We start from the raw sequence: 72,089 nt of genomic DNA on the forward strand, positions 1-72,089 counted from the left end.
AGTTGGTGGGCTCACCACCTTATCCTTCTTGGGACAAAGAAAGAAAGCAAGAGATTTCCTAGGTATTTTGTTGTTTACCACTGCTCTGTGCAAGCAACTTTTGTATCTTCCATTTGATAGTGCCTGCCATAAGGGAAATCCATTTGTTACAGCATTGAACTTTTTCTATTTTCACTTTACCCAAAATTCAACTAACTAGGTGGTAGTGGTATATACACAAGAGTAACAAAAGGCATCATGTCGGCGTAGCCGCATACACTAAAGAGGGTCAATTGTACATTCTTCATTGAAAAATTATTATATATATAGAAAACTATATTTCATATATAAGTTAAAATTATTTTTTATACATGTGTATTAAATTTTGATCAACACTATTAGCGACCTTCCTAGCTTTGCTACACTAAGTCCCAACTTCAAAGTACTAATATATAATGCAGTAGTACATGTTATTGTTAGAAGTGTGATCATCTCAGCTAAAAATTTAAATTATAATAGAGTAAAGTTTAAGATAAGATGATCACACGCTTTAATGTGATAGTCGGATAGACATAAGTTCTGTGTTTGATTCACACCGCCACTCATTAGTAGCAAAAATTTTGATGTATTATAACACATGTAAATATGTTAGTCCTGCACGTGACAAGGATAGTTTAAGGATATAATTAAGTCAAAAAAATCATAATCTTCTCTAATCATTTAAACTTTTAGATGAAACGATCAACAATGAAACATAATCGAGCAAACAACCATATCTCTATTTGTCACGTAAACACTCATATTTGTCTTTCAAAAAAGCACTCAAATTGCTATGTAATGTACGTTAACAGTAGTGAATGACATCTTACCATAAATGTGTCGCCAATGTTAACCACAAAAGCATTGAAATTTGGAGTGATGGAGCGCCACTCGTTGTCCACAAAAACTTGAAGTCCTCCAACACTATCTTGATGTAGAATAGTTAATGATGTGGGATCACAATGAGGTCCTGTTCCTAAAGTGAGCTCTGGTTTTTGACATGGTGGATAATAGTTTAGTCTCATTATTGATTCATTTTCTTGAAAGAATTCTTTGAAGTGGTTCCTGCTCACACCAAGGCTCAAACCCAATAGTTCCATTATCCCTAGAGAAAGTGTGCTCATGGCAATGCTATAATCTTGGTAAACCTTCCTATAAAAGAACAAATAAAAAAACAATTAATATAATTGACTAGAGGGGAAAACAATTCAAACGGAAGTTACTCTCCCCCTATTATTTTTATATTTATATGGTGGTGTTCAACTAGACACATAATTAAAGAAAAAAAGACAGACTTTGGGCATATATCAAATGTAGTAGAAATGAAACCAGGTAACCACTCTAGCCATTGCGCTTTGAATTTTAGTTTTTCAGTAATAAAAATGTTCTGAATTATCTTGAAGTTAAGATTTTGTGTAAAAATTTCAAGACAAAATAAGTATTGGCTAATCTCTAAATAGTATCCCTGAGAAAGACTATCTGTGATTAAAATTTGTAATCTTTGCCATGACGTTTTTACGAGTATAAAAGCGTGTCATTAAAGGTAAAATAGGAAGTTTAAAGTTAAAAAAGCTTCCAATTATAAAAAGATATCAATATTCTATTTGGAACAGACTAAAAAGGAAAGAGTTTTATTTAAATTGACGAATATAAGGAAAGGTTAAAGAGTCGCATTCTCTTACCCAAGATGGCAAAAATTTTCACCCATTGTCCTTTGAAAATAATCTTCAACTATGTGGGACGATCCTTCCTCAGCAGAATATTGAAAAGAAAGTGTTTCTTTCCAAGGTAACTTAGAAGAAAATCTTCCAGTAAAGCTACTAGCATAACCACAGTGCTCACCAATTTTCCTTTGAGCTTTTTGCTTCTCATTAAGTGGCAATTCAAAGAACAAATCCATGTAACGATGTGCATTAGAAATGAGATTAGTGTCAATTCCATGGTTAATAACTAGAAAAAAACCATGTTTTTGACATGCTTCATTAACAAGGGTAGCTGCTTGTTTTGTTGCAAAAGGATCACCTGAAAGTACTCCTCCTAAGTCAATATGTGGTACATGAAGTTCTCGAGCATTAGCACAAGGTTTCTCGTTGTCTGGCCATATGAATTGGCTTGGTATATTCGACTCATTTTTCATTACTGAGGCATCAAAAATCAATGGCTCTTTTGATGTTCGTTGCATAGTAAACTTATTTCTTGTGATCATACAATCAACGGTCATTGCATGCAGTTTAAAATCTTGATATTTGATAGTGAAAAGATGATAAAAGTAGTAAGAGATAGGGAATAGAGTTGATTAAAAGAGAGTTGTGACAAAGGAAAAGCCAAAGGGCCGTTCGATGGGGAAAATAGGTGAACAAAAATTGGAATCTTATAGGCCTTGTGGTATGTCTCTAACACAGAAAGCAGGAACTCCAAAATTGACCACTTTGCTTAGAAGGGCTTATCAATGTTTTAAATTACATGTTGGTCCATAAGTTATTTGTCTTTTCTGTATGTTGACAGGACAGCGATTCCCGATAGTGTTTTGGCGTTTCCTTTGTAGGGTAACTATAAGAATTTGCCTAAGATATATTTTATTCGCCTATATTGTTAGTGTAAATGTAAACAAAAGAAAAAAAAAATAATGTAGCTAGTTTAATCAATTTATGACAGCTTTAGTTGCTCTATTTTTAAAGTTATTAAATCAGATTTACTATAAAAGACTATTGTAGTGGTATGTCAATTTAACCTGATAATATACAAAATTAATACACTGCTACAATATTGAAGTGTAAATAGGCTGAAATTACAAGCGCTAGTTTTTTCTTTAAAAAACTTAACTACGTTTCTCTTTTAGGTGTTGAGTGATGCCTTAATTAAATGATTGAAGTCAAGGACCTAAAGTAAAAGAGTTTTAGTTTTATATCTTATTGATTGTTTAAGAAAAGGGAGACACAAGAATCCAACTAATGCAAACGTGTTAAGTAATAGACAGTTTTTAGTTTTTAAAGAAGAAGAGGAAATGCCTATTATGTCTCTTTTATTATCAGCATTTCAAAAACGTGTTAAACCAGAAGAGATAAACAAATTTAAAAGGAAAACGATACTAATAATGAACCAAACAAGAATAAACGTACTTATAAGGAGATAACTATTTATATAAGGAAAAAGGTGGAAATGCTTGAGCAATTGTGTTAGAAATGGCATACCAAAAAGATTGCACGTCCAAACAAGAAGAAACAGATCAGATAGTTATGGTGTTGGAGACAACTTGTTTGCTGAAACATATCTTGGTGAAGAAAATGACAAGCAAAACAAGAAATTATGAACTCTAAGGTTTGTTTGGGTAACGCCAACATGATGCTTATGGCTAGGTCCAGCCTCCAGGTGAGAGGATGACTCAGGTCGGAGCGCTTGATTGAAGAGTTTGATTAATATATAAAGTTGTCTCGGTGGCGGACCTATATGTTAGGACAAAAAAAATCAGGTTTCACACGGAAACTAACAAAGTAACTTTGAATGACGATAAGTCAAATAACAGAAGAAAAATATACCAAAAGAGACACAAACATTTAACGTGGTTCAATCAATTGACCTACGTTCACGGCGGAGATGAACAATCCACTATATAAAAGAGAATACAAAATATCGAGAGAACAACCTCGCAAAGAGGCAAACAGAAGTGACACACTAACACTTGTCCCGTAAAGTTCTCCTCTTAAACACGACTCTCAAATCCCATATGGCTACATTATGGATGCTGCTGAATGAGAATGACGGATCCTCAATTTATAGAAGTCAAAACATTTTTCTACAAGAAAAAAAGAACTAGCCAAATATGAGAGATTTATAATTTTCTTCTATAAGAAGGAAAACCCAATTATAATAAATATATTGTCATTTCCTTCAAGAGATAGAAAAATCAAATATGGTAAGCAGATGAGGATAACACCTAACACTATATTTTAGTTAATTGGAGCTCTTGATGCTCTAAGCACCCATGACACTTTATTCAATTTTAAAAATCCTAGATCCATCATTAATTTTGCTCTTTCTAGTAGTTTTAACTTTTGATATGATGATAAATACTTGATCATACCAAGGTTTAGGAAGATTGTTCAAAGTTTCTTGAGTTCTACCAAAGAGTAAAATCTAACAAAAAGTAAAAGAATTGCAAGGTGGACTCTATTTCTCGAAGGGGCTACCACTTGTATATTGCAGTGACAGAGAGTTAAGAGCTATATATGTATAAAGCACTTAACATGTATTAAACAGCTATTATTGTGTTTTTGGTTGTTTTTTTGTAACGACCCGACTGATCGTTTTAAGAATTAATGCCCCGATTCCTTATTAACTGCTTTTTCCATGTTTATTTCTGCTATTTTGATTTGTCGGGATGTTCGGTTTTGAGTGTCAAAGAGTTTTGGGACACTTAATCCCTAAATGAGAACTTATGTTTTGGAAATTTGACCGTCGTCGGAGCAACGTGAAGTCGGTCTCGGAATGGAATTCTGAGGTTCCGTTAGCTCCGTTGGGTGATTTCGGGCTTAGGGGCGTGTTCGGATTGTGTTTTGGAGGTCCATAGCTAATTTAGGCTTGAAATGCCGAAAGTCGAATTTTGTAGTTTCCAGTTCGATAGTGAGATTTTGATTCGAGGGTCGGAATGGAATTCCGAAAGTTGGAGTAGCTCTATAGCATTGACTGTGACGTGTGTGCAAAATTTCAGGTCATTCAGATGAGGTTTGATAGACTTTTTGATCGAAAGCGTAAATTTAGAGTTTGGAAGTTCTTAGGCTTGAATCCGTGGTTGATTCGTCGTTTCGATGTTGTTTTAGGTGTTTTAAGGATTTGTATAAGTTTGGACAATGGTATTAGACTTGTTTGTGTTTTTGGTTGAGGTCCTGGGGGCCTCGAGATGGTTTCGGAAGGTTGTCGGAAGAATTGGGAGTTGTGAGAGCAGCTTCAGTTGCTGATCTTCTGTCATAACCGCACCTGCGGTTGGGTCCCGCGGGTGCATAGCCGCAGAAGTGGCGGCATCATCGCAGAAGCGGAAAATAGGGGAAACAGCAGAAGCCGCAGAAGTGGGAGATTTACCGCAGAAGCGGTACCGCATCTGCGTATGGGGAGTCGCAGGGGCGGAAAGCTGAGTTTAGTGATTTGCCGCAGATGCGACCTTTGTTCCTCAAAAGCGGGACCGCACCCATGACCACAGAAGTGGATTAGTTGGGCAGAACATATAAATAGTTGTCTTCGCGAATTTGAGTTATTTTCACCTCTTTTCAAACGGGAATAAGCCTTGGGGAGCATTTTCAAGGGAGATTTTCAGAGAAATTCATTGGGGTAAGGTCTTTGGTCCCTAAACTCGTTATTGAGGTGATTTTTATTATTATAAGCATGAAAATTTAAAGAAAATCAGTGGTAATTTGGGGGTTAGGGCTTGATTACTTAGAGACTTTTGAGTGATGATTTGAGGAACCATTTGAGGTCCGATTTTGGTACTTTTGGTATGACTGAACTCGTGAGAGTGTGAGAATTCTGGAAATGTAAATTTTACCCGATTCTGAGACGTGGGCCCGACGGGCATTTTGGTCATTTTACCTAATTTCGCGTATTAGCTTAGAATTTCTTTGCGGAATCAGTTATTTGAAGTGTTATTTACATTATACAATTGAATTGAATAGATTAGGGCCATTTGGAGTCGAGTACTCGTGGCAAGAACGTGGTTTCAGGTTGACTTTGAGCCGGTTCGAGGTAAGTGGCTTGCCTAACCTTGTGTGGGGGACCTTCCCTTAGGATTTGGTATTATTGATAATTGAAATGCCTTGTACGTTAGGTGGCGAGTGCGTACTTGTGCTAATTATTAAAAATCCGGATTTCATTGAGTAATTACTAGTATGTTTCCTTTCCTATTTATATTACTTGCAATTTAAGCCTGTTGTTAGATTAGGAAAGCATGTCTAATTGACTTAATTGCCTTACTTGTTCAAACTGCCTTATTCGAATTACGTGCAGCATGCTAGGTTAGAAATACCAGTTTTACCTTGGTATGGAACCTGAATTGAACTGTGTACTCTTCTTGTTGTTGATGTGTGTTTACTTTGGGACTACAGAATGGTATCCCGGGAGATCCTCCTGTATGTTTACATTTGGGACTATGGAACAGTATTCCGGGAGACCCCCCTACAAATTTACATTGGAACTACGGTGCTGCACCCGGTAGATTCCCTCTGTAGTGAGTATTTACATTTGGGACTACGGATCGGTATTCCGGGAGATCCCCTCGCATTATGAGTTAGACTACGGGACGGTATTGCGAGAGATCCACTGGATATTTACATTTGGGACTACAAGACAGTATCCTGGAAGATCCCCGGTTGTTATCTTTATGTTGAGCTATATTTCTTTCTGTGTTTACTTTGCCTTTGTAGTAGTTGTTGCTATCCTTTATATCCTATGTTACTTTACTATGGTATTCATTCATGATGTCTTTGTTCTATACTGTTAAATATTATATTTTATTTAACCTCAGTAGGGCCCTGACCTTCCTCATCACTACCCGACCGAGGTTAGGCTTGGCACTTACTGAGTGCCGCTGTGGTGTAATCATGCCCTTTCTGCGCATGTTTTTCATGTGCAGATCCAGGTACTTCTACTCAGACTTATCACGTTTGAGACGAGGCGCTTGAAGAGACTCCGAGGTATATATGCCGCGTCCGCAGACCGAAGAGTCCCTTTCTACTCTTTTTTTTTGTATTAGCCCTTCTGTTCTTTCGTTTCTTTGTTAGATATTCTGGAGTTAGATGTTTGTAAACATTCAAAGGCTTGTGATCATGAGATTCTGGGTTTTGAAAAATGTATTAATTTTTTAGAGTTGATATTGTGTATGTTGAGCGACACTTTTAAACGTTGTTTTATTTCACTATTTCGGTCTTTAATTGTTTTCTTCTGCAAATTGGTTTATTTTCCGCATTGTTAGGCTTACCTAGTCATAGAGACTAGGTGCCGTCATGATGGTTCATGGAGGGCGAACCGGGGTTGTGACAAGTTGGTATCAGAGCTCTAGGTTCATAGGAGTCATGAATCACAAGCCGGTATCGGTACGAAAACGTCTATACTTATCTACGAAAGGCTGTGTAACTGTTAGGAAAATTCCAATTCATTTGATTTCCTTGTCATGCGAGATTTTGACATCACAATTCTAAACTTCTGTCTCCTATTTCCTCACAAATGGTAAGTACACGCGCTACCCGAGATAATCAGACACTTGCGCCCCCTACTGCAACCATCAGAGGCCGGGGCCGGGGTAGAGGTCGAGAATGCGCACGTGGTACAACTAGAGCACCCGCGCGAGCTGCCGCCGAGGTATCAACAACAGTTCCAGCCGGAGTCCAGGCACCTGATACGCCTACTGCTACTACTTCTCCAGCTCTCCAAGACTCTTGCACAGTTCATGAGCATGTACACCATTTTAGCTCAGGCAGAGTTGCTCCCCCTTGCTGCAGCCACATCTCAGGCCGGGGGAGGAGCACAGACACCCTCCGCCCGCACTCTTAAGTAGCGAGTGCATGTTGATCAGGTCCCAGAGATTATTCTTATACAGCCTGTAGCCCTAGGTCAGCCCGAGGACAGGGCAGCAGCTTCAGAGGTAGAACAGCGGAGACTTGAGAGGTTCAAGAAGTATGATTCTCCTGTATTCAGTGGGTTAGCCTCGATTATGCCTTGGGATTTCTGGAGGAGTGTTACCGTATCCTCCGCACTATGGGTATATCAGGATCGAGTACAGTTTCTTTCACTGCCTTCCAGCTTCGAGGAGCCTCCTATGAGTGGTGGCGCACCTATGAGTTAGATAGTCTAGATGAGGCAGCTTCACTAACTTGGACTCAATTTTCAGATATGTTCCTGAAAGAGTTTGTTCCTCAGAGCCTCAGGGACGCATGTCGCGTTTGAGCAATTGCACCAAGGTGCTATGACTATCTCAGAGTATGTTGTCTGTTACACTAGCTTGGCTAGACATGCCCCAGCCTTGGTTTCTACTATTCACGAGAGGGTTCGCTGGTTTATTGAGGGGTTTATTCCCAGCATCAGATCTAGCATGGCTCGTGAGTTGGAGATGGATATTTCTTATCAGCAGGCGGTGAGCATTGCTAGGAGGATTGAGGGTATGCATGCTAGGGAGAGAGAGGAGATAGAGGCCAAGAGGTCTCGAGAGTCGGGCCATTATTCTGGTGCCCGTGCCCCAGCAACAGGTCGTCATGGTAGGGGTTATATGAGTCGCCCCATTCATTCAGCTCTTCCAGCAGCCAGTGGTGTTCCAGCTCCTCCTAGGCCCTAGGAACCTTATTATACACATCTAGTATCTAGTGCGCCTCCTGCGCGGGGTGCTTTCAGTGGTCAGTCCAGCAGACCTGTCCCGAACTAGTCATAGCCACCACTCCTCCCAGAGCTTGTTTTGAGTGTGGTGATACACGCCATATAGTGAGGGATTGCCCCAGACTTAGGAGGGGTGCACCTCCACAGACTTCCCAGCCATAACGTGCCCTGCAGAGTTCTCAGGCTATGGTTACAGCTCCAGTTGCTACCCCACCTGCTCAGCCAGCTAGAGGTGGAGGTCGAGGAGGTAGAGGTCTCCCTATAGGGGAGTCCAGGCCAGATACTATTCCCTTCCTGACCGTACCGAGTTTGTTGCCTCTGATTCTGTCATCACAGGTATTATACTGGTTTGTCACAGAGATGCATCGGTTATATTCGATCCAGGCTCCACTTACTCTTATGTGTCTTCTTATTTTGCTCTGCACTTGGGTATATCTCGTGATTCTTTGAGCTCCCCCGTTTATGTTTCTACTCCTATAGGAGATTCTCTTGTTATAGACCGCGTTTATCGGTCGTGTTTGGTTGCTCTTAGTGGTTTTGATACTAGGGATGATTTATTGTTACTCAGTATGGTAGATTTTGATATTATCCTGGGCATGGACTGGTTGTCGCCCCATTATGCTATTCTTGATTGTCATGCCAAAACCGTGACGCTGGCTATGCCAGGTGTACCGCATGTTGAGTGCAGTGGTGCTTTAGATCACACTCCCAGTAGAGTTATTTCTTTCCTTAAGGCTCAGTGTATGGTTGAGAAAGGGTGTGACGTGTATCTAGCTTATGTGAGAGATGTCAGTATTGATACCCCTTCAATTGATTCAGTCCCAGTAGTACGGGATTTTCCTGATGTGTTTCCAGCTGATCTTCCGGGCATACCGCTTGATAGAGATATTGATTTTGGCATTGATCTGTTGTCGGGCACTTAGACCATTTCTATTCCTCCGTATCATATGGCTCTTCCTGAGTTGAAGGAATTGAAGGATCAGTTTCAGGAATTGCTTGATAAGGGTTTTATTCGGCCCAGTGTATCACCTTAGGGTGCTCCGGTTTTGTTTGTGAAGAAAAAGGATGGTTCTATGCGTATGTGTATTGATTATCACCAGTTGAACAAAGTTACAATGAAGAACCGTTATCCTTTGCCTCGTATTAATGATCTATTTGACTAGCTCCAGGGCGCACAAGTGTTTTCTAAGATTGACTTGCGCTCAGATTACCATCAGTTGAAGATTCGGGAGCCAGATATCCCAAAGACTGCTTTCAGGACTCGGTATGGTCATTACGAGTTCCTTGTTATGTCGTTTGGGCTAACCAATGCCCCAGCGGCCTTTATGCATTTGATGCACAGTGTGTTCCGGTTGTATCTTAACCTGTTCGTCATTGTCTTTATTGATGATATTCTGGTGTATTCCCAGAGCCGGGAAGATCATAAGCAGCACCTGAGGACAGTGCTCCAAATTCTGAGGGAAAAGAAGTTATATGCTAAGTTATTGAAGTGTGAGTTTTGGTTGGATTTCGTGGCATTCTTAGGCCACATGGTATCAAGTGAGGGTATTTAGGTGGATCCGAAGAAAGTAGATGCAATGCAGAGTTGGCCCAGACCATCCTCAGCTACAGATATCCGTAGTTTTCTTGGTTTGGCAGGTTACTACCATCATTTTGTGGAGGGGTTTTCATCGATTGCAGCCCCTATGACCAGGCTGACCCAGAAGGGTGCTCTGTTCCAGTGGATGGAAGAGTGTGAGGCGAGCTTTTAGAAGATCAAGACAGCTTTGACTACAACCCTTGTTTTGATATTGCCTATAGGTTCGGGGTCTTATACGGTCTATTGTGATGCCTCGAGGATTGGACTTGGAGCGGTGTTGATGTAGGGCGGTGGGGTGATTGCCTACGTGTCCAGATAGTTGAAGGTAAATGCCCTGTCCATGATCTAGAGTTAGCTGCCATTGTTCACACCCTGAAGATTTGGCGCCATTATTTGTACGGTGTTCCTTGTGAGATTTATACTGATCATCGGAGCTTGCAGCATCTGTTCAAGCAAAAGGATCTTAATTTGCGCCAGAGGAGGTGGTTAAAGTTGCTGAAGGACTATGATATCACTATTTTGTATCACCAGGGAAAGGCCAATGTGGTGGCCGATGCCTTGAGTTGCCAGGCAGAGAGTTTGGGAAGTTTGGCTTATTTACCAACATCGGAGAGACCTATGGCGATGGATGTTCAGGCCTTAGCCAACCAGTTTGTGAGATTGGATCTTTCGGAGCCCCGTCAGGTTCTAGCTTGCGTGGCTTCTCGATCTTCCTTATTTGCCCGTATCAGGGAGCATCAGTATGATGACCCTCACTTGTTTGTCCTCAAGGACAAGGTTCAACATGGGGATGCCAGAGATGTGACTATTGGTGATGATGGGGTATTGAGGTTGTAGGTTCAGATTTGTGTACCCAATATTGATGGGCTTCGGGAGTTGATTCTAGAGGAGGCCTATAGTTCGTGGTATTCCATTCATCCGGGTGCCGCGAAGATGTATCAGGATTTGAGACAGCACTATTGGTGGAGGCGAATGAAGAAAGATATAGTTGGGTTTGTAGCTCGGTGCCTCAACTATCAGCAGGTGAAGTATGAGCACCAGAGACCGGGTGGGTGGCTTCAGCAGATAGAGATTCCGGAGTGGAAGTAAGAGGGGATCACCAAGGACTTTGTAGTTGGGCTCCCACGGACTTTGAGAAAGTTCGATGATATTTGGGTGATGGTGGATCGGCTGACCAAGTCCGCGCACTTCATTCCTATGTGTACTACCTATTCTTCGGAGCGGTTGGCAGAGATTTATATCTGGGAGATTGTCCGTCTGTATGGTATCCTAGTTTCCATCATTTCAGATCGGGGTACTCAGTTCACGTCACGGTTCTGGAGGGTCGTTCAGCATGAGTTAGGTATTTGAGTGGAGTTGAGTACAATATTTCACCCTCAAACAGACGGACAGTCCGAGCGCACTATTTAGATTTTTGAGGATATGCTCCGTGCATGTGTGATTAAGTTTGGAGGGTTTTGGGATTAGTTCTTTCCATTGGCGGTGTTTGCCTACAACAATAGCTATCAGTCCAGCATCCAGATGGCACCATATGAGGCTTTATATGGTAGGCGGTGTAGATCCCCGATGGGTTGGTTTGAGCCGGGTGAGGCTAGATTATTGGGCACAGACTTGGTTCAGGATGCTTTGGAGAAGATTAAGGTGATTCAGGATAGACTCCGTACAGCCCAGTCCAGACTGAAGAGTTACGCAGACCGAAAGGTTCGTAATGTTTCCTATATGGTTGGAGAGCGGGTTCTACTTCGGTTTTCGCCTATGAAGGGCGTTATGAGATTTGGGAAGAAGGGAAAGTTGAGTCCGATGTTTATTGGCCCTTTTGAGATAATGCAGTGTGTTGGGGATGTTGCTTATGAGCTTGCCTTACCTCCCATCTTGGCAGGGGTTCATCCGGTATTTCATGTTTCGATGCTCCGGAGGTATCACGGTGATCCATCGCACATGTTGGATTTCAGTTCAGTCCAGTTGGACAAGGATCTGTATTATGTTGAAGAGCCAGTGGCAATATTGGACAGGCAGGTTAGAAAGCTGAGGTCAAAGAATATTGCATCAGTAAAGGTTCAGTGGCAGGGTCAGCCGGTCGAGGAGGCGACCTGGGAGACCGAGCATGATATGCGCATCTGTTACCCTCATCTTTTTACTACTTCAGGTATGTCTCTATGCTCGTTCGAGGACGAACGAATGTTTAAGTGTGAGAGGATGTAACGACCCGTCCGATCATTTTAAAAATTAATGCCTCGATCCCCTATTAACTACTTTCCTCGTGTTTATTTCTACTATTTTGATTTGCCGGGATGTTCGGTTTTGAATTTCGGAGAGTTTTGGGACACTTAGTCCCTAAATGAGAGCTTAAGTTTTGGAAATTTGACCGTAGTCGGAACAATGTGAAGATGGCCTCGGAATGGAATTCTGATGGTTCCGTTAGCTCCGTTTGGTGATTTCGGGCTTAGGGGCGTGTTCGGATTGTGTTTTGGAGGTCCGTAGCTAATTTAGGCTTGAAATGCCGAAAGTCGAATTTTGAAGTTTTCGGTTTGATAGTGGGATTTTGGTCCGAGGGTCGGAATGGAATTCTGAAAGTTCGAGTAGCTCCGTAGCATTGAATGTGACATGTGTGCAAAATTTCAGGTCATTCGGATGAGGCTTGATAGACTTTTTAATCAAAAGCATAAATTTAGAGTTTGGGAGTTCTTAGGCTTGAATCCGTGGTTGATTCATCGTTTCGATGTTGTTTTAGGTGTTTTTAAGGATGGGTATAAGTTTGGATAGTGGTACTAGACTTGTTTGTGTTTTTGGTTGAGGTCCCGGGGGCCTCGGGATGGTTTCGAAAGGTTGTCGGAAGAATTAAGAGTTGTGAGAGCAGCTTCAGCTGCTGATCTTCTGTCATAACCACACCTGCGGTTGGGTCCCGCAGGTGCGTAGCCACAGAAGTGGCGGTATCATCACAAAAGCGGAAAAGGAGGGGGGGGGGGAAACAGCAGGAGCCGCACAAGTGGGAGATTTACTGTAGAAGCGTTACCGCATCTGTATATGGGGAGTCACAGGTGCGGAAAGCTGAGTTTAGTGATTTTTCGCAGATGCAACCTTTGTTCCGCAAAAGCGGGACCGCAGGTGCGGTCCCATGATCGCAGAAGCAGATTAGCTGGGCAGAACATATAAATAGTTGCCTTCGCGAATTTGAGTTATTTTCACCTCTTTTCAAATGGGAAGAAGCCTTGGGGAGCATTTTCAAGGGAAATTTTCAGAAGAATTCATTGGGGTAAGGTCTTTTGTCCCTAAACTCGTTATTGAGGAATTTTTTATCAATATAAGTATGAAAATTTAAGGAAAATCAGTGGTAATTTGGGGGTTGGGGCTTGATTACTTAGAGAACTTTGAGTGATGATTTGAGGGACCATTTGAGGTCCGATTTTGGTACTTTTGGTATGACTGAATTTGTGAGAGTGTGAGGATTCTGGAAACGTAAATTTTACCCGATTTTGAGACGTGTGCCCGAGGGGCGTTTTTGGTTATTTTACCTAATTTCGTGTATTATCTTAGAATTTCTTTGTAGAATCAGTTACTTGAAGTGCTATTTACGTTATGCAATTGAATTGAATAGATTTGGGCCATTTGGAGTGGAGTACTCGTGGTAAGAATGTGGTTTCAGGTTGACTTTGAGCCGGTACAAGGTAAGTGGCTTGCCTAACCTTGTGTGGGGGACCTTCCCCTTAGGATTTGGTATTATTGATAATTGAAATGCTTTGTACGTGAGGTGATGAGTGCGTACTTGTACTAATTATTGAAAATCCGGTTTTCATTAAGTAATTACTAGTATGTTTTCTTTCCTGTTTATATTACTTGCAATTTAAGCCTGTTGTTAGCTGATAGTAAGAAACCTCCACTTCCAACCAAGAAGTGTGAGTTCGAGTCTCCCCAAGAGCAAGGTGGGAAGTTCTTGGAGGGAAGGATGCCGGGAGTCTATTTGGAAACAGCCTCTCTACTCCAGGGTAGAGGTAAGGTTTGCGTACACACTACCCTCCCCAGACCCCACTAAGTGGGATTATACTGGTTGTTGTTGTTGTTGTTGTTGTTGTTGTTGTTAGCTTAGAAAAGCATGTCTAATTGACTTAATTGCCTTACTTGTTCAAACAACCTTATTTGAATTACGTGCAGCATGCTAGGTTAGAAATATCTGTTTACCTTGGTATGGAACCTAAATTGAACTGTGTATTCTTTTTGTTGTTGCTGTGTGTTTACTTTGGGACTACGGGACGGTATCCCGGGAGATCCCCCCTGTATGTTTACATTTGGTATTACGGAATGGTATTCCGAAAAATTCCCATGCACATTTACATTGGAACTACGGGACTGCACCCGGTAGATTCCCCCTATACTGAGTATTTACATTTGGGACTACGAATCGATATTCCGGAAGATCCTCTCGCATTATGAGTTGGACTATGGGACGGTATCCCGGGAGTTCCACTGGATATTTACATTTGGGACTATAGGACGGTATCTTGGGAGATCCCTGGTTGTTATCTTTGTGTTGAGTTGTATTTCTTTCTGTGTTTACTTTGCCTCTGTAGTAGTTGTTGTTGTCCATTATATCCTGTGTTACTTTACTGTGGTATTCATTCGTGCTGTCTTTATTTTATACTATTAAACCTTATATTTTATTTAACCTCAGTAGGGCCCTGACCTTCCTCGTCACTACTCGACCGAGGTTAGGCTTGGCACTTACTGAGTACCGTTGTGATGTACTCATGAGCTTTCTGCACATATTTTTCATGTGCAGATCCAAGTACTTCTGCTCAGACTTATCACGCTTGAGACGAGGCGCTTGAAGAGATTGCGGGGTATATCTGTCGCGTCCGCAGACCAATGAGTCCCTTTCTACTCTCCCTTTTTGTATTAGCCCTTATGTATTTTCGTTTCTTTGTTAGATATTCTGGAGTTAGATGTTTGTAGACATTCAAAGGCTTGTGATCATGAGATTCCGGGTTTTGGGAAATGTATTAGTTTTTGAGAGTTGATATTGTGTATGCCGAGCGGTACTTTTAAACATTATTTTATTTCACTATTTCGGTCTTTAATTATTTTCTTCCGCAAATTAGTTTATTTTCCGCATTGTTAGGCTTACCTTGTCGTAAAGACTATGTGACGTAACGGTAGTTCACGGAGTGCGAACCGGGGGAGTGACACTTTTTTGGAAGATAATTGCTAAGATCCCTTTTCTTTTTCTGGGCGTTTGTGCAACTCAAAGAATGCATATAAATCCAAAAGCCTTGTTTACGGGAATATAATCTTAATGCCAAATACAAATATTATAAGACGCACTATCAGATTGCTTATGCCCGAATAAACACTTCTCACACCTTAGGCGGATCCACCTTTAGGGTGGGATGGTACAGACCCGTTAGGTTGATAAAACTTTTTATGTTAAATTTTTCTTAAGCTAAGTTAAATATTTAATGAGATTTTTACATTCCTATACACTATATGAAATTATATTATCCTTCCTGCTCAAGTTTTACTATAATTATATTTTATATACCCAATTATTATTTATGTACATTTTAAGGGAATTAATGATAATAATTAGTGTCCTAAAATTACTCTAACATATCTTCCACTCCCCCACATTTCTCTCTCCACATCTCATCTCCCTCCCCCACATATCTTGCACTCACCCACGATTCCACCATTAACAACCATTAAAAAACTTTGAAATTTTAAATTTGAATTTGGATTTTCAAAAAATTAATATTTGTTTGAATTGGATGTTGTTGCAAATAATTGGGAATTCTCAATACCTCTCTCTCTATCTCTCAATCCCTAATTTTAGTAATGTAAAGCAAAAGAAAAGAGAGCAGCAATTCCATCATTGACAGTTATTAAAAAGCTTTGAAGCTTTGAATTCGAATTTGGGTTTTCAAAAATCATTATTTGTTTGGATTGAGTGTTGTTGCAAATAATTGGGAATATGGTTTGTAGTTTATATCTCAATTTTGAGGGGTTTTGGTGAAGATTAGACTTGGTTTTAGCTGAATTTCAGAATGAAAGAAGAAGAAGAAGAAGAAGACATGATATATATTATATTTACGAAATTGTAGTAAAATTGTACAAAATTTATATTATGTTGTTTATATATTTTTCTTTTATTTATTTAACTATTGTATGAAAGTTGAACAACATTGTATTAAAATTATATTTAAGTTGTATGATATTGTAGTTGTATATAACTGAGTAGAAATAATGTATAAAAATTATAGATAAGTTGTAGATAAGTTGTATAATACATAATTAGTTGTATGAAATTTGTTTTTACTATGTATAAATCAGATACAAAATATACAAAAGACATATTATATAAATTTTGTATAAAATTTATATTTAAGTTGTATGTTATTATAGTTGTATTTAACTGGGTAGAAATAATGTGTGAAAGTTATAGATAAGTTGTAGATAAATTGTATAATATATAATTAGTTGTATAAAATTTATTTAACTATGTATAAATCAGATACAAAATATACAAAAGACATATTGTATGAAAGTTGAACAACATAGTGAATTTCCCCAAATTCACTGTGATTTCCCAATTTATATTATCTCTGATTTGTTGCTTTGTTTTTCTGTTTTCTTCCAATTCACTTATTTTCTCCTCCTCAATTTTAGTAACCGTTCTATGTGAGATTGCTAATTCGTAAGCAATATTCTGTTGCTTTTTCATGACTTTCCCATATGGATATGGTGGTTGAAGTACTAAGCAAAACTTTGATAAAAGCAAGAAACTGAAAAATACAGTCATATACTCCTTTTGAGATTGAGATTCTATATGAACATATTTCCCATTCTTGTTTTCTTATCAATGATAGTGCCATTTCTTATAGGTTACAATAAAATATTATTGAACTGCAAACATCAATTATTGTCTTTATGATTTGCCTAAACCTTAAAGATTAAATGATTTGTCTTTTTAAATTTAGTGTTTGTTAAACAGTGACGCCCGAATTGGAGAGAAAGTATTGTATAAATTTTTTAAAAGGATGTTTATTATACACAAATACTCTAATTTAGTTTTTTTTTTGTTTAGATTATTTTAATTAATACAACCAATCAATGGAACGTTAGTGTTGCCTTTGTCGGTCTATAGTTCATAAAATTTACCCAACTATTCAACACTAAAATCACCTCGTGGGAAGGTGGGTACAGTCGTACAAATTTGAACACATTTAGTATTAAGAAATTGTATGTTTAAATTCATTTCTATGCAAGATCTATAGCTTCTATCGAAGATATGGGGAGAAAGAGAGAATCTGGAGAGAAATGGGAGAGAGGAGAGGAAAAAAAGGAAAAGGGTGTAACTAAATCTCTTAATTGAAGGCACAAATAATGGATTGAGAGCCTTTTAAGGTGGATTGTATATATTTCATAAACAAAACTTGTTTATGCCGAGTATTAACTAAACATAAACATTAAAAGTAATAAAGTTTCAAATAGTGTATAGAAATAAAAAAATTCCATATTTATTTCTATCTAACGGTTTGTGGAAAACTAGATAAAAATATCATGGATGATAGACCTTTTGAAAAGCCTTTCTTATATTTTGAACCTTGTTCGACTCTTTCTTTTCTTTTTTCTTTTTTTAATTTCCTTAGTCCCAACCATTTCCATTTTCAGTTATCTTCCAATTAACTATTTATCTTTTTATTATTTTTTATGTTTTTCATTCCTCTATTCTGTTATATTTGTGATTTCCAGTGAGAACACTAAAAAAAGAGACTCCAAAATTTTAAAATCCCGTAAATTAAGCATTTCTCTTAATCTCACATATGTGAGTATTCTTCTTTCAAGATCGAAAAATTTGATCTCGATGAAAATTTTGGATTGAAATCAAATTTAATTTATTATTAAATTTTTTTGTTTATTATATCTTAAAAATGTATGCTATTCTATGATTGTTAAATTCAATCTAAATCTCATTACTGTTGATTGGGATAAAATATTTGTAAGCATTACTTAGAAAAAAATATGAAATTTTGATTTTGATTTTTGGGAACTTGTAGCTTATCTAATTCTAATATTAACTTATGGGGTGTAATTTGCCTATTTAAGATTTTTTTTTGTTCTTATTTTAATTGGTGTAATTCCCTTGTGGAAGATGTTATTTTCTTAATTTTTAAGGGAAACACATTATTATCAAACGAGGAATCATGTTTTACTTCAATCACTTTGTTTATCCTAAAAATTAGATAACAATTAAACTTATAATGTGGCTTTAATGATATGTGATTTCACCTAATACCAATTGATAAACGTAAAGATGAGTGATGCAAATTGATAATAATACAAAGCAAACCTGTATTTTGTCAATGCCCTCGAGCTAATGAACCCTCGAGCTTGGTAGAGTAAGACAGTTAAAGAGCAGTAAGTTGATGAACAGAAGAAAGAAATACTATATTGCTTTGATATTCGTGAATGTAAGGTGTTTACAAATGATGGGGGATCCCCCCCCCAATATACTAGTGGAATCCTAATTATAGTACAATTCTAATTACGAAAATAAATCTCATGATTGGTACAAATAACCTCCCTTGATTTGATCTGTTCCGAGATTTTCGCCGTGATCTTCGACCAGTTACGGATATCTCGCCTTTTTGTTATTGCACTTCACTCGAAGTCGGCCATATTTAATCTCGATTGCTGTTGGCCTCGGTTTCAACGAACACTTCGATCTTTAGACTCGATGCCTTGTTTTCGAACTCGGGTCTGATTCATTACGAGGCTACCTCCGATGCAAATTCCTTGTCTCGATCAAATAGTAAAATCAGGTAGGCCCCATTTTGACCGTATATAGATAGTCCTCTCGTTTCTTGGAGTGTAACAAGAACAAACGAACTGAGCTTCGATTTTGTACCTCGACCAATTATGATGCCACCCTCGTGACGTAAGCGACGGAGGCTACTGAAGCGTCGCGTTTGCACAGTTCTCAAGATCATTAAATAGTGCCAGTTGATGGTCGGCCACTAGTGTTTTCAAACCGTCATAGCAGATATTATAAATAGATCTTCTTCATAATTTTCTCAAACTTTACTTTCAAAATTTCTCCTAATCCTCAAAAACTTTTCTATTCCTTTCAAGCTTATTAATTTTGAAGGTTCTTCAAATCATGTTTGCCAATCGTTTCTTAAAATAACAAGTTTCGTCTTCTTCTTCTTTCTTTGAACTCATATAACAATGGCGAAAACATAAAAAACCATTCCTCAAAAGGAAAAAAGCCTCTTCATCGTGGTCGACCGGTGATAAAATACTGGTGGAGCCATGTATCGAAGAGTGTGTCCCCGGGTCATATGACCTTACTTCCGATTTTAAAGTTGAAAAACCCTCGTCAGTCCCTAGCCGTTGTGAACCAATGTCGAGACACATATGCTCGATAACCAAAGGGGATCTTGAGCGGGTGAAAAAAGATTGCCATTGGAAAAACAAGGAGGTGGTGATTCCTACCCCCGATGAGGATATTACCACTCATGTGAAAGGGTTTTTAAGTATTTACAATTACCCGTTCACGCTGGGTCCCGTCGATCTCGTTATTATCGACTTCTGCCGCCAATACCATATAACCCTAGGCCAAATCCACCCCTCTTTTTGGTGCATCATTATTTTGCTCTGATTCTTCGTGAGCAAGGTCGAAGGGATGTCTTTCACCCTCGATTGTCTCATTAGACTGTACAGCCCCCATCTCTATCGAGACGTACCGGTAAGGCTTCAACGTCGGGCCATAAAGGTGTTGTTCTCGAGCATAGACGAGGACAAAGATCGAGGATGGATGGGTCGGTTTGTACGAGTTAGGACTTCTGACATAATCTCGGCCGAGAAAATGCCATTCCTCGAAGAGTGGAACATGAAGCATAAGTACAAACCCACTAATAGCTTTTGTTGATTGTCTTGCTTCCTTTACCTTTTCTCATCAACATTCTTTCTTATGATGCAGCGGTCTCTTGGGTGCCCGGTGTGATCTCGAACCTTGAAGGTTGGGTTCGAAAACTGGACTCAACCTCTTCGTACACTGAGCACTCATGGTGCGATTTGGCCGAGGGTCGATGGGAGGCCAAAAATCACAGTAAGCTTCTCTATTCGTGTTTGATGCCTTCCTATGAAATTTTTCTTTTATTTTTTTATTTTTACTTGATTTCCTCCTATACAGGTCTCAAAGACAAAGCTGTCATGAGGTCGCCCCCACCTGGGGAAGAGGAAGCCCGAAACCGGCTAAGGATAAGAAGAGGAAAATGGTCTCGCCTTCTGACACTCCAAAGCCTAAGAAGAGTAAGACTCGTAAGTCGAAGAATGACATTGTCGCTCTGCTTGCTGACGTAGCCCAGAAACTACGAGATGAAGAAGAGGATAAAGAAAATGATGACTATGAGCTTGTGGCTCGAATGAGGGGAAGCGTTGAAGCTTCAAAAGCAGCTGAGCCGGTGACGGCCGAGGAGGCTCATCTTTGGACCAAGGAGATCTTGAAAGATGGTCCGAGCAAAGTCCCCTAGTCATCGGAGGCCAAAAATGTCTTTTGCCGTGATGAACAATCGACGAGTGTGCCTGAAGAGTCCGGTTTCGAGGCCTTCTGAGAAGGAGAGAGCGCCCCAAGTGTCTTGCTTGGGGCAATCAACATTGATGATTCGCCATCCCTCCCCACATTTTTTGCGGAGTGAATTCGAGAGGCCCAGTCTATGGAGATCCCCGATGTGGGAACTGCCCAAGGGGATGACTTATTCCGTGGCTGCTTCACGGGGATCGATGATGTTTCCGACCTAGATGTATCGATCATTTTCTATGAGGCTCAACGACTCCTGAACCAGGTAGATTTCAGCTCCCGTTATTAGGTTTACGTTTGCTTTTATTTCCTTTTGTATGATTTTCTTCCTTTATCCAGAGGCTGTGATGCTTTATCGGAAGCATTTTCCAAATCCCGAGCTGAGCTGAATCAGTATGAGGCTGATCTTAAAAGGCTCACGGAGGAAAGAGACACCCTTAAATTCCTCTATGTGTAAAAAGAGGAGGAGGTCAGGGACCTCTGAGCTGAATTGGCAATAGCTCATAAAGAGCAGACTAACCCGATTGAATAGGTAATGAAGATTTTTCTTAGAAGTTTAGTGTGTTAATTCGGGGATGGCGACTGATACTTTGACCCTGCATGTTCAGTAGAAGGCCGAAAAGATCGAGCAGCTTCGTGAGGAGGCTGAAATGAATAAGGCAGAGACTTTAGGCTGGAAGCATAACATGGACCGCCTTGCCTCTGAGAAAGATACTGCTCGAGCCCAGTTATCTTCGATCGAGCGTCAACTCTAAAGCGTGAAAGAGGAGAGCTTGGCCCGAGCCAACAAAATTGATGAGCTTAAGGATCGGTTGACCGCTGAGCTTGCAAAGGCCACATCTGAGGCAGAAAGAATAAAGGCCAATGCGGAGGCGGTCGTGGCCATCTATCGAGCTGATGTTAAAGCCGCTCACGCTAGGGCTGTTCATTCGGATCAGATATCCGAAATCCGAACTGATCCATTCAATTTTGAATTTCGGATTTCGGATTGGATCGGATTTCGGATTATGTTTATTAAAATTTTGGATTTCGGATCGGATTTCGGATTAGTATATTTTAATCCAATCCAATCCGAAATCCGAAATTATTAGGACATGTATAAATACTACACTTTAATTTACATCAACCTCCAAGTTATTACCTTTACAATTGCTAGATTTAGCTATATTGGCACCATAGTACTCTCATAATTGCATAAATATGAATTTTTCTTAATGTATTGCCTCTTTTACAAAGAAAATATACATATTAGTTTAACTTTGAGGCATAATAATACGATCTGATATCCGATCCGATCCAAACTTTAAAATTCGATCCTATCCGATATAATTCGGATCGGATTCGGATTACATTTTCTAGAATTCGAAATCCAAAATATGCTAAATCCGATTCGATTCGATCCGTGCACAGCCCTAGCTCACGCTCGAGAAAAGGAAATTTCCGATGCTACTCAGGTTCGATCATTCTGTGTTTCTGAGCATGCCAAGTCCCAGTCTCAGAGAGAGACTCTCGAAGAAATTCATGCTCGTGGTTTTGACCTCACTACCGATATTGAGAACACGAAAGTGCTCGAGGCCGAAGCCAAAGCTATGCTCTCCGAAGATGATGACTCCGGGAGTGCAAGTGGATCCGAGAGAGGATAAGATGAAGATGGAGCTCCCGAGGAAGATTAGGCACTTAGAATTTTTTTTATTCTTCTTTTTTTTAGATTGTTTGTGTAAGACCCTGTGTGGTCTTTGTAAATACTTTCGTATAGATGAAAGGTCTTTTTTCTTTCCTATTTGTCTCTAATTTCTGTTTTGTGAAAATTCTGTATTGCTTTCGCCTTATGACAATTCTGATATACTTTAGGTTTTGTGAGAAATTCGACTCACTTCGCTGCTTTGTGAAAATTTTGTTGAAATCTGATTGTTATAGTCTCTATAATCGAGTGAGTACTTGTTCGAACTTAGAGTAGAAAAACTCTTAGGCTTTTTGGTTAAGCGAGGGCGGGTCCTCAAGCTCAACAATGTAATGGCCCTTAGGCTCTTAAAAAGAGTGGATTTTTTTCTTTTTTCGACTTAAAAGTTTTAGTCATATAAAAATTTATTATGCCTTAGCATGAGATAGATCTGTACCTATTAGGGTTCACTATTATTGAAAAAAACATTGTTATGCCTTAGCATTAGTTTGTTGAGTTTGGTACTTCTTAAGGTTTTCGAGGGTTGATGTTATCACAACCTTATGTAAATTTGCCGAGGGTAGCCCTTTTTAAACCGATTTTATGAAAATATTTGAAAGCCTGTTTGATTACAGAATTCGGACGTCTCTGAACCGTGTTAGTTTGGACGTAACCTTTAACTTGATATTTGCCCATTGGGCTTGTTTCTCGATTATACTTAAAACTTGTTCGAAGTATTAGTCCCCGAGTGGCGTGGTTGTGGCCTATAAAATTGAGGATCGCCTTTTTAAGGTCCTAAGATTTCGAAGTTTGATATTCGAGTATGTCGATTTTCGGACGACAGTCCCTGAGTACGGGGTTAATTGCTCGAGCTTTAGTTGTGATTGGCTCTTGAGCCGGTTTCCGTAATATACCGTAAGTATAAAATTGTAAAGTAGAAATCTCGCTAAGGCATGGAACATCTGATAAGGAAAAAGTACTTACTTCAATAGATCATTCATGCGTACATGTTTTGTCATTAGGGCTCAGGCAATCTACACGGGCACAGTTCGTTTGACTGTTTTCCCTTTATAAATTTTCCTATCGAGACCCTGTTGACACAAAGTATTTTCCTTGGAAACATAACATCCAAGGGGGATAACCCCCAGTAATCGAGGTTGATTGTAAAGAAGCCTCAGATACTGTTGAATTTCTCTAAGTTAGCACGAACAATGGATTCCTCATTAAAAACCTTGCCAAAAAATCCCATTTGGGATAAAAATCGGTCGAAGGGAAAAAGAGTGCAACACGTGCTTTCCGACCGAAGGATTTTGATTTTGGATAGAACTTTGACGTCTTCAACCAAACATCTCCAATAAGTTAGTATAAAATACAAATAAAAAAGGGAGAAAAATATACCTTAGCAACAATATCTCTTGAGGAGTGATATGTTCCAATTATTTGGCAATTGTTTGCCGTTTATCGTGCCATGTTTATAAAAAAATTCCAACAATGCCGAGGACCTGATACGGTCCTTCCGAATTTGGACTGAGCTTTCCCTCGTTTGGGTCTCGAGTGTTGATGGTGACTTTTCTCAAAACTGAGTCCCCAATTTTGAAGTGTCGAAGATTGGCTCTTCGATTGTAATATTTTTTGATTCGTTGTTTCTGGGCAGCCATTCAAAGAAGGGCGGCTTCCCCTTTTTCATCTAGCAATATGAGGCTCGTATTCATAGCTTCATGATTTGATTCTTCCATTGTGTACTGAAACCTGACACCTGGTTCCCTGACTTCAACCGGGATCAGAACTTCAGCGCCATATACTGAGGAAAATGACATTGCCCCCGTACTAGATTTTGTCGTTGTCCGATATGCCCAAAGGACTTCAGGCAAAATTTCTCTACATTTCCCCTTAGCGTCGTTCAACCTTTTCTTTAGGTTCTAAATGATGGTCTTGTTTGTCGATTCGTCCTGTCCGTTCCCACTTGGATGATATGGCGTCGATAATATCCTTTTTTATTTTGTGATCTTCGAGGAACTTCGTTATTTTGCTACCGATGAATTGTTTTCCTGTCACACACTATCTCGGCGGGTATCCCGAATCATCATATGATGTGTCCCAAATGAAGTTGATGACTTCTTTTTCTCTGAATTTCTTGAAGGCATATGCTTCAACCCACTTAGAGAAATAGTCAGTCATAAATAAAATGAACTTAGCTTTACCTAGGGCCGATGGTAGAGGGCCGGCGATATCCATTTCCCATTTCATGAACGGCCATGGGGATATGACTGAATGAAGCTACTCCCCGAGCTGGTAGATCATTAGTGCATGTCTTTGGCATTTGTCGCATTTTCAAATGAACTCCTTAGTATCTTTTTCCATATTGTCCCAATAGTATCCTGCTCTGATGACTTTGTGAACCAGTGATTCGGCACTGTAATGGTTCCCGCAAGTACCTTCGTGAATTCTTCGTAGGACATAGTTTGTATCTCCCGGACCCAAGCATATTGCCAACGGCCCATCGAACATCCTTCTATACAACGTTCCATCTTCGAAAAATATGAATCGTGTAGCTTTCGTTCGTAAAGTCGTCGATTCCTTAGGGTCCGACAGAAGTTTTCCATTCTTCAGATAATCGATATATTTGTTTCTCCAATACCAAGTTAGGCTTGTGGAGTTTATTTCGGCATGGCCTTCTTTGACTACCAACTTTGAAAGTTGTACGACAGTCCCTGAACTAATTTCATCATCTTCGACTGATGACCCCAAATTTGAAAGGGCATCAGCCTCACCGTTCTGTTCTCGAGGTACATGGTGTAGGGTCCATTCTTTGAACTGGTGTAAGGTTACCTACAATTTTTCCAAGTACCTCTGCATTCGATCTTCTCGAACCTCGAAGGTTTTGTTGACCTGGTTAACCACGAGTTAGGAATCACACTTGTCCTCGATGACCTCTGCTCCTAAACTTTTAGCCAGCTCGAGACCTGCAATCATGGACTCATACTCGGCCTCATTGTTAGTCAACTTAAGGTTTTTGATAGATTTCCAATCGTATTGCCTGTGGGTGGCTTCAAAACAATGCCTAGCCCGAACCCCTTTGCATTCGAAGCTCCATCTGTGAAAAGGGTCCACTCCCCTGAAGATGTACCCGATTTTAGCAATAGTTTATTTTCAACCTCCGCCACGAGGGCTGATGTAAACTTGGCCACGGAGTCTGCTAATATTTGAGATTTGATGGCTGTTTGGGGTTGATACTCGATATCGTACCCACTAATTTCGATGGCCCATTCAGCCAATCAGCCCGAGAGTTCGGGCATGTGCAAAATATTACGAAGGGGGTAAGTGGTTACGACACAAATTGGGTGACACTGAAAATACAGTTTTAATTTCCTAGAGGTTCTTATTAGAGAAAGCACTAATTTTTCTAAGTGTGGGTACCAGGTCTCTGCTTCACCTAAAGTTTAGCTAACGTAGTAAATGGGAAATTGCGTACCTTGCTCTTCTCGAACTAGGACACCACTTACTGCGACCTCCGAAACTGCCAAATACAAGTAGAGTTGCTCGTCCACTTTTGGAGTGTGAAGCAATGGTGGGCTCGAAAGATATCGCTTAAACTCTTCTAATTCCTGTTGGCATTCTGGGTTCCAAGTGAAATTGTTCTTCTTCTTGAGCAGTGAGAAGAACCTGTGACTTCGATCCGAAGATCTCGAGATGAAACGGCCTAAAGCGGCTATCCGTCTTGTTAAAAACTTTGTACGACCTTAACGTTGTCCACGACTGTAATGCCTTTGATTGCCTTGATTTTATCGGGTTTGATCTTGATCCCTCAGTTTGACACCATAAAGCCAAGGAACTTGCCTGAACCAACCCCGAATGCACATTTCGCGAGGTTGAGCTTCATGTTGAATTTTCTTAATATGTCGAAGGTTTCCTGCAAATGTGTCAAATAGTCCTCTGCGTGCAGGGACTTAACTAACATGTCATCAATATAAAACTCAATTGATTTACCTATTTGTTCTTTGAACATTCGGTTTACTAGGCGTTGATAGGTAGCACCAACATTTTTAGTCCAAACGACATTACATTATAGCAATAAGTACCGTACTTAGTGATAATGAAGTATTTTCCTGATCCTCCAAGTTTATTTATATTTGGTTTTACTCGAAGTAGGCATCAAGAAAGCTAGGGATCTCATGGCTGGTCGTGTGATCATGCGCTCAATATTCGGCATGGGAAAAGAGTCCTTAAGTCATGCTTTGTTTAAGTCTTTATAGTCTATACACATTCTAAGTTTATTCCCCTTCTTGGGGACTACAACTACGTTTGCTAACCACTCGGGATACTTCCCTGATGGATCCTATTTTGAGATGTTTGGTTACCTCGTCCTTAATGAATGCATGCTTTACCTCGGACTGCGGCCTTCTCTTTTGCTTTACCAGTCTGAACTTCGGGTCCAAATGCAATCGATGAGTGGTGATCTCCGGTGGGATACCTATCATGTCAAGGTGGGACCAAGAAGAATAATCCATATTTTTCCCTGAGCTCGGGAGTTAACCTCGTGCCCAGGTATACCTTTTGATCGGGCAGATGCTCGATCAGTATGACTTGTTCCAGCTCTTCGACCGTTGGCTTTGTGGCATCAAAATCATCGGGGATTACAAAGGTTTGAGGTATCATACGATCATCATCCTCGAGAATCTCCTGCTGCTCTGATCTTGTCGAAGCTAACGACTGTGGTTGATATTTGACTCCCTTCTTTTCCTTTGATTTTGGTCCCTTAGTTGATGTTAGTGCCGATACTGGTATTACTTCATCAATTGCAAATATCTATTTAGCTGTCGGTTGTGCGCCGTACATCGTTTTGTCTCCTTCTGGTGTTGGGAATTTTAAAACTTGATGAAGCGTTGAAGGTACTGCCCTTATATTAAGGATCCAAGGTCTTCCGAGCAGCTCATTGTACCTCATGTCACCTCCAATCACGTGGAACTTCGTTTCCTGGATAGTTTCGGCCACGCTCACTGGCAACATGATTTCCCCTTTGGTGGTTTCACTCGCCATGTTGAAACCGTTGAGCACTCGATCTGCAGGCACGATTTGATCCTGAAGGCCGAGCTCCTCCACGACCTTCGATCGAATAATATTTGTCGAGCTACCTGGATCAACCAACACACGCTTAACTTGAATTTTATTCATAAGGATAGATATTACCAAAGCATTGTTGTGATGCTGTTCGATCCCTTCTGCATCCGCATCATGGAAAGATAAGGTATTTTCTGGTAAGTAGTCCCGGGTACGCTTCTCCCTTGTAATTCTAACTTTGGTGCATTCAAATGTCAGACCCTGAGGAATATCGACCGCACCGACAATCATATGAATCATGTGTTGCGGTTCCTCCTGTTCATTTTTCCTATTTGCGTCCCTATCTCTGTAGTGGTTTTTTCCTGGGTCACTCAAGAACTCTCGAAGATGACCTTCGTTGAATAAACGTGCTACCTCCTCCTTTAATTGTCTGCAGTCTTCGGTTCTGTGACTGTAGGTTCCATGGTACTTGCACATTTGATTTGGATTCCTTTGAGCTGGATCGGTTTGCAGGGGTCTGAGCCACCTAGTATCCTTGATTCTTCCAATGACTGACACAATACCTGAAGCATCGACGCTAAAGTTGTATTCCAATAACTGTGGTGCTTCCTTAGGCTCGACATGTTTATCGAATCCACTCTTATTCATGAGCCGTCGAGAATTTTGACCTCAATCATTCCTTCAATCATTTCGAATGGGATTACGTCCTAGTCTGCTATTTCTATAATCTGCGCTATATGGTTGATCGATCTATGTTCGATCGGGGCTCTCTGTCGATGTCTCTTTGAATCCTGCCTTCAAATCTATTTGGGTAAATGGAACCGGACGGGTCTTCCAACTGATCATCCTTGACTCTGATCTTTGATTGGTATCGATTATGTACATCGGCCCAGGTCACCGCTGGATATTTGATCAAATTCTACTTTAGTTGTCGTGAGGCTCCGAACTTTGCTCATTCAAGCCATGAGTAAAGTAATGGACAGCCCAATCATCGGTAGCCGGGGATAGATTCTTGCGCTCCATCTGAAAATTGAAATACGAATTTCCTTAGCATTTCATTGTCCTTCTGTCTCACTTTAAAGAGGTCAGGCTTCCTAGTCGCGACTTTTATTGCTTTAGCATGTGCCTTTATGAACGAATTGGCAAGCATGGCGAAAGAGTCGATGGAATTGGGCGGTAAATTTTAGTACCATATCATTGCCCCCTTCGATAAAGTTTTTCCAAATTTTTTCAACAGAACAGATTCAAATTCATCATCTTCTAAGCCATTTCCTTTTATTACGCATGTATAAGAAGTGACATGCTCGTTAGGATCAATGGGTCCATTGTACTTGGGAATTTATGGTATGCGGAATTTCTTCGGAATGGGCATCGGAGGAGCAATTGGTAGGAAAGGCTTTTGTACGAACTTTTTCGAATCTAAACCCTTCAGAATCGGGGGTGCTCCCGGTATTTGATCAACCCGGGAGTTGTACATTTCTACCTTTTTATCATTAGCCTCGATCTTCTTTTCTGCTGATTCAATTCGCTTAGTAAGCTCCTCGAGCATCTTCATGATGGCGGGATCAGTTCCCGATCCATTGTCGTCCAATTTCTCTTGTGTGGGTTCGGCCTTATGAGTAACTCCCTCTGATGTATCAAGTTCGATTCTGCTTGGGGCTCGATTCTGATTTTGGAGTTGCGCTATCGCGGCCTGCTGAGTTTCTAGCATGTCAAATATAATTGGAAGGCTAATTTCGCTTTCTTCACCATTTTGTGCGTTCTGGTCGGTTGCCCAGATGTCTCTATAGACGTTATTTTCAAGGTCGGTGCCTAAATCTTCACTAATGGCGACATGAGAACTAACATCAGCCGGATCTATGGCCTGTGGTGCGTCGGGATTGATTGGAGGACTCCGTTTCCCAGGGCGACTACGTGTTTGTTTTTACCATGAAGACCAAGGTCGTTATTAGTGTAAGTGGATACTACTTGAGAGTTTGACATGTTGATTTCTGAAATCAAAATACTCACGAGAACAAGTGTAAAAGTAGTGTGTGTTATGAAGGTTAAAATATTAAGCAATCGCTATTATCCCACCACGGTGGGCGCCATACTGTTTACCCTAAAATTGGATAACAATTAAACTTATAATGTGGTTTTAAGGATATGTGATTTTACTTAATACCAATTGATAAAGGTAAAAATGAATGATGCAAATTTACAATAATACAAAGCAAATCAGTATTTTATCAATGCCCTCGAGCTAATGAACCCTCGAGCTTGGTAGAGTAAGACAGTTAAAGAGCAGTAAGTTGATGGGCAGAAGAAAGAAATATTATATTGCTTTGATATTCGTGAATGTAAGGTGTTTACAAATGATTGGGACCCCCCTTTATATACTAGAGGAATCCTAATTATAGTACAATCCTAATTACGGAAATAAATCTCATGATTGGTACAAATAACCGCCCTTGATTTGATCTGTTTCGAGATTTCCGCCGTGATTTTCGACCGGTTACGGATATTTCGCCTTTCCATTATTGCACTTCACTCGAAATCGGTCATATTTAATATCGATTGATGCTGGCCTCGGTCTCAACAGACACTTCGATCTTTAGACTCGATGTCTCATCTTCGAACTCGAGTCTGATTCATTACGAGGTTACCTCCAATGCAACTCCCTTGTCTCGATCAAATAGTAAAATCGGGTAGGCCCGATTTTGACCGTATACACACTTCAATCCTTAAGATTTCATTATCAGTTAAAAATTCTTCTTAACCCTCCCATCAGATCAGATAATGCCATAAACAATAATGTCATTCCAACGAATTAGGTGCATGATGAATGCCATCGGAATATATATGAAAGATATCTTTCAATAGGTGCTTTCCAGAAATGATTTCTACTTTAAAATTTTGAGTGCCAATTATCAAATAGTGTTGAATTTGCATAATGTGTGAGGTTTCTAATTTCTCACCAGAGTGTTAATATTTTTTAGTAAAAACCCTGCCTCCGCCCGTGATTGGCTGCCTCTACCTAATGTAGCTTATCGAGACTTAAAACTCGACTTTTCCTTAACACACCCCACCTACTTCTGTTGGGGTACAATGGGGAATGGTCATGAATCTTGATGTTGGGAGTAATATGAGACTATTAAGAATTAGTACATGTTACACGTTAATGGTGGACTCTATTCATCAAGAAGGACAACATAACCTACTTGACTAACATGGTCTTCCAGATTTTTTTGTTTGATTAGTTGACTTTAGGAATTGGACGAGTCTGGCTCCCATTTGTGTTATTGCATTATGCTCTGTATTTCAATGAGTCTAACTCTAACTTTACTTAGAGTTTCTTTAGGAAAATAATGACTTTCTCTGTTTCAAAACAGAATAAGCCTGATTGTCACAAGGGCAACCTGGTTGCACAAAGTATTCCATATTCAAATAGGGTCGTATCTCAAGAGGTGTAACACAGATAATTTACTGTAATACAAGCATTAGTGGCAGTATTCATGGCTCAAAACCATGACGTATAGATCACATGGAGAATACACTCGATTTTACTAGTGAAAATTCTACTAACTGTTAAATTTGACAAGATTAATGTGAACTCGTGTGAATATTTGGAAGCCTCCTTTTAGGAAGAAATTGATAGATGCATTTTTCATGCATTTACATTTTATGATCACACTTTATGTAAAGTCATGCATGACATTACTAAAGCAATTTCCCATCTATAAATAGCAAGGGTTTTGTTCATTTGTAAACACCTCTCACTTGCTTCTTATCTCCTAAGGCATTTGAGTCTTCTTTCTCTCTTGTAGTATTTCACTTGTATTTTTGGAGTGAAATAAATTCTGAGTTGATTGTGTCCGAGGACTAGGCAGAAAAATAAATTTTGCCGAACCTCGTAAATTTCTGGTGTTTTTATCTATTTTCTTAATTACTATTTATTAGCTACCTTTAAATATAGTAGTTTTGATTTAATTACTCTCTATATATTCGGCTCCCGCAATAATTAGTATCAGAGCCAAGGTTCTATCTGAGTATGCTTTGTGGTTGCAACATAGTCTAAACTTCCACATCAGAAAAGAATTACTTTGATATTTTGTAGTGTCAGCAAATAAATAGTTCCTGTAGCAAAAATGGAAGATGTAACGATTCGACCGGTCATTTTACTTTTTATATCTCTGTTTCCCTAATTAAGACTTCTTGTATGTGCTTTTACTGTTTTATGACTTGTGGGGATGGTTGGTTTAGGTTTGGAAGGGTTCGGATTGAAATCGGAACACATAGTTCCATATTGTGGCCTATGGTGGCCAAGTTTGACTTGAGTCAATGTTTTGATTAAATAACCTTGGAATCGGGATTTGATGGTTCCAATAAGGTCGAATGATGATTTTGAACTTGGACGTGTGTCCGGATCGAGTTTCGGGTGATCCAGGAGCATTTCAGCACTTAATGTTGAAAGTTGGTTCCTTGAAGGGTTTTTAGTTATTTAAATTTGGTTTGGAGTAGACTTTGGTGTTATCGAGGTTCGTTTGGAATTCTGAGCCTGAGAATATGTCTGCATGGTGATTTATGACTTGTACGCAAAATTTGGTGTCATTCCAAGTAGTCTAAGTATGATTCGGCGCGTTCAAAGCTAATTAAGAAGTTTGAAGTTCATAAGTTGATTCAATTTGGTTTTGGGGTGTGATTCGTAGTTTCGATGTTGTTTTATGTGTTTCGAGGATGCGAGCAAGTCCGTATTATGGTTATTGAATTGTTGGTGCATTTGGACGGGGTCTCGGGGGGCTCGAGTGCGTTTCGGACTGCTTGGAGCTAAATCCAAAACTGCTGGTTTGCTATTCTAGTGTCCTTCTTCGCGAACGTGGAAGGACTCTCGCGATTGCGAAGAAGGATTTGGGGATTGGGTACTTTTTCTCTTCAAGTTCGAAAAGAAGAGCGCATTTGCGAAGATTTAGGACCAGTGGCCTTCGAGTTCGCGATGGCATGATCGCTTTAGCATAGAAGGGGTTGAAGGGCCAGGGGTCTATGGGTCATTGTTCTTCGCATTCGCGAAGGGCGGGTCGCATTCACGATGCTTGGGCTAGTCTAGCCTTCGCGATCAGGAGGACCCTATCGCATTCACGAAAGAAGAGTTTCAAGGCCTGGGCAGGCTTTGCCTTTGCGATCGCGAGGCCCTTTTCGCGATCCTGAAGAAGGGGCAGCTGGGCAGAGACTTAAATAAAGCCGGGATTTTGGCTATTTTGTTCATTTTTCTGATTTGTTGGACGATTTTAGAGCTTCTTGGAGAGGGGTTTTCACCTAGCTATTGAAGGTAAGTGATTTCTATACAATGTAAGTAAATACATAGATTATGATAGATTTTTTGTAAGTAAATACATAGATTATGGTAGATTTTAACATGAAAAATGTGAAAATTTTAGGAGTTTGTCGAAAAATCTAGATTTTGATAAAAAAGAGATTAGACCACGAAAATAATTATGGAATTGGGTAAAAACTATATATTTGTGTTCGTGAGGTTGTGGGTAACAACTATTTACAAATATTTCCAGAATCCGGGCAATTACTCTAATAGTTAAATTATGAACTTTTGAGCAATTATTGATTAGTTTGTACAATATTTGGATAGTTTCAGATTGTTCGGAACCGACTTGAGGCTTTTAGAGTAATTTGTGGACCAAAAGGTGGACTTGGCACCGACTTGAGTCATCTTCCGCACCGACAGATTGCTATGAGTGCGGGGAGCCCGGTCATATGAGGAAATCTTTCCCCAGGATTCGGCGTAAGGCGGTACAGCAGGGCCATCAATCTATGATTACCGCACTAGTTGTTGCACCAACCGACTGGCCTGCTAGAGGCAGAGGGCAGGTGGGTAGGGGTCACCCTAGCGGTGGAGTCCAGGCAGGTGGCGCTCCAGCTAGGTTCTATACTTTTTCATCTAGACCAGACGCAGTAGCCTCAGATGTCGTGGTCACAGGTATTATTTCTGTCTACGGTAGGGATGCTTCAGTATTATTTGATCCAGGGTCCATATACTCATATCTTTCTTCTCTATTTGCTCATTATCTGCATGTCTATCGTGTGTTCTTGGGTGCTTCTGTATATGTGTCCACGCCCGTGGGCAATATTTTTATTGTGGATTGGATCTACTGGTCCTGTATTGTGCTTTTTTGTGGTTGTAAAAACAGAGCGGATCTTCTGTTGATCAACATGACCGACTTTGAGGTCATCCTAGGTATGGACTGGTTGTCTTTGTATAATGCCATTCTTGGATGCCATGCCAAGACTATTACCTTGGCGATGCTAGAGTTTCCTAGATCGAAGTGTAGGGGTTCATCTATCAGTGCATCTAATCGGGTTATCTCTTTCTTGAAGGCTCGACACATGGTCGAGAAGGGTTGTTTGGCTTATCTAGCTTATGTTCGGGATACTACCATAGAGACTCATATGATTGATTTAGTGCCCGTGGTGCGAGAATTCTCCAATGTGTTTCCTTCTGATTTACCAGGCATGCCACCAGATCATGATATCGATTTCAGTATTGATTTGGCACCAGATATCCAGCCTATCTCTATTCCACCGTACCGCATGGCTCCGAAAGAGTTGAAGGAGCAGCTTGAGGAGTTGCTAGCAAAAGGGTTCATTAGGCCGAGTGGGTCGCCTTGGGCTGCGCCGATGTTATTTGTGAAAAGGAAGGATGAGAATATGCTGATGTGCATTGATTACCGCTAGTTGAACAAAGTTACCATTAAGAACAAGCACCCGTTGTAGCGTATTGATGATTTTTTCGACCAGTTGCAGGGTGCCAGGATGTTCTCTAAGATTGACTTGAGATCAGGGTATCATTAGCTGAAGATTCGTGCTTTGGATGTTCCGAAGATGGCTTTCCGGACTAGGTATGGCCACTATGAGTTTCTAGTGATGTCCTTCGGCTTGACCAACGCCCCGACGGAGTTTATGGATATGATGAACTGGGTGTTAAGGCCATATCTTGACTCCATCATCATTGTCTTCATTGATGACATATTGATCTACTCGTATAGTATGGAGGAGCACGAGCAGTATTTGAGAGTTGTGCTTCAAACCTTGCGGGAACAGAAGTTATATGCTAAATTCTCCAAGTGCGAGTTCTGGTTAGATTCTGTGGCATTCTTGGGGCATATTGTATCAGATGAGGATATTAAGATGGACCCCAGGAAGATCGAGGTAGTCCAGAGTTGGCCTCGTCCGACCATAGCGACCGAGATCAGGAGTTTCTTGTGGTTAGTAGGTTATTATCGCCAGTTTGTGGAGGGCTTCTCATCTATTGTAGCACCTTTAACTAGATTGACCTAGAAGGGTGCTCCGTTCCAATGGTCCGATGATTGTGAGGCGAGCTTTCAGAAGCTCAAGACAGTTTTGACTATCACACTAGTTTTAGTGTTGCCTTCCAGTTCAGGGATGTTACTGTGTATTGTGATGCTTCACTCGTTGGCCAGGGTAGTGTATTGATGCAGGAGGAGATAGTTATTGCATATGCTTCACGTCAGCTGAATCCCCACGAGAAGAATTGTCTCGTACATGATTTGGAGTTGGCCTTAATGGTTCATGCTCTCAAGATCTAGAGGCATTATCTTTATGGAGTGTCTGTGAAGTTTACATCGATCATCGCAGCTTGCAGCATTTGTTTAAGTAGAGGGATCTTACTTTGAGGCAGCGCATGTGGCTTGAGTTACTGAAGGACTATGATATTACCATCCTTTACCATCCGGGCAAGGCGGATGTGGTTGCGGATGCCTTGAGCAGAATGGCCGAGAGCATGGGTAGTTTGGCATTTATTTCAGCATGTGACGTCCGAGGGAAAATTAATTTTTCCAACACAGGGAGAAAATGAGAAAACAACAGAAGATTTTCTTCCGGAGGAAAAGCCAGTGGAAAGGGAGATTCCAACTCAGAAACCTCAACAACAACTTGAATCAATAGCAATCAGCAAGCAAAAAAGATCAATAATGAAATTTGCTCGTCTCATAGATATAGTGGCTTGTGCAGCCTCAATTGTAGTTGATGGTATTCCTACCACTTATAAAGACGCAGTCCAATGTACAGAGGAAGATAAGTGGAGGATATCCATGAATGAAGGAATGCAGTCTCTTCATCAGAATCGCACATGGAAATTGGCCAATCTCTAGAAGGGAAAGAAAGAAATTTGGGGCAATTGCATATTTGCAAAGAAAGAAGGATTTCCTAATAAAGAAGATTTCGCTACAATGCAATATTACTGGCCAAAGAATACACTTAAAAGGAGAGAATTGATTATAATTAGGTGTTTTCTCCAGTCGTGAAACACTCATCCATTAGAGTTTTGTTGGCTTTGATAGCACAGTTGAATTTGAAACTAGTTTAGTTAGATATAAAAACTGTATTTTTACATGGAGACTTGGAAGAGTAAATCTATATGACTCGCCCAGAAGGATTCAAATTTGCTAGAAAGGAAAATATGGTGAGCGAACTTGAAAAATCATTGTACGGATTGAAACAATCTTCTAGACAATGGTACAAATGATTTGACAAGTTTATGTTGCGGCTGAAGTACAGAAGAAGCAAGTACGGTCATTGTGTGTATCTGCGCAAGCTTGAAATAGATCATTCATAATTCTTCTTCTATACGTTGATTATTGATAGCTTCCAAAAGTCAAGAGGAAATTGATAAATTAAAGATTCAACTGAAAAAGGAGTTTGAGATGAAAGATTTGGGTGAGGCGAAGAAAATTCTTGGCATGTAGATAAAAAGAGATAGACATTCAAAGAAACTCTATCTATCTCAGAAAGAAAACTTGAAGAGAGAAATAGATCGATTTGGCATGAATGAGAACACGAAGTCAATTAAAACTCTGCTTGCTCCTCATTTAAAGCTTGATGCTGCTATGTCGCCAAAGATTGAAGTTGAACGAGAGTATATGTCAAGAGTGCCATATGCGAATGCCATTGGTAGCTTGATGTATGCAATGGTTTGCACAAGACCTGATATTTCACATGCTATCGGAGTTGTAAACAGGTATATGCATGATCCAGGAAAGGAGCATTGGCAAGTTGTGAAATGGATTCTACGGTATATTCGTAATACTATAGATGTTGGATTGATTTTTGAGTAGGAAGATAGTCAGTATCTGATTGGATATTGTGACTCAGATTATGCGGGTGATTTGGACTGGCATAGATCAACTACTAGCTATGTTTCACTTTTGCAAATGCACCAGTTAGTTGGAAGTCTACTTTGCATTCAACTATTTATTTGTCTACTATTGAGGCAGTGTTACAACCCATATCCACATGTGTTAGTTCATGCCATATATTAGTTAACATAAATCCAAGAAGGAATTATCTTTGAGATGATAAGAAGTCAATCCTATTGGTCTTAAGTGATACAAGAGTGTATAAGGGTGATTAACCAGTATTAGAAGTTAAACGAATCAAGGATGTTGTAACTCGTATTTTTAGGTAATCTAGCGGTGCTTAATACACTCAAGAGGTCATTTATTAAGGTATTTTAATCATATAATATCCGTATCATAAGTCTTGAAGTCAAACGAGTTATGAAACAAAAGTCGACAAAAGTTGTCGCAACTTAGGTTCATAATTTTACTTAAACATTAGGTCAAATGTTTCTAATATTTTCTCATAATTTACAAGGAATTACGGGGTGATATACCAACCAAATTAAATATCTATGAGTCTAGTTTCCAACGCATTAAACCGTTCATCGATACGATCTTGGAGTAGAGAGATATTCGCATTTTCGCGAGACTGCGCCAAGCACCTCTCTATGGGGCCCACTAAGTCGGTTCAAGATATTTGGACCTATATAGGATGACTCCAACCCGTTTTAAGTCATTTCTTTTCACTATTTTCAGACCTTAGAACCCTAGGAACATCCTCTCAAGGTTCTCTCAAGATTCAAGACCCAAAAAAGGGGCAAACAACACAAATCAAGTGTCGGGAATTCCGTGGCGCTAGTAAGTCTCTTGTTCTTCTTGTTGTTGCTCATTTTTGTGTTGTTCCAGCTCGTGTGGGAGGTTGTTTTAAAGGGTTTATGTTCTGTAAATACTCCCTCATGTTCTTAATATCAATCCTAGGTGATTTCAAGCCTTCTAAAGTGATTCTAGTGCCGAAAAACACTAATTGATCGCTAGTTTCGCTTTTTTGTTGTTGTGGCAGCATTGGAGGGATATTTCATGGAAATTTAAGGTCAAATTGGAGTTGTTCTTTCTGTATAAAGGTAAGGAACCTCTTACTCTATATGTATTTAAGATTATCCAAGTTGCGGCTAAGCCATTGAAGCTAGAACTTGTGAGATATATATCGAAAGGCTTGGTAGTAATGTTATTGTTTTGTGGACTGTTTTGCGTTGTTGTTGGGCTGCGTATTTTACTACTATATTGTGGAGTTTTGGAGGAGGAAGGGTGTGGGGAAACACCATATATATGTAGGGTTATGGGCTGATAGTTATTCGTAACATTTCCAGATTGTTTGACACGACTATGGTGGTCGTCGTATGTATGGAGTGATTAGGCTGTGTGTGGACTATATTGGGAGGCTCAATATGTTTATTATTGATGTTGTTTGGGCTGTTTGGTGACTATTTTGAATGGTGTGAGGTCATATATATAGGGGAGGTGCTGTCCGTTTCATCGTAAAATAGGTTGTGGTCGATACATAATAGTTATGACGCTTAAATGATAATGATAGTATCGTTTCTCTTATTGTAGACTAAGGAGTTTTGACAATTGCATAGCTTGAGATTAGGGCAGTATATACAAGGTATGTGAGGCTATCCCTTTCCTTCTTTTGCACGACTCCGATTGTACATAATGTAATGAACGATCTTCCAAGATACTCTACTCTTAGAAGCTAGCAGTACTTACATTGTTTTCCCTCTTATGGAACGATTGATGTTAATGTTGCTTCTCTTAGTCTTATGTTATCAATGTTGTTGGTACTTCCTGATTCTTATAAGGTTCATAGTGAAGAGTTAGTCCTAATAACGTGTACAGAGGATACCGACCTTACGTCACTCCGAAAGGTTTAGAATGTGATTCCATGAGTCGAGCATGCATTATATATATGTATCTATTTTACTCTACCGAGCCACGCTATAGTTGGCCGGGTACGACACCTATTGTGCAACCACTGATCAGTTGGGTTTTACCGAGCTCCACGTGGCCGGGTACGATTCTACCGAGCCTATTATGGCCGGGTACGATATGATGATGATGATGCCCACAGAGGCGAATGCTTTAAAGGTTTATGTATTTATACATATGTATCATGCATTTCATGTAAGTAGCCCTCAGAGGTACTAAGATGTTACAGGTGGTATATTCTTTATCCTTGCTTACATTACTGATCGTATTTATGGTTCCTTGCCTTACATACTCAGTACTTTATTCGTACTGACGTCCTTTTATTTGTGGACGCTGCATGTCGTGCTGCAGGTCCTGATAGACAGACAGGTGCAGCTCCCCCACCACAGTAGACTGTCCAGTTCAGCGGTGATTGGCGAGATCCCTTCTCCGGACTTGCCTTGGTCTTGGTATGCAATTTTTGTTATAGACATTATGGGTATGTCGGGGCCCTGTTCCGGCTATGTTGCAACACTTATGTTCTTTTAGAGGCTCATAGACAGGTGTCGGCTCATGTATAGTTTGGTATGCCTTGTCGGCTAGTTTTTGTTGTATAGTCTTTCATAGTAGCGTGGTAGCTCATACCTTATATGTAGTTTCTTGATTGTCTGGTCATCCCCTGCTATGTATGTTCATGCCGTCATATTTTATTGCTGGTTGTCCATGATCTAGGTCTACCATTTATATTGATCTCTTTAGCCTTAAAAGATAATAATGAAGGTTAGATGAAATGTACGTTGGTGCTCGGCAAGTGTGGTCGGGTGCTAGTCATGGCCCTTCAGTTTGGGTCGTGACAAACTTGGTATCAGAGCAAGTCTGTCCTAGGGGTTGTCTATGAGCCGTGTCTAGTAGAGTCTTGATTATGGATGTGTAGCGCGCCACATTTATAATCAGGAGGCTACATGACATCTAGGGTTGTTACCTTCTTCCTGAATCTAGATCGTGCGTAGAGTTGAGTCGTAAGTGTTCGTCTCTAATATTCACCTTGTTTTTTCAGTGATGCCTTCGACTAGGAAGCAAACGATTAGTAGACGGCTTGATACAGCAGCGGGAGAGGGTACCAGTCAGGTGCCCCAAGTCAGAGCAGGACAAAGTGAGGCTCAAAGTGAGATGCCCTCTCATACCTCATCTACTCCATCTCCTCCAGAGGATATTAGAAGGCACCCAGCGCCTCCAGTTCCTCCGTCTGGCACTCCAGACCAGGATATGCAGAGTGCTTTGCAGTTATTGACTAGCTTGGTAGCTGCTCAGGCTCAGAGGCAGAATACAGGTGCTGCTGAGAAACCAGTTAGTACAAGAGTTCGTGATTTTATTAATTTAGACCCTCCAGTGTTTACCGGATCAGACCCCAAGGAGGACCCACAGACTTTTATTGACCAGGTTCATCGTACACTTCGGGTTATGCATGTTAGTGATACAGAGGCAGTAGAGTTGGCTTCTTATCGGCTACGGGATTTAGCAGTTCTCTGGTATGATAGTTGGGAGAGATCCAGGGGTCCGAACCCTCCTCCAGCTGTGTGGAAGGAATTTTCTGAGGCCTTTCTTCGTCACTACTTGCCAGTTGAGATACGACGAGCTAGAGCTGATAAGTTCTTGAACCTTAGACAAGGTAATATGAGTGTGCGAGAGTACAGTATGCAGTTTGATTCTTTGGCAAGGTATGCTCCCCATATGGTGGCCGAGATGAGTGATAGGGTGCATATGTTCGTGAATGGGTTGGGACCACATCTAATAAATGAGTGTACGACAGCCTCCTTGGTGGAGGGCATGGATATTTCCCGTATTCAAGCTTATGCCCAGACCCTAGAGGATCGTAAGCGCCAGCAGAGGGCAGTTAGGGAGCAGGATAGAGGCCAGCATAAGAGGGCGAGATTTGCAGGGTATTCTGATGACTTCAGAGGCCGCATCAGGCCACAGTTTTCGAGGAGTTCGGCGCCACCTGTAGCTAGTGCTCCTCCACAGTTTCAGAGGCCTCGATATGATCGATCCTATTCTGGTCCAGGTCAGAGTTCGCGGGCATCTGGCTCGCAACATCACAGGGATACTAGTCAGATGAGACCCCCAACACCACATTGTGATCAGTGCGGCAAGGCCCACTTTGGACTGTGTCGTCGAGGTTCTGATGCATGCTATTCGTGCGGGCAGCCTGGCCATATGATGCGGGATTGTCCTAATAGAGGAGGTGATGGTATGGCTCAGCCGACTGGATCTGTGTCTGGTTCTTCCTCATCAGTTCGACCTCCAGCACGGGGTTTTCAGCAGTCGACAGGTCGTGGTAGGGGTAGAGGTGCAGTGCCGAGTTCGAGTGGTGCTCAAAATCGAACCTATGCTCTAGTAGGTCGACAGGATCTCGAGTCGTCTCCAGATGTTGTTACAGGTATTATATCTGTATTTTCTTATGATGTATATGCGCTGATTGATCCGGGATCTACATTATCATATGTTACACCCTTTGTGGCTAATAAGTTTGGCATTGAACCTGAATTGATAAGTAAACCCCTCGCGGTATCTACTCCGATAGGAGATTCTGTGATTGCTAGAAGGGTATATAGAGGTTGCACTGTGATGATTTGTAGTCGTCAAACCTCGGCAAATTTATTTGAGTTAGAAATGGTTGATTTTGATGTGATAATGGGAATGGACTGGTTGGCCTCATGCTATGCAAATGTTGACTGTCGTACGAAGATGGTTAGGTTCCAATTTCCGGGTGAACCCATCATTGAATGGAAAGGGAACATTGCTACACCGAAAGGTAGGTTTATTTCCTATCTTAAGGCAAGGAAAATGATCTCAAAAGGTTACATTTATCATCTCGTTCGCGTTAGGGATGCGGAGGCGAAACCGCCTACTTTACAATCAATCCCTGTGGTTAACGAATTCCCAGATGTTTTCCCAGATGAACTCCCGGGCCTTCCTCCTGAAAGGGAGATTGAGTTTAGCATTGATGTGTTGCCTGACACTCAACCGATCTCTATTCCTCCATACAGAATGGCCCCGGCAGAGTTGCGAGAGTTGAAGGTGCAGTTGAAGGACTTGCTGGATAAGGGCTTTATTAGGCCTAGCACTTCACCTTGGGGTGCACCAGTCCTATTCGTGCGGAAGAAAGACGGGTCGTTACGGATGTGTATCGACTATCGACAGTTGAATAAGTCTACTATAAAGAACAAGTATCCACTTCCAAGAATTGATGACCTGTTTGACCAACTCCAGGGTGCCAAGTATTTCTCTAAGATTGATTTACGTTCAGGGTATCATCAGGTGAGGGTTAGGGAGAAGGATATTCCAAAGACGGCCTTCCGGACAAGATATGGGCACTTTGAGTTCTTGGTGATGTCGTTCGGGCTAACAAATGCCCCAGCAGCTTTTATGGATCTCATGAATACTATATTCAGGCCCTATCTTGATGTGTTCGTGATTGTATTCATTGATGACATTCTAGTGTATTCTCGTTCGGAGGTGGAACATGCGGGCCACTTGCGGATAGTATTACAGACGCTTCAGGATCGTAAGTTATATGCTAAGCTCTCCAAATGTGAATTCTGGCTGAACTCAGTAGCATTCCTTGGCCATGTGATATCTGATGAGGGTATTAGTGTCGACACTCAGAAGATCGATGCAGTAAAGAATTGGCCGAGACCTACAACACCATCAGAAGTCCGCAGCTTCCTAGGGCTAGCAGGATATTATAGGCGGTTTGTAGAAGGATTTTCCTCTATATCATCACCATTGACTAAGTTAACACAAAAAGCTACCAAATTCCAGTGGTCTGACACTTGTGAACGTAGTTTTCAGGAGTTGAAGAATCGATTGACATCTGCACCAGTGCTCACTCTTCCTGAAGGAACAGAAGGTTATGTGGTATATTGTGATGCCTCAGGTATAGGTTTGGGGTGCGTATTGATGCAGCATGGGAATGTGATTGCTTATGCATCAAGACAATTGAAGAAGCATGAAAAGAATTATCCAACCCATGATTTGGAATTGGCTGCAGTAATATATGCTTTGAAGATATGGCGGCACTACTTATACGGCGTCCATGTTGACATCTACACAGATCACAAGAGTTTACAATACATCTTCAAGCAGAAAGAGTTGAATTTGAGGCAGCGTAGGTGGCTTGAATTATTGAAAGACTACGACGTCGAGATATTGTATCATCCCGGTAAAGCCAATGTTGTGGCAGATGCTCTCAGCCGTAAATCAATGGGAAGCTTAGTACATATTGAGGCAGGTAGATGGGGGTTGATTAAAGAGCTTCATCAGCTAGCCAATATGAGAATCAGATTGTTAGACTCTGATGATGGAGGTGTTACTGTACAGAATACATCAGAATCATCTTTGGTAGCAGAGGTAAAAGCACGACAATATGAAGATCCTATCTTAGTACGATTAAGAGAAAGCATTCAACAGTGTAAAAGTATGGCTTTTGGGATCGGAAAAGATGGGGCACTGAGATACCAGAGCCGATTGTGTGTGCCTAATGTGGCAGGGTTGCGAGAGAAGATTATGAATGAGATTCATCAATCCCGATATTCCATCCATCCCGGCTCGACAAAGATGTATCATGATGTCAAGGAGCAGTATTGGTGGGATAATATGAAGAAGTCTATTGCAGAATTTGTAGCCCAGTGTCCCAATTGTCAACAAGTAAAGATAGAACATCAGAAACCCGGTGGATTGCTTCAAAATATAGAGATTCCGACCTGGAAGTGGGAGGTGATTAATATGGACTTCATTATTGGATTACCTCGCTCTTATCATAAGTTTGACTCCATCTGGGTGATAATTGATCGACTTACAAAATGTGCCCATTTTCTGCCAGTGAAGACAACTTACACGGCTGAAGATTATGCGAAGTTGTATATCAAGGAGATTGTTAGGCTTCATGGTGTGCCCATATCTATTATATCAGACCGAGGAGCTCAATTTACGGCTAACTTTTGGAGGTCTTTCCAGAAGGGTTTAGGCACACAAGTAAATCTCAGCACTGCATTTCATCCGCAGACTGACGGACAGGCTGAACGTACCATTCAGACGCTGGAAGATATGCTACGAGCATGTGTTCTAGATTTTAAGGGGAATTGGGATGATCATCTTCCACTCATAGAATTCGCCTATAACAATAGCTACCATTCCAGTATTAAAATGGCCCCATACGAGGCACTATACGGGAGGAGATGTAGATCACCAGTTGGATGGTTCGAAGTCGGTGAAACAGAATTATATGGGCCAGATTTGATTCACCAAGCTATTGAGAAGGTGAAAGTGATACAGGAGCGATTGAGGACGGCACAAAGCAGGCAAAAATCTTATTCTGATGTCCGACGTCGTGATCTAGAGTTTGAGGTTGGTGATTGGGTTTTCCTGAGGATCTCACCAATGAAGGGTATTATGCGTTTTGGGAAGAAAGGTAAGCTGAGTCCAAGGTATATCGGGCCGTATAAAATTCTTCGACGGATTGGACAGGTTGCTTATGAGTTAGAATTGCCATCCGAATTGGAATTTGTCCACCCGGTATTCCATGTATCTATGTTGAGAAAATGTATTGGAGACCCTTCTCGAGTCGTCCCTATCAAAGATGTACAAGTTACAGAGGACCTATCATATGAAGAAGTGCCAGTGGCGATATTAGATCGGCAAGTCCGCAAGCTGAGAACAAAAGATGTAGCTTCCGTCAAAGTATTGTGGAGGAACAAAAATATGGAAGAAATGACATGGGAAGCAGAAAAGGAGATGAAGTCAAAATACCCTTACTTATTCCAGAATGAAGATAACAAGGATGCTGGTGGAAGACAGGATACATTGGAAGAAGAAACGGCTCTATGAGGTAAGCAATAATTTGAGAATACTCCTCCTTAATACAAAATGATGATATGTAGATAATGTAAATACGCATAATGCTTTGTGTAGACTTGTGAAACCATATGTTGGGCTTAATTACTTGCAAGTTTTGCTAGTGACCATTTTATAGGGGAAAATTGATCGGAAATTTCCATTGGAATCCACGATGATTTAAACTCCCCATAAACCCTTACATTCGAGGACGAATGTTCCTAAGGGGGGAGGGTGTTACAACCCATATCCACATGTGTTAGTTCATGCCATATATTAGTTAACATAAATCCAAGAAGGAATTATCTTTGAGATGATAAGAAGTCAATCCTATTGGTCTTAAGTGATACAAGAGTGTATAAGGGTGATTAACCAGTATTAGAAGTTAAACGAATCAAGGATGTTGTAACTCGTATTTTTAGGTAATCTAGCGGTGCTTAATACACTCAAGAGGTCATTTATTAAGGTATTTTAATCATATAATATCCGTATCATAAGTCTTGAAGTCAAACGAGTTATGAAACAAAAGTCGACAAAAGTTGTCGCAACTTAGGTTCATAATTTTACTTAAACATTAGGTCAAATGTTTCTAATATTTTCTCATAATTTACAAGGAATTACGGGGTGATATACCAACCAAATTAAATATCTATGAGTCTAGTTTCCAACGCATTAAACCGTTCATCGATACGATCTTGGAGTAGAGAGATATTCGCATTTTCGCGAGACTGCGCCAAGCACCTCTCTATGGGGCCCACTAAGTCGGTTCAAGATATTTGGACCTATATAGGATGACTCCAACCCGTTTTAAGTCATTTCTTTTCACTATTTTCAGACCTTAGAACCCTAGGAACATCCTCTCAAGGTTCTCTCAAGATTCAAGACCCAAAAAAGGGGCAAACAACACAAATCAAGTGTCGGGAATTCCGTGGCGCTAGTAAGTCTCTTGTTCTTCTTGTTGTTGCTCATTTTTGTGTTGTTCCAGCTCGTGTGGGAGGTTGTTTTAAAGGGTTTATGTTCTGTAAATACTCCCTCATGTTCTTAATATCAATCCTAGGTGATTTCAAGCCTTCTAAAGTGATTCTAGTGCCGAAAAACACTAATTGATCGCTAGTTTCGCTTTTTTGTTGTTGTGGCAGCATTGGAGGGATATTTCATGGAAATTTAAGGTCAAATTGGAGTTGTTCTTTCTGTATAAAGGTAAGGAACCTCTTACTCTATATGTATTTAAGATTATCCAAGTTGCGGCTAAGCCATTGAAGCTAGAACTTGTGAGATATATATCGAAAGGCTTGGTAGTAATGTTATTGTTTTGTGGACTGTTTTGCGTTGTTGTTGGGCTGCGTATTTTACTACTATATTGTGGAGTTTTGGAGGAGGAAGGGTGTGGGGAAACACCATATATATGTAGGGTTATGGGCTGATAGTTATTCGTAACATTTCCAGATTGTTTGACACGACTATGGTGGTCGTCGTATGTATGGAGTGATTAGGCTGTGTGTGGACTATATTGGGAGGCTCAATATGTTTATTATTGATGTTGTTTGGGCTGTTTGGTGACTATTTTGAATGGTGTGAGGTCATATATATAGGGGAGGTGCTGTCCGTTTCATCGTAAAATAGGTTGTGGTCGATACATAATAGTTATGACGCTTAAATGATAATGATAGTATCGTTTCTCTTATTGTAGACTAAGGAGTTTTGACAATTGCATAGCTTGAGATTGGGGCAGTATATACAAGGTATGTGAGGCTATCCCTTTCCTTCTTTTGCACGACTCCGATTGTGAATAATGTAATGAACGATCTTCCAAGATACTCTACTCTTAGAAGCTAGCAGTACTTACATTGTTTTCCCTCTTATGGAACGATTGATGTTAATGTTGCTTCTCTTAGTCTTATGTTATCAATGTTGTTGGTACTTCCTGATTCTTATAAGGTTCATAGTGAAGAGTTAGTCCTAATAACGTGTACAGAGGATACCGACCTTACGTCACTCCGAAAGGTTTAGAATGTGATTCCATGAGTCGAGCATGCATTATATATATGTATCTATTTTACTCTACCGAGCCACGCTATAGTTGGCCGGGTACGGCACCTATTGTGCAACCACTGATCAGTTGGGTTTTACCGAGCTCCACGTGGCCGGGTACGATTCTACCGAGCCTATTATGGCCGGGTACGATATGATGATGATGATGCCCACAGAGGCGAATGCTTTAAAGGTTTATGTATTTATACATATGTATCATGCATTTCATGTAAGTAGCCCTCAGAGGTACTAAGATGTTACAGGTGGTATATTCTTTATCCTTGCTTACATTACTGATCGTATTTATGGTTCCTTGCCTTACATACTCAGTACTTTATTCGTACTGACGTCCTTTTATTTGTGGACGCTGCATGTCGTGCTGCAGGTCCTGATAGACAGACAGGTGCAGCTCCCCCACCACAGTAGACTGTCCAGTTCAGCGGTGATTGGCGAGATCCCTTCTCCGGACTTGCCTTGGTCTTGGTATGCAATTTTTGTTATAGACATTATGGGTATGTCGGGGCCCTGTTCCGGCTATGTTGCAACACTTATGTTCTTTTAGAGGCTCATAGACAGGTGTCGGCTCATGTATAGTTTGGTATGCCTTGTCGGCTAGTTTTTGTTGTATAGTCTTTCATAGTAGCGTGGTAGCTCATACCTTATATGTAGTTTCTTGATTGTCTGGTCATCCCCTGCTATGTATGTTCATGTCGTCATATTTTATTGCTGGTTGTCCATGATCTAGGTCTACCATTTATATTGATCTCTTTAGCCTTAAAAGATAATAATGAAGGTTAGATGAAATGTACGTTGGTGCTCGGCAAGTGTGGTCGGGTGCTAGTCATGGCCCTTTAGTTTGGGTCATGACAGGCAGAGTACATGGCAATTGTGAAGGCCGTAAAGGAGACAATTTAGCTTCAAGGGTTGCTTAGAGAGGTTGGTATTGGTCAAGAAAGCATCACACTATTTTGTAATAGTTAAAGTACTATCCAATTAGCAAAGAACCAAGTTTATCATGCAAGGACGAAGCACATTAATGTTTGATATCACTTTGTACAAGATGTTATAAAAGAAGGTGGAGTCATGGTGCAGAAAATTTGGACTATAGTCTATCTTGCCGATATACTAACAAAAGTAGTGACAGCGATCAAGTTTCAACATTGTTTGAACTTGATCAATATTGTTGAACTTTGAAGCTTGAAATTGAAGACACAATCAAAATTTATCAGTGAGAGGAAATTGAAAGTGTGGAATCTTGCCAAGCTGGAGATTTGTTAAATTTGACAAGATTTATGTGAACCTGTGTGAACATTTGGAAGCCTCATTTTAGGAAGAAATTGGTAGATACATTTTTCATGCATTTACATTACATGATCATACTTTATGTGATATCATGCATGATATTATTAAGGTCATTCCCCTTCTATAAATAGCAAGGTTTTGTTCATTTGTAAACACATCTCACTTGCCTTCTTATCTCCTAAGGCATTTGAATCTTCTTTCTCTCTTGTAGTATTTCACTTGTATTTTTGAAGTGAAATACAGTTTGAGTTAATTGTGTCCGAGGACTAAGCAGAAAATCAAATTTTGCCGAACCTCATAAACTTCTTGTGTTTTTTATTGTCTTATTTACTATATATTAGCTACCTTTAAATATAATAATTGTGTTTTCATCACTGTCGGCTCCCGCAACACTAACTAGATTTGAATCTCCTAAAGATAGAAAGATATCCAATAGACCTTTAAAGCGTTCATTCTTGTTTCCATCTTTTCTGGGGATTCACTAAGTTGTTTGGTGCTTAACAGGTAAGTCGTATAGTCTTGGTTTTGTGGATTGCTTTATTAGTTTATGGTAATCATTATTGTAATTGTAACCGCCTGGAGTTCTATCTTGGTGGCTATGCTGTTAGTTATATACTGTTCTTAAAATTGGAATTACGTTATTTTAAAATTTTCTGGCCTATTCAGAAGAACTAAATTGAACTCCAGAATAATTGAAAAATTTTTGGATATTTTTTTTTTGTTTCTATTGCCTTCTGATAAAGTTATGTGCTGATTAACAATGTGATAATAAATGCCGAAGTTCAGATGCATGTATGGAAAAACTACGCCACATTTGTCCTGTATGTACCAGCCAAATTACAATTACCGATTTCCCGAGTCTGCTACGTGCTACATAATATTATTGTCTCTGTCTTAATTCATACGAAGGTATTTGACTAGATACAAAATTTAACAATAAAATAAAACTTTTGAAATTTATGGTTTAAAATAAATTATAAAAATTTGTATGGGTAGAAATCATCTCATTAAGGGTAAAACGAAAAAATTAAAGTTGAATTGGTATTAAATATATAAAAGTGTCATTCTTTTTTAGACGGACTAAAATACAAAGAATGTCACATAAATTGAGACTGAAGGAGTACTATTTTATAAGTATATGTTATAGTCTCTCTATTTCAATTTATGTGACATTGTTTTCAATAGTTCAGTTTATAATAAATGTCATATTTTTATATTTAGAAACAATTAAAATTAAAATATTTATTTTATCCCTAACGGGAAGATTTTGAGCTATACAATAACTATATCATGTTTAAGATCACAAGTTACAAGAATCTCTTTTCGTTCTTAAGCTTTGTATCGAGTCAAACTACCACGCATATATTACGGTCGCATAAATCAGAAGAGAGGGAGTATAAATATTAATGGACACACCATCTGTCTTATTTCATCTTGCTGAGATCTATCTACCTTGTCATAAGGCAGAGGAGACTAAAAGTACGTGTAAGCTATAAACTCGAAATCAGACCTCTAAAATTTCGTTAAAACATATGAACTTGAAACAACAGTCAACTCGAGATGAATAGAGTAACTCAGAGATCATTATGATCAGACACAAACTGGGTGAAGTGAGTTGTAAAAACATGGTGGATTTCAAGAATAGGGCCACGAAAATCAAGTAACTTAGCAGAGTGGTGGGAATAACAGGGGCGGAGCTAGATTGTGATGTACGGGTTCGGACAAATTAAATAGTTTTTGCTCATTTATATTAGGAACTTCATTAAATATATATAAATATTTAATTACGTATCCAATAATTAAAACGAATTATCGATTCAAGTAAATTCAAATCCATAAATTTTAAATCCTTACTCCGTCTCCGAGCGCGATTATGCCAAATGCCAAGATGGAGGAGCATTAGAGGACCCCCAACAGGTTGGAGTAGTTGCATATAATACATAAAGAACCAAAAATAGAAAGTTTCTTGACATCTTATATATGGACATATTTGTCGCAGCTTCTTCATATTCTTCTCCATTATCCACAGCAACATTCATTCATTAGTTTCATGTATATAACAATGTATATTAATTTCTTGTAGGTTTGGTGGCCATTCTAGTTTATGGTGCAGTATTTTTTTTTATCAATAAAAGACAAAATTCAACCTGGCTTCTTGCCTTTGCTATTTCTTTTTGAGGCAAAAGGATCTCAACTCAAGCTCTCACACGTGGTGGCGGATGTAGCTCATATTTAGTGGGTTCACCTGATTAACTAGTACTCCTATTTGACATGAAATTTTTGTGAGGATAAAAGAATCAGGCGTCCTAAGAAAGCTAATAAAGCAAATCTTGAACAATGATAAATAGATAATAAAAGAGAAATATATCAAAAAATAGATAAACATTTAACGTGATTCGGTCAATTGACCTACGTCCACAAATGGAGATGAGCAATTCACTATATAAAAGAGAATACAAAATATCGAGAGAACAACCTCACAAAGAGGCAAACACAAATGACACACTAACACTAACACTCCCCATATGTCTACATTTGTGGATGCTACTAAATGAGAAGGAAGTATCCTTAATTTATAGAAGTCAAAACATTTTTCTAAAAAAAAAAAAAGGACTAGCCAAATATGAAAGAATTATATTTTCCTTTTCGTAAAAAAAAAATATGGTAAATATGATGTCCTTCCTTCAACAAATAGGAAAACTTAATATGATAAAAATCAACACAAACAAATAACAACTTTAATAAATGTGAAAAAATTACTAAAAGTTCATCAATTATTTGAATTCTAAATTATTATTTCAAAAGTATAACTTGTCAAGTGCTAAGGACCTTAAAAATTAAATTCATCAAATTTAAATTTTAAGTCCCTGCTGCTCACATGGTAAAAATAGCACGGTATAGCCAGTTTTCGGACTGATCATTCAAAAATAACCAGCGTTTATGAAGTCAATGAAAAATAGTCATTATTTTGCTGCAACAGAGACCGGTCCAGCATAATATACTGGAGTTCGGTGCACCTGTGTATGAACTCCAGCATATTATGCTGGACCGGTATACTTTGCTGACTCCAATATAATATACTGGATATTGGAGCACCGGTGCTCCAAACTCCAGTATATTATATTGGACAATTATACTTGCTGGAACTCCAGTATATATTATGCTAGAGTTCTAGTGTACTTATGCTATTATGATGGAGTTCCAGCATACTTATCCTGGAACTCCAGTATAATATACTAGCGTATTTTCCGGGTTTTGAACAGTGTTTTCGTTCAGATTTATCTTTACATGGCTAAATTTCGATTACTTTTAAAACTGAGCTATTTTTGAACGATCAGTTGTAAATCTGGCTATTTTTGAATTTCTCCCGCTCACATGAGATACAGAGAAAAGAGACCATATCCTCTTAACGGGTCAAAAAAATTGTCCACTTCATACACAGCTAGTTTAAGCATTATTTGGTAAATTAAAATAGAATGATTAACTTTGGTTCAAATAGAAAAATTGTCTAGTTAAATAATCTATTCAATAATCTATTCAGGCGGAGGTAGGATGGCGGTTACAGGTTCGACGGACTAATAGTTTTAGTCCAAATTTTATATTTTTCTAAAAACTCAATTAAAAATGTATAAATTATTAATTTAGAACCCAGTACTTAAAAAGATTAAAATTCCGAACTCATTAGCTTCAAATCCTGACTCCGCCTCTATTTATTCTCCCCTAATGATTTCGTCCTGAGAAATAGTGATCGTTCTTTCTTCGATTTAAGACTGAAAATCATAAACAGATGGCTATTACATCTTCCCTGGAATAGGTATTTTTACATACTGATGTAAAAGTACTACTTATTAAATAATTAGTGAGCCAAATTAAGCGTTACTAAAAATGAAACAAAGTGTTTGTGACGAAAATCTAAGTACTTGAATAGCATGATAAAATCAAAGATTAAATCCAATTTGAACAAGAACTCGAGAAATTTGATTGAATAATAATGCAAATTACAAGAAGAAAAAATATGGAATCATTATTCTATTAATTGTTCAACTTGAACATCAAGCACTGGAGACTAGACAAAGCACTAAAGAAGAGGTCAGTTAGCATCATGAAAATATGACTATATTTCAGAAATCTCCAAATTAAACCAGAATTGACAAACCATAACTTAAAATAGTAACTATGCTGTTGCTCCTTGTGTTGGTACGTATAATAGTTGACATAAGGCATTTAAATCTACTTCCATTATCAAGAAATGATATCCAAAAATAGCAACATACAAATTCAAGGGGGGTCAGTGTAAGGTAACAAGTTCCATCAATTTGAGGCAACTAACATGATAATGGAATGGTCACAATGTTATGCAGACAAAAAGTGGGGCAAAAGAGTTGTTCAAAATGAGAAAATCTTATTGAAATTGACAGACAAAGCAAAGGTTGGTTCTCTATTGAAACTAGTATATCTGTTACTAACATATAACTTCATATGTGTGCACCACTGTCTTCAATTAAGGACAAAATGCAGTTTCACTTCCTTTCTTTTTCCACTAAAAGATGGCTTACCATCATCATCATAATAATTCAATTGGTGGGTCTTTGATTTTTATCAAAATGGGGGGCAAAGACTATCTTATTTGATTTTGGTCTTGGAATATTTTGGGATAAGAACTAAGAATAAAGATTTTTAGAAAGACATGCAATAGTTTGAAATGTTTGTCCTTTTTGCTTCACAAACATTTTAGTGCATTACCATTGATGCAAAGGGGAAGAACCTTATGCCTACCACAACACACATTATTAGTTCAACTTGTCAACAACCCTATTTTGCTTGTATTTTCTAATTAAACACTTAAAATTTCTTTTAAGAAAAACATGTCCTAAATCCTGAAGCAAACTAACCCTCATGTCACGACCCTAAACCCAACCCGGTCGTGATGGCGCCTTTCGTGAAGACAAGGCCAACCGACTATCTTCCAATTCACTTTAAGCAATTAAAATAATAACTACTAAGTCTTTAATCAGAAATAAAATCTCATAATAAGCATTTAACAGTATAATTTGCGGAAATAAAAGCCAACACAGCCCAACTTCGGGGTGTCACCAGTCATGAGCATCTAAAACAATACTACCAGTATGAAAGTCTTACTCCACTACTAAATAACTGAATCAGAAAAGAAATAAGATAGAGGGAGGTTGCACTGGGCTGCGAATCGCCAAGCAGCTACCTAGTAAACCTTCGAAGATCTGCTGGAACTGTCAACCCTTAGTAGCAGGATCTGTAGCGCCCGAATCTGCACACAGAGGTGCAGGGAGTAAAGTGAGTACTTCCAACTCAGTGAGTAATAAGAATAAATAAAGACTGAATGATATAAAATCACGTTAAACATAACATTTAGCTATTAGAGGCATAACAAAATCAGTAACACAATTTAACAATGAAATCTCATAAAAATACCTTTTTAAGCCGTCAACAATAGATAGGAAAAAAAAACTAGGAATGGTAAACACATAAGAACTGTCCCTCGGGCACAATAACATCAAATCTGCCCATCTGCAATATCACAGAACAATACCAGCCCCTCAGGCTATATCTCATGTCACACTGGGGGTGTGTAGACTTCTGGATGGTCCCTTACGGCCCAAACGCAATATCAAGCCATGTCGTGGCATCATAAATAGGCTCTTGGCCTCATATCAATATCAAGCCACCTCGTGGCGTACAATCTCAGGCCCTCGGCCTCATTATCATAATTAGTGTATCACTGATGCGGCGTGCAGCCCGACCCAAAAGTATCCTCACAATACATGCCCTCGACCTTACTCAGTCAGAATCTCATAAGCTCTTCGGGCAATAGTAAAAATATGCAACTCAGCTCAAAATATCTTTAAAACATCATTTAAGGTTTCTAAAACAGATTAACATAGCTGAGTTTTGAAAACATTGAAAGATCTGGCATGGCTGAGCATAAGTATGAAATCAAATAGTGAGAAAAATATCATTAACGATCCCCTAAGGGTTCAAACAGTTAGCACGAAGCCTAAATATAGCATTTAGTCCAAAGTATAATAATATCAAATAATTAGCTACCAAATATACAGAAAAATAGTCATTCGGAATGGACTAAGTCACAATCCCCAACGGTGCACGACCCCACGCTCGTCATCTAGCGTGTGCGTCACCCCAACACAGCCGAACATTGTGTAATTCGGGGTTTCATACCCTTAGAACAACATTTAAAATCATTAATCACCTCGAACTAGCCCGAAAAGCTACTCCGCAACACGCTTGCCTCTCAAACCAACTTCTGAGTGCTCCAAATCTACCAAGTTCAGATTTTTATCATCAAATTATGCTAAACGCATGAATTTCAATTGAAAAATATCGATTTTAAGCACAAAACCCGAAATTAGTCAAAACCCGACCCCCGGGCCTGCACCCCGGAACTAGACAAACTTTATACCAAAATGTTCTTCATCATCTCACAAGTCCATACATATAAAGAACTCGAAAATCAGAGTTCGTTTGACCCCTCAAATCATCCCTAGAAGGTCTCATAATCTCAAACCCTAACTCCACCTTTTTCTACTGATTTTCATGAATTAAACACTGATATTTTGTTCCTTAATCACAAATAATCGAGTTTTAGGGTCCAAAATCCTTACCTCAATGAAAAACAATGATTTCCTCTCTTCAAAATCGCCTCAAAGCTCTTTTCCCGTTCAAAAATGGTGTAAAAGGTAGAGCTGTCAATATGGCTCGGCCACATGGGCTTTAGCAATTGACGGGCTGGGCTGGGCTAGCCCACCATTTTGATGGCCTTATAATGGTCAGCCCACCCCAGCCCTATGTGGGTCACGGGCCCCCATGGGCCGGCCCATCAATTTTAAAAATATAATTTTATATTTTTTCTTTAAGTTCTGACCTAAAAAAAGATAATTATTTAAAAGTTACAAAATATCTTTCGCAAAACTTAATAAATTTTTATATTGTTCCAATATATCACAATAAATACTAAAAAAAGTAAAAGACAGGACTATATTTCATTCACTAAAAGTCAAAACTTAAAACAAACTATTCAAGAGAACGTTCATGATGCTTATGAGATATCCAACACACCATCTTCATCAAACACATTTGAATCCGCTTGTGACAAGGTTGTCTTAACATCTTCACTTTCATCTACAATTCATATGCAATATTAATTAGCTAAATATTAAAAATAATTAAATTTTAAAAATTAATAATATTTAAATTCACATAAAAAATATTACCAGTTTGAGTTCGGAAAAACCTGTGCAGGCAATTTCAAGTAGTAACAAGTGTTTGGACATTTTCATAATAAATGCAACTTCTGTACTTTGTAAGAACACGCCACCAATGCTAAATGGTGATTCTGATGATACAATGATAATAAGAATGTTAAGCACATCACACACCATTATTGAAAGATCGGGATATTTTCTAGAATGGTCCTTCCAATACATGACAACATCATCTCTTGAAACTTCTTAAGATCAAGTTTTGGTTCATCTTAGTAAAGATCCAATTCTGACTTTTCATCTCTAAAGGCAGTATACTTTTTATTTTCTATATATTTTAAATAAATATTTTATTAGGCCCACGGGCCGGCCCGGCCCAGCCTCAGTCAAGCCTCACGGGCCACGGGCTTACTCGGGCCGGGCTTAAAAGCCTCATTTTTAAACGGGCTCCAAAAATTCTAGCCCAGCCCTACTAAATCACGGGCTGGGCTAGCCCAACGGGCCAAGCCCATATTGACGGCTCTAGTAAAGGGGTTTAATGGTTGCGGAAGGTTTATTTAAATACTGCTCACGCATTTTACTGTTCACCCGAGTTACTGTTCATGCTGCTGTGAAAATTGCACCAGCTTTTCTTCTAGTCTAAATTGATCCGTTAACTTTTCGAGGTCCACCTAAGGCCCTCGAAAATCTCAAAAAATATACCAACATGTCCCATAACATCATTCGAACTTAGTCGAGCCTTCGAAACACCAAAAACAATATCAAAACACCAAAATCACATCAAATTCAAGCGTATGAACTTTGAAATTCCTAAATTCCACCCACGACGCCGAAACTATCCAAAACAACTCCAATTGACCTGAAATTTTGCAGACATATCCAAAATGATATTACGAACCTGTTCCAACTGTCGGAATTCTATTCTGACCCCGATAGCCTATTTTCCACTACCGACCGGAAATCGCCAAAAACTAACTTTCGCCAATTCAAGCCTAATTCTACACCGGACATGACAAAAATATTCCAGACACAATCCTAAATTCCAAATCATCTAACTAAGCTATCTGAGCCATAAAATCCGCATTCCGAGGTCGTTTACCAATGAGTCAACTCTCTGTTGACTCTTCTAACTCTAAAGCTACTTTTAGAGACTAAGTGTCTCAAACCTTACCAAAACCATTTCGGACTCGATCCGACCAACCCGATTTCACATAGCACGGATAACCAAAGCATAAAGAAACAGAAGTGGGGAAAAACGGAGCGGTAATTCATGAGACGACTGGCCGGGTCGTCACATCTCATGACCTTGTTTTTGTGCAAACAATGCCCTTTAGATAACAAATATGTAAGTTTTTGGGATCGTGGGTCGCCCATGTGAACTGACCCGATCCAATCTTACCCGACCCGTAAATAAAGGATTATCTAATTTTTTAAATAAAGGATGAATAATTGTGTTACAACTGTTCAACCTTATCCTTAAAAGGAAGGGGAACAGTTATTACTGTTCAAATCTTTTTTAAAAAGGAGAGGAAACAGTTATCTCATAACTGCTCAATAAAAAGGGGAAGTTTTCTGCTTCAAAAGAGAGCACGAGAGACATTACGTAGAAAAAACAATAGGAAAAACCAGCAAGAAGAAAAAACAATCTTGACTTTCTAGATTACATCATCACACTCAAAGACATTTAGTTTGCGAACTTTAACCTTGATTTCCTAGTGAAATCAAAAGAGACTTGGGGCAGATTCTTTTGGTAGCAACAACAACAATATCCGCTGCGAATTTAAGGTACACAATCCGTTATTTTTGCTCCGAATTATATTACAAGATATCTTTAATTGTGTATAATCTAATTGGGTTGGACAAAAGTTACCAGGTTCGGCTGGACAAGTAACTTATAACCTAGCTCCCCTGTTACCAATTACATTAAGTTAAGGAACAAAAAAATCGAAGAGCCTACAAAGAACCAACTCAAAGGTATTAATTCCAACTTCTTCTAGTTTCTGATAATTTTATGAATTATTTGATGAAAAAAATAAGTGGTGCCTGAGGGAAGTTGGATATTAATAGAAATTAAAAGGTCCTTAAGTGAAGTTGGCGAAACATACTGCTATTAAGGAATTTCTCTTTTCCACGTATAGACCCAAAAAAAGAGATCAACAGGTGTGATCTATTTCCAGATTCCAATTTTGGTGCTAGCACAGAATGTTCTCACGTCTCTAACATCTATTAATAGGAACTATATATCTTCTTTTGCTGCTTTTAACCAAAGGTGTCATCTTAATCTATGTGGGGTTTTTTTTTTTCGGTTAAGTCATTATATTAAAAAAAAGCCTAAGCTGATGTACATTCCGTATGATCGTTCTTGTTCTAAAGGTAGAGGGGTATAGTTTCCCAACAAGTAAAGATTAAGGGGGTCTAGTTGGAATTTACTCTTATTTTTATGAGTATAAATTAACGAAGACCAAGATTCTAGGGTTCTTTTCTGTATATAAAGAATATTAAGTTGCAGTATAATGATTGCAATTTCATGATACTCGCCAATTATTACCCTGTTCTTACTTCTCCTCCCCTATATACAGACCAAGCAATTTAAGTTTATGGGTTCTGGAATTATTAAGCTCATAGTTCGTCTTAGTTACTTGATTCACAATTTAATATTTATATATATTTAACAAATTTCCTAATATAAATATAGTGTTTAAGCAAAAGTGACACTCGCATCTAATAGGTTAGCTCAGTCTCTGACAAAGAAAGAAACCAACTCCTCCCTACCTGTCAAGGAGGAGGAGCTGGTGTGATCATAGTTGCTCTAAAGCAAGCTAAGTTTCTTGAAAAAAACACATAGAAGTTTAGTTTTTTTTTTTAAAAAAAAAAGGACTATTAGTTCGGAGAGGAGAATCGTTGTTTGATAGACGAATTACTTGGGAAAATAGATATTTTTTCTTTAATTTAAAAATAAAAAAATAAAGTAGGGCGGAACAATAGATAACCTTTTTACCGAGTCCTCTGTCTCGACAAATTAGTTCATGTTTGAGCCAAGATATCACTTGGTAATGTCGGAAGCCTTAGAATAGTTTTACCTAAAATACACCAAAGTTCAAGTAATGACTGGACCAACTGTTATAGAAAATAAGTACACATATATAGTTTCCTCACATGAAGTGGTCGGACCTCTACCATTGCACAAATTTGATGGTGCTAACTAAGCACGAATAGCCAGATGAAAACAGATGATCTGAATTGACCCTTAATTCGATAACCCGGTATATAAAGTATCCTGCATTCATATAAAATTCGTAGAAGAACCGCACTCGTAGGAATGTGATGTATATAGTCTACCGTAATGTTAATGACTGTTTTTACTGCTCAAACCTATAACTTATAAATAATGCGGAGACAAATTTAACGTTGCTCCAAGGATCCCGTCGAATTGACCCTCAGCCATTTAGAGGAAAAAAAAAAAAAGCAGAATCCCAAAGAAAATCCAAGGAGAGCAGCAAGTACCAATGCAGGGGCCAGGCTATGGTCCAATAAGAAGCTGCACACGTACAATATATAATGCTGAGATGGACCAACATGAAAGTGCACCAAGACAATGTTCATTCAATCTAGGATCCTCATATTTCCAGCTGACACCTTCAAGTTGAAGCCACCTTGACCACATTCGGAATGAGACTCATTTTGGATTCACCACCTAAATGGAAAACATAGACCATCTGCCTCTAACGTGCTCATGTGCCATTTTAAAAGATAATGAAAGCGACATATAATTATGTGACAGTAATTCGGAGTACGAGAGCCTCAGTTTATTAATTTTTTATATGAATTCGGACGTATAATTTTCAAACACTCTTCGATAAAATTGACATATTTAAAAATTACGTAAAAAGATATTCAAATCGCAATAGTTATCAATTCAAAAATATTTGCAAAGAATGTGATCAAAGAAAATCTTTTGTACTCTCCAAATAGTAACTGTGTCATATAAAGTGAAATAAAGAGAATATTTTTTCTGTAATTTAGTAAGAATTTGGACAATATTCGGTTGAAATCGGAAAAAAGAGCATTTGAAATTTGAGGTTAAGAAAACAATATTTCAAAGTCCAAATTATGTTTGAACATGAATTTTATTTTTATAAAACCAAAATTGGACCCAACGTGTAAAGTTCATCCAGATTGAACCAAATGCCAAATGTTTACCGTAAAAATGGTAATAAAAATTAAATTTTATGATGCGACTCTAAAATACGTGATCTATTTTTATGTTAGTTGTTTATGCAGTTGATGCTAGATATGTGAAGATAAAAGATGAAATGCGAGGCTAAAGTAGAGTTATAACCAAGCGGAGGGGTTAGCTACTCGGGCCTCTGACTGACCGATGAGGGGCCTCGAGGTCGATGCCTGGACTCGGGCTCGAGCTATCGGGGATAATTGGAAGAGGGCTAATAGTTAGAATATAATTAAAGGAGGCTCTTTATGGCCAATAACAAGCAATAAATGAAGAATAAGTATGAAAGTAATAAGCAATAGCAATAGTGTCGAGAGAATATGTTAGAGAGAAAAGAAAGAGTTCTTGTATATTTCGTGTAGAATAGTTGGGGCAACAACAGCCTACTACAAAATGGTAAGGATCCTCTTTATATAGGAGGGGAATCCCATCACAATACAAAATGCATTAATTGCAAAGGCATGGAGATGGGACGGCTAGACGTGACACCTTGATACAAGTTCCGGGCAGGCCGGCTTTGTCAGACTTAGTCGCGTGCCTTGGGAATTTCCCATCTTTACTCTAATCCTCGATCGACATTCCCTTTAGGCCAGGCCTCGACGAGCATCAAGAGAGGGAACTCGGTCACAGCTTCACGTCCTCGAGGCCTCGAGGTGTTCTTCTGAAACGAATCATTAGCAAGAAATTGGACCCTCTAATTTCGCCGCATGTTGATACCCAAATTTTTTTTAAGTATTTTTTACACTCAAAATACTTTCAAAATAACATATATGTACATACATAAGCATGCCCAAGTATTTTGGTATTTTTTCCAAATATTTTAAGGATTTTTCAAAACCAATTTATTGTCTATTTTAGTAGTGCAAAATCCAATAATTATTCCCAAAATTATCATTTTGGTGAATAATTTATTTATTTCTCATATTTATACCAAAATATAATTAAGGTGATTTTTGCATATTTTTACAAATTTATTTGGTATTTTTAAAGCTAATTTGCATATAATTGCAATTATAGCCCATGTTTCGATTAATAGTATTTTTATAATTGCAAAATCAGTTCCAGTATTTTTGTATTACTAATAGTTTCAGTACTTTTAATTTTTTTTAAAAATCATTTCCATTATTTTTATAAAATTAAGAGGGAGAAATTGGCTATTTAATACCTAACCTATTATTATTGCAATTTTAGCCCCAATTGTAACCCACCCCATCAGATTTTTAATTAACCCAATACCCAATCCAAATCAGCCCAACCCAATCTCTGAATAACTCGGCCCAACTTCGATTTAATCTGAGCCGTTGATCAAATGAGATCAACGACCTAGATTTCGTTTCCTTAATTAAATTCTAACTACCCCCGACCCCCCATTACATCGAGACCGGTTTCTCTCTCTACTTGGTCTCTTCCTCTCCTCCTTCTCTCTAGAACCTTCTGGTTCTTCTCCGATGGCCTTCACCATCTATCCGGCCACCTCCAGCCTCACCTCTTTCGACCACCAGCCACCGTGAAACCTTATCTCGCTGATTCCCTATATCTTGGAGACCCCATGAGCCTCCACCATAAGAGATGGTCACTGAAAGCTTTGCCTGGTTTGTCTTCGGCCTTTCTCCAATGGGTTTTGGTCCGATGGTGCTATGAACACCATTATTGCTGAGTTTCATAGCCAGGTTTGTCCTACTTCTCACTAGTTTCTTATGAAACCCTAATCTCTACCTAGACCTCTTAAATCTCTGTATTTTCTAAACGATTTTAACTCACACCTTTATGTTTTACACTACTCTCTACTCGATCTTTACGATTGCTCAAGTTTTAAACGTTTTGTTCCCTTTGTTTTCAAACTAGGGTTTCTGAACCCCTTTTCGAAATCACTTTATCTTCTGATTTTGAGTACTATATGTTTGTGTTTATATTATTTGCTTGTTTGTTGATCTTCTGGGTTATTCTCCGAGTTCTATGCTTTAATTTTGTTGTTAGGGTTCCAACCTTTTACTGTTTTTGTGATTCTTGCTTAGGGTTCTCTGATTTTCGTGCCTATTGTGTTTAATAAGTCTAATTATTCATTGTTTACCAAATATTCTACTGATTCTGTGCATCTCTTCGAATCCCTGATTTTGTATATGTTTTCCTTAGAAGTTTTTTCACTGATTTTGAATCACTTCCTTTTTTGTGAGATGCTTTCCTTACTTAGAACTAATTCCTTGTGATTTTAGTCTCATCCGTGATTCTTTGACTAATCAGAGTTAATTTATATTTTTACCATATTTATGCGCATAAACATACTTTCAAATATTCAGTATATATTTTCCTTACTTGAAATATTACGTATTTGGCCCTTATTACATGTTACATGCTTTACTACTCCTATTATGGTAGATTAAGTAGTCTAAGTGATATTTTCCTTATCTGATATAACTTGTACCCATTCGAATCATGACTCCCTAATTAAAAGGAGTTTGGTCCTGTGATTGATTCCAATTGGTATTGCTTCTATAATTGTGTACTTGTTACCCTATTCTTTACTTGTTTTCAAAACTATAAATACTCTACCCTCTATATAACATAACAGACGAACAACCACACTGTTCTGAACTCTCTCTTACACACACAAGCATACTCACTGTTCTCTCTTACTTTCCTACACATTCTCACTCGTTTCTCTTATTGACTACTGGTTACCTAGTCGGCTAAAAGCCAAGACTGAGTAACTTGTTGCTCTACTATTTTATTTCTCTATACATTGCTTCTCTCTTGGTCTGCACACTACTGCTCTATTATCCCACTCTTGACTGGTATGTCTGCTATTTGATTTACAACTTCCAAAACAACATGTTTTTATGCATATTGCACTTTCTCTTATTTCTTTTATGCTTCTACTTATGGTTCTGCTGTTTTCATTGCAATTAGCGTGCCTCTTTGCTAGTTCATTGATGTGATTACCCTTCCCTTAATTCAGCATGTCTACTGCTTCCCTTACTTGTTTAATACAGTTCTTCCTTACCCCTAACCCCAGTACATTATTAGCATGTATTCACGACCCTTCCTAGCTACTAAATAATCCTGAACCTCTTCCATGAGCACTTTGGGATGAAATGTGTTGTGACTGTTTAAGTTCCGAAATGTTTTCTCTGATGTTTACGTATGTGCAACTATGCTCTTACATGTGAACTACTTGTCTCCATTTCCCCTTTCCCCTGTTTGTGTTTTCTTCCCTGAACTATGTGTGATATTCTAGTTCTGAGATTGTCCTACTCACCTTCTTACAAAACTGTCACACTCTTCTATTGTTTTTCTTTCAAGAACTGATTCTATATGGATCATTTTTAAACTGTTTTTTTTCTCAACTCAATTTCCTTAAAACTATATCACGCACTCTCACTACTCTTAGAGATTAGGTTCTAACCCCTTCGTGTAAGCATTGCTTTGGGTACCTCTGAGTACTCACTGAACTTTGATGCACAAGGCTGGTAATTCCACACTGCACTTGTTTAACAATTTTTGGTAAATGTTTGGGTGCTGGTATTGGTCAGGGACCCAATGGGGCATTAGGGAGCTTTGTCGCACCCAAACCATGGCAAAGGCTATGAAACTCGAAATGAGTGAGGTTGGAAGATTGGGCCTGGCTGAAGTCTCCTTATAGAATAACTTCTTATTTTTTATTCTTTATTACTGTAATTCGGCTATCCTTGGTTTGTAATAATTTGTAAACGAATGATTGGGGTCGAATAGTGAATATAGGAGGGGTTATGCATGCTTAGTTCAAGTAATGGGTAGAAAACATGCTTATAGGACTTTATTTACCTACTTGCGCAATAGATATCATGTATAGGACATGCATCTCACATATTAGTAATCCTGTTTTAGGCTCTTTACTTTCAATCTGTTATTATACTCATTTCGTAATCACGATTAGTTAATAACCAACAAGTAACTATTATAAAATTACTGCTGCATTCTCATTAGCATCTAGAGACCATGTTTTAGGAGCTTCTATGTGCATTAGACATCCTGTTACTTAGGGTTTTTATTTTTTTCTGAGTTGCAATTGTTGAACGCCTCACCAGTATGTTTAATCTAATAATACAAGTTTGGTTAACTGTGTCCTTTTAAAACTGGAATTAATATGCATGCACCCCCTTTAAGGTAATTAGGCAACGCATACAACACCTAGACAAACTTTAAGCCTAATAAGAATCGATTAATCATGTTTTACCGGTTTAAGACCAATCAGCCTCTTATAATTTTGAACTCTGCTGCTCCCATTCTTGCTGAAGTTCACTCTGTTTTTTTAAAAAAAACTCCTGCTCTATCTGGAAACAAAATCTTGAAATTGTGCATCTATTTACTCTCACTGATTTTATAATTCTTGTTCTATTATGTTTTCAAACTACTGGGTTACCATTCTCTGCCCAGAATCGTGATATTTTGAATACTTGTCCAGAACCTCATTAAGCTACTGTCACTACTTGATTTTCAAAAACCATGCTTTAACGATTTTTTTTATCTGTCGCTAAACTCAACTGTTGTTATCTATTCATGTTTTCTGAAAACTCCTATCTTTGAGACCTTAAATGTGTTTGAGACGTGTTGATTACATGTTTACTTGTGAGGGATCTGTGAGCTTTTTATTTGCCTTTGTGTTCCCTTTATGTGTAGTTCTACTTGTTATGTATGTCGCTTAGCATTTTGTCCTTTAAACCTAAGGGTTCAGCCTAGTCCTTACCTTGTTGGAATAGTAGTCCTAAATACCCTCTAGGATTTATAGGATGGGACGGGTAATAGCATGCAATAAGTAACGATACTATTCCGCGCTTTAATACCTTAACGGGGTGGGATGGGTAGAATATAGATATGATGACCGGTGCGCTAATATCACGTGCGATCCCTCCTCTGAAGAGTGATTGCTGGATATTGCATTGAAGTGATCCATACTAATCATAAACCTAGGACCCCCTTCCCTTTATTTACTTTCATCTCTTCTTGTAAAACTATCCAAATCCTTTTTTATAAATTTCTGCCCTCTCTACTTGCCTTCAAAAGTTTTCAACCTAATTGCAATGTTGTATGCAAGTCCTTATTTGAGCCTTGATTATTTACTTGTAAAGTCACAATTGTAACATGGCCGGGACCACACTAGTGGATCTTGAGGGTTGCCTAACACCTTCCCCTCGAGATAATTTCTAGCCCTTACCCAAACTCTGGTTCTTCATCTCAATTCATTTCTTAAAAGTGTCCTGATGCACTATAATCATTAGGTGATGACTCTTCAACTTCTAAGACCCAATTCTCGAAAGGGAATAGAGTTGTCCTTCCAATGTCGTATACCCGATTTCGACCCACCGTAGAAAAAAAGGGCGTCGACATCGCATACAGATAGTGTGAACACCTAATTTTTGACAATATTTAATTTTTTATCACTTCTTTTATGTAAATATTTTAGGGGTTTTAACCTACTATTATTTTAGCTTTATTACACTTTTTATTATAGGATAAAAATACCAAAAAAAAATTAAAAGGTGAATTATCACTATTAATATTTTTTTATTATTTTTTGTTTTTTTATATAAAAAATCCGAAAATATTTTTTTTTAAAATAATAATAATAATAATAATTTAGGGAATGATTTAAAAAATAAGAAAAAGGGAAGTATTGAATAAAAAAATATAAAAGTAAAAATAGGTGGAATTCTCTTTTTAAAAAAGTAAAAGAATGTAGAAAATTTAAAAAAATAAAAAGTTTTGTGGAAATTTTAAAAAAATTTAAAAGTAAAAGAAGGTTGGAATTAAAAAATAAATATAAAGGTATCTAAAAATTTAAAAAATTTAAAGTAATTGAAAGTAGCATTTTTAAAAGAAAAAGAAAAGATAGTGGTTTGTTTTTTTAAAGAAAAGTTAAATAAAGTGAGATTCTCTTTTAAAAAAATAAAAAGTGGGATTTTAAATAAGATAAAGTAATTAAAGTTGGAATTTTAAAAATAAAAGTAAATAAAGGTGGGATTTCTTTTTCTAAAAAAATAAAAGCAATTTGTAAGTGGGATTTCTTTTAATTAAAAAAATAATAAAATAATAAAAAACAAATCTGAAAATTTCGAAAATTTTGCTATAAATAGAAGAGAAAATTTAGGAAGAAGGGTGGAAAAAAAGAGAGGAAAAACTAGATAGAGAGAAGAAAAAAAGAGGGGGCGGAGTGAGAAGTATACACCCGATATACATTCTGGATACACTGAATATACAGGGACAGAATTCATTTTGGAGAGTTTTGAAGTTGAAAAGAATAGTTACTGTTTCATTGCCTCGCTTAAGATCTGAAATAGTCAGAACCTTCCTGCCTTTTACTTCTTCTCTATTTTTACTGGTTTTCTCCGTGTTGCTGGGATTTCCGGATTGAGGTGTTGAAGCCACTGTGTGGGACTTTCTACTGCTTTATTTTTGCTGTTGCTCCTACTAACTTCCTCCTTCTTCATTGTTGTAACTTCCAGGTACTTGTTCTAAAGCTTTCAAATCTATGGAAAGGAAGTAAAGAGTTATTGGAATGGATTTTTGAATTTCCCATGTTCCTTTGTGTTTAATTTAATGTATAAGCAGTAGTTCACTTGATATCTCATAGTATGTATTAGGATGATTTTGGAATACATAAACCGGACTTGAACTGGAAGCCCAAACTTTTAATGTTAATTGATTATGATTTTTCTTTATTCTTAGAGACAAATAAATAGAAAATCATAGTCGATTTAGGATATGCTTAAATAAAAAATGGGACGAGCCTTGCCAAATAAAACGCACAAGTTGCGGGGCCCTCAATAAATGGTTAATAATTGTATAGACTTCGGGATCGGTCGTTTAGCAAATTTCACGGCCTTACCCAAAATAATGATACGCTAGTCGCTTTAGGCGCGCCTTTAACAATTTATTTTCTTAAACTCGGGTGCACATTTATGTGACCCAAATCCAAATCTCAACAGAGTCGAAATATGTCGGTAACCACGGGTACATTGATGTGACGTGGTTCGAGATATATTTTCACGATGTTGCAATTCTCGATAAAAATGGTCTATGATAAAAGCGGTTAAAAGTTAAAATTCGCACATATGTTCAACATGTATTGTATCAGATAATCAAGCCGAATATGACAGTTGAGCGACCGTGCTAGAACCACGGAACTCGGGAATGCCTAACACCTTCTCCCGGGTTAACAGAATTCCTTATCCGGATTTCTGGTGCGCAGACTGTTAAACAGAGTCATTCTTTTCCTCGATTCGGGATTAAAATTGGTGACTTGGGACACCCTAAATCTCCCAAGTGGCGACTCTGAAATAAATAAATAAATCCCGTTTCGATTGTTCTTTAATTGGAAAAAGCTCCCTTCCGCGCCCCTTTTGGGCGGCGCGGGCGAAAAAGGAGGTGTGACAGCTCTGGCGACTCTGCTGTGGACGCTTTACCCAGAACCACCGGTTCAGGGTTAGAAATTCGAGCTTAATAAATTGTTGTATTTTGACTTTATTATCTGATATTCTCATATGATCTGTGCTTAATATGCAAAATGATGCTTTTACCGCTTTGATATTTTGTTAACTGTATATAAACTGTGCTGAAACCCATCTCCTCTCTAAGTCTTCTAAATCATGAAGAAGGGTGCACTTCATGTGACTTCTTTTCTGTTTAGAGTCAATCCCATTTTTAGAACGAGGTTCGGATAAGTTGCAAAGCCGGGTTGAGCTTCTGTATCCCCGGTACGCTGCCCCCCCTCGGCTCGAGCTGTCCGTTTGGGTAAGCCAGGTCTAAAACAAACACCCAGGTTCTGAACCTAGAATAACTCAACTTCATACCAGATCCCTAGTAGGAACGCTTATCTGCATCATGTGCATTTTTTGACTTAGGGGACTCAACACAGGGGTTGGGTCCATCTAGGAATAGCAACCTGAAACAGAAAAGACCATCCTGATGCATCCTACTTACGCTCTGTGCATTTATTTGTTTCGAACCCGCATGTTGACCGACTTCTGAATCTAAGGAAATGTTAGAAAATTTTTGAAAAAAAAAATTGAGAAAAAGAGAAAATAGCGAGGGGAGAGTTAGATGATTAATTTAGAGAAAAAAACCAGTGTCCAAGTACTGTTGGAACTCTGCTGAAATTTTGAAAAAAAAAATATTTTATTTTTAAAAGTTGTTTGTTTACCCAAAAAACAGAAAGTGTGTAGGAAAGAGTTCTTTATTTTAGTTTGCTTTGTTTTTTTTTTAAAAAAAACGGAAAGGAAAAATAGTTTCTTTTGCTATGAAAGAAATATGTTTGTTTTCAAAAATTAGTTAGTTTATTTGGTGAACTACGCCGGTTTGATTCTCACAGGATGTGAGATATGTAGGCAACCCTCATCGGGTCCAACCTCCCCTTTTGCTAAAATAGCCAAAAAAAAGTCAAAATTTTAATTTTTTTGTCATAAATAAGTCGGGTGATGTCCAACCTCTCCTTTGCAAAAATAACCAAAAAAATATCGATTTTTTGTCATAAATAAGTCGGGTAATGCCGCTCATGTCAAATATAGCCAAGTGTCCCCAAAAGGGACGCCAGAAGGCTGACTTTGCATAAACGTCCACATTTGGTCATTCTTTTAGAATTTTGACCGGTTATCCACACAGCCTTAAATTCTTCGTCCCCGAGGCGCTGAAAGGTCGTGTTTGCAATACCGGGTCTTTTATTCTAATTTGAAAAAAAACAAGAAGAGAGTCATAAATAAGTTGGGTCACGCCGTTTTGTCAAAATTAGCCAAATGTTCCCAAACGGGACACCGGAAGGCTGATTTTGCATAAACAGCCACCTTTGGTTATGTTTTGATTCTTGACCCTCACAGCCTTAAAATTTTCGTCCCTGAGGCGCTGAAAGGCCGTGTTTGCAATACCGGGTCTTTTATTCTAATTTGAAAAAAAAACAAGAAAAGAGTCAAAAAAGTTGGGTCACGCCGTTTTGTCAAAAATAGCCGAATATTCTCGAAAGGGACGCTGGAAGGCTGACTTTGCATAAACGACCATCTTTGGTCATTCTTTTGGGTTGTGACCAGTTATCCAGCACAACCTTAAAATCTTCGTCTATGAAGTGCTGACAGGTCGTGTTTGCAAAACCAGGTCTTTTATTATTTGAAAAACAAGAAAATAGTCAATGGTCAAGTGAATACCGTTTGGTTTTTAGTTAAAATAAGCCGGCCCGGCTTCAGTGATGTCTTAAAACCGTTCTTTCCGAGATAGCCTTAGATTATCTTTCATTTGTCGAAGGGATATTTTCGTAAAAGAACGAACAAGTTTGTGAAAGGTCGTAAAATAATCCTTCCCGGCCTTAAAATTCATGTGAAATTGAGAAGGGACCATGTCTGAAAAACAACCATTTGGTTAAAATTGGCATATAGGGGAAGGAATCTGGCTGTTTGTTTTTGAATTTGTAATTCTTTGATTAGAGTATGCAGGTTATTTGATTTTCGAGACCGTTTGTTGTCTTTTGTCAAAGTCTGTTAGTATGATCAGTTTTTAAACTTTTGTAATCAAGTTTGTTTTATTATGAAAATTGAAAATTCCAAAAAATATTCTATTATTATTTATCTTTTATTGGTCCGAACTACGCAATGTCTAATTCATGCGGGGACATGATACGTAGGCAATCTACATAAGGTTCGACCACCGCTAAAAAAGAAAAAAAGAAAGTGAATAAAAGAAAAGAAAGAGAGAGAGAGAGAGAGAGAGAGAAAAAGAAAAAGAAAAAAGAAAAAAAGAGGGAATGGAGGGTTTCCGAAACACTTGAAAAATGCACAAATAAAATAAGCCGGGATGATGCATGCAGTAGGAGCAAAAACATGTTAGAAATGGTTAACTGCCTAAGAACATTGCATCCCCAACGTGCAATTGCAATATCTATTAAAACTCTAACGCTAACAGGTTTGTTGTTCGTCCAATTCCAAACAGTTAGTTGTTAAAGCGTACTGGCACCATACCATTATCAAACAAGATCAAAAGGGCCTATACCAGAAAGCATGACTGGCTTAGAAAATAGTGTTGAGTCGGAAAGGACGGCACATCAGATGCTGAAGGAGGCGATGGCCAATATAGAAAAAATGAGATTGGAAATGAATGAAATGCAGCTAGCCATGGCTAAGGTGCAAAAGGGGCCCGAACCACTCGTCACTCCTACTCCCCCACCAGGACACACGCCGGAATACCCTTCCCCCGACCCTTCAACAAGCTTCCCAAGCTACCACTACTATCAGGGGAGAGATGCCTATGACCCCCAAGCTCCGCCACCCAATCAGAACCCTCCACCACCAAATGTTCCTGTCTTTGTGGAACCTCTCCCAGCCACATTACAAAGATCGTCTAGTGAACCACTGTTCCAAGTTCATGACACCCAATATTTTCCTCCTGAACCCACTTTTAAAGCTCCTGAGCCATACACATATACACCCCAATTTGGGATCCCAGAGGAAGCTGAGAAACCAGTTAAGAACACAGAACATGAGGAGGTGATTCGAAAGGTCAAAAGCCTAGAGCAATCCTTCAGGAACATACACGGGTTAGGCCACCAGGTCAGCGTGGCCTACAAGGATCTATGCCCTTTCCCTAACGTCCAATTGCCGGCAGTGTCCAAGATGCCCAGGTTTGATTTATACGAAGGGCATGGCGATCCTGTGGCACATCTACGGGGTTTTTGTAGCAAGATGAGAGGAGCTGGTGGCAAAGACGAGCTGCTGATAGCTTACTTTGGCGAAAGCCTAAGTGGGTCAGCACTGGAATGATATACAAGACAAGATCCGAGCAGGTGGTACACCTGGGACGATCTAGCACAGGATTTCGCAGGTCACTTCCAGTACAACCTTGAGATAGTCCCTGACCGTCTCACATTGCTAAAGTTTGAGAAGAAGCCCAGGGAGAGCTTCCTGGAATTTGGGTTCTGATGGAGAGAACAGGCAGCCAGAGTTGATCCTCCAATGAGGGAAAACGAAATGGTGGACTATTTTCTGCAAACTCTAGAGCCAACGTACTTTGGTCACTTGGTGACGTCAGTTGGCAAATCCTTCAATGAAGTAGTGAAAATGGGAGTTATGATAGAAGAGGGACTTAAGTCCAATAAGATCCTGAGTTACTCGGCAATCTAGGCAACGACTCAGGCCATTCAGAGCGGCACGGGAGGTGCGCTTGAAAAGAAAAAGAGAGAAGAGGTCGCGACAATAGAGGCAGGCAACTGGTCCAGATCGAGAGGTCCTTCCCCTCACTACCATCCCAGACCCCATCACCCAAAATACCCTCACACTCCAAATTACCCTCCACAACCCTACTACCCACCACAAGAACCACACTTCTCCGTACACCAAGCCCAGACGTACACTCAGCCTCCGGCTCGCCCGCAATGGCGCGCGCCGGCTCCCCAAAACACATATCCACCTCCACAAAACACCTATCTGCCACCAAGGGCCTACAGGAACCCTCCAGGGGCAGGTTTCCGGGGAAATCAGGCTTTCAGAAATGAAAGAATACAAAGAACATTCACTGAGTTGGGAGAAACCTATACTGCCGTGTTCCACAAATTAAGGCAGTTAGGCTTGTTGAGTCCCGTTGAGCCCAGATTGCCAAATCCCCTTCCCAAAAATATGGACCACTCGGTAAGGTGTGAGTATTGTTCGGGGGCTCCCGGACATGATACCGAGAAGTGTTGGAAGTTGAAACATGCAGTGCAAAATCTTATTGACACCAACAAGATTGAGGTTCAAACACCAGAGGCACCCAACATCAATCAGAACCCGTTGCCGGCACACCATGAAACCCACATTATCGAGCTAGTACACGAAGGAGGGGAGATAAAGAAACCCTCACAAACAGTGATGATGATCCGTGCCGGTTCATAAGAAAAGTCAACCAGTGGAAAAGAGGTGGTATAGTTGGAAAAGGTAGATGACAAGCCAGTTATGGTGTTGGGAAAAGGGTCCAATGAGGCAGATGTGCATTTCGTGGGGCTGAAAGCAAAAATCAACAATTGAATGACTACTCCTCTTCCTCTACGAAGGGAGTCTTGGTAGTGGGCTCTGATTTTCTTTCTTGTTGTCTGGATTATTCCAGGATTGTAATCTAGATTTCTTTTTGTGCTCGCCAAAGTGTGAAACCTTGTTATCCCGTATTTTAATAAAGTGAAAGTTTTTTTTCCTCATTCCTTATTTTGTTTTAATTTTTCTTCTTCTTTTTCTCTTCTGAACAGTTCTCTTTATACTGGTTCTAATCAAATGGGATGCACGACGGATCTTCAACCTAGTCTAAAAAAAAATCAATCTGATTTCGAACTTATAGTACAAGATTGTGATGATAAGTCGGAATACGATGAGGATGAAGCCTTCGAAGAAATTAACAGAGAGTTGAGCCAATTTGAAAAAAAAGCCCAACTCAAATGACACGGAAGCCGTCAATCTAGGGGATGCGGATGATATCAGGGAAGCTAAGATAAGCGTCCACATTGAACCAAACATCAGGGAAGAACTAATCAAAGCACTTACTGAATTCAAAAATGTTTTGCATGGTCATACGACGATATGCCGGCACAAATTGCCCACTGACCCGGCATTTCCTCTCGTCAAGCAAAATTGAGGAAGTTCAAAACCGTCATGAGTGTGAAGATTAAGGAAGAAGTAACCAAACAGCTGAATGCTAAGGTTATTCGGGTCGCTCAATATCCTAATTGGTTGGCTAATGTGGTGCCAGTGCCAAAAAAAAAGATGGAATAATCCCGGTGTGTGTTGATTATCGCAATCTGAATAGAGCAAGCCCAATGACGCTTTATGTTTAACAGATATCGAAGGGAAATGCGTCGACATGGCTATCAATTCTGACGGGGGCAATTCTTTCTTCTATCCAAATACTTTAACCATTGCTTCCCTTTTTTAGCCTTATTTATTCTTTCATACACCTCTTTTTTGGAATCAGTAATGAAAATGAAAGAAAAAGAGAAGAAAAAACAAATAATGATAATAAAGACAAAAGAAAACTCACAAGAAAAAAAAACAAAGGAATTGGGAACTACGTTTGACCTGA

The 72,089-nt window shown here is 39.1% G+C and overlaps 2 protein-coding genes and 1 long non-coding RNA gene across 3 annotated transcripts in view; 1 reads left to right on the forward strand and 2 right to left on the reverse strand.

Annotated features, from left to right (window-relative positions):
• LOC104247911 (gibberellin 20 oxidase 1-like) overlaps positions 1-2,359 on the reverse strand; it is a 2,826-nt gene extending 467 nt beyond the window's left edge. The window contains 3 exon segments of the mRNA NM_001302582.1: positions 1-123; positions 849-1,170; positions 1,701-2,359. The exon segment at positions 1-123 is cut by the window's left edge and continues 467 nt beyond it. Of these exon segments, the coding sequence (NP_001289511.1) occupies positions 1-123; positions 849-1,170; positions 1,701-2,239 (984 nt within the window). The 5' untranslated portion in view covers positions 2,240-2,359.
• Positions 2,360-26,988: 24,629 nt separating this feature from the next.
• Positions 26,989-27,888, reverse strand: LOC138881463 (uncharacterized). Its single transcript, XM_070161691.1, has one exon. The coding sequence runs from the start codon at positions 27,886-27,888 to the stop codon at positions 26,989-26,991; it is 900 nt and encodes a 299-aa protein (XP_070017792.1).
• A 9,232-nt stretch (positions 27,889-37,120) lies between these two features.
• Positions 37,121-38,028, forward strand: LOC138882110 (uncharacterized). Its single transcript, XR_011403608.1, has 3 exons — positions 37,121-37,223; positions 37,426-37,486; positions 37,977-38,028. It is a non-coding gene; the product is annotated as an uncharacterized lncRNA (long non-coding RNA).
• The last annotated feature ends 34,061 nt before the right edge of the window (positions 38,029-72,089 follow it).

This window comes from Nicotiana sylvestris, chromosome 11, assembly GCF_000393655.2.
Source record: "Nicotiana sylvestris chromosome 11, ASM39365v2, whole genome shotgun sequence".
Taxonomy (NCBI): Eukaryota; Viridiplantae; Streptophyta; class Magnoliopsida; order Solanales; family Solanaceae; genus Nicotiana; species Nicotiana sylvestris.

What these genes read in the sequence shown, in the direction of transcription:
- LOC138881463 (XM_070161691.1), bottom strand. Translation starts at nt 27,888, where the DNA reads ATGAATAAGAGTGGATTCGATAAACATGTCGAGCCTAAGGAAGCACCA.